The sequence below is a fragment of the Equus asinus genome, chromosome 3 (genome assembly GCF_041296235.1).
Source record: "Equus asinus isolate D_3611 breed Donkey chromosome 3, EquAss-T2T_v2, whole genome shotgun sequence".
Lineage (NCBI taxonomy): Eukaryota > Metazoa > Chordata > Mammalia > Perissodactyla > Equidae > Equus > Equus asinus.
In genome coordinates, this window is record NC_091792.1 from 103,407,051 (window position 1) to 103,479,139 (window position 72,089).

The following is a 72,089-nucleotide window of genomic DNA, read 5'->3' on the forward strand; positions in this document are numbered from 1 at the left end:
GATAAAACACAACCATAAATAGGACACATGATGATAAGTTCTATAGGGAAAACATAAAATTAGGCTAAGGGAGTGGGGATTAGGAAACTAAAGTGATAGAATTAAAATAGGATGGTTAGAGAAGATCTCACTGGGGGAGTGATGTCAATCAAATATTGAAGGAGATGTGGGAGTGAGTCAAGCAAGTATCTTGGGAATGAATATTTCATGCAGAGGGAAGAGCAAGTGCAAAAACTCTGAGGGAGCAATGTGCCAGGGGTGTTTGAGGAAGAATGATGTGGTCAATGTGGCTGGAGTGAAATGAGCATGGAGAGTGCAGTAGGAGAAGGGATCACAGCTCCAACTGGGAACCAGAGCGTGTGGGGTTTTGTAGGCCAGGTTAAGGATGTTGGCTGTCACCCTTAGGGAGATGGGAAACCATTAGAAGACTACGAACTGATGAATGACATGACCTGACAAAGTTTCAAAGGATACCCTCTGGCTTCAGTGATGAGAATAGACTATAAGAGAGCAATGATAGAAGCTGGGCGCCACTTCCAAGTATTGCAATAATTCAAGTGAGAGACAATAGTGTCTTGGACCAGTGTGAAAGTGGTGAAAAGCAGTAAGATTCTGGAGAAGAGTACAGAAAATTCTAGCAAGCTAGTCCCGGACAGTGCTGCTTCTGGCAATAGCCAAACAGCTTCTCCACTACTGACCTTCAGGTAAATAACAAGTACACGTAATATAAAAAAGCAATTACCTGAAGGTACTGGGAAATAAATAAAAGCAGGCAGATACTAGAGGCAGGGTGCTGACACTTGAAAGAAAAGAAAGAAATTGAGTTTCCTGTCTTTGGTGGCTTTTAATCTGAGAGCAGATCCCAGGTTGCGGTAAGGAAGAGCAGCTAAAACCTGGATAATAGCTATGTGGTCTCACTAACTTAAAGAGCCAGAGGACAGATTTTGGGAGACCTCAGCAGTTGTAAAGTGAGAGAGGTAATCCAAGAAAGTGGATAGCTACAAAGGGGGAGCCTCAAATTCTACGCACAAACTCTGCCCAAATCTGTGGCTTACCCCTGAACCGTGCATGCACAGAGCAGATTCCAGGCAGTCCACCCAAGACTGGAAGAGCTAAACTTGATACCAGAATCTGGAGCTTGAGTTCACTCAAGCTGAGTGTTTGCTAAAACAAAACATTGATATTCTTCAAGGGAAAATAAGGGAATCCAGAATCTCTATAGCAAATCATTTTTTAGTGTCCTGGTTCCAATCCAAAATTATGAGCTTTACAAAGAAACAAGAAAATGTCCCCAAATTTAAGAGAAAAAGCAGTTAGTGGAAACCAAGCCCAAGATGACTAGGATTGTTAGAATTGTCAGGCAAGAATTTAACTTGCTTGTTATAAATATACTTAAAATGTAAAGGAAAATATGCTCATAAGAAATGAAAATATAAGCCATCTTAGTACAGAAATAGAACTGTTTAAAAAGAATATAAAGGAAATTCTGGAACTGAGAAACAAAATATTAAAAGAATAGAAATCATTAAATGGGTTTATCAGCAAATTGGAAATGACAGAAGAAGTCCTAAAGACCTTGAAGAAAGATCGGTTAGAAATGATCTAAACTGAAAGTCAGAGAGAAAAAAGATTGTTAAGAAATGCACAGAGGCTCAGGAACCTACAAATATATAAATATAAAAAGTCTAATGTGCATGTAATTGGAGTTCCAGAAAGAGAAGAGAGTGAGAATGTGGCAGAGAAAATATTTAAGTATGTGATATCCAAATTTTTAACTTTTTTTTTTTAAAGATTTTATTTTTTCCTTTTTCTCCCCAAAGCCCCCCGGTACATAGTTGTGTATTCTTCGTTGTGGGTTCTTCTAGTTGTAGCATGTGGGACGCTGCCTCAGCGTGGTCTGATGAGCAGTGCCATGTCCGCGCCCAGGATTCGAACCAACGAAACACTGGGCCGCCTGCAGCGGAGCGCGTGAACTTAACCACTCGGCCACAGGGCCAGCCCCCAAATTTTTAACTTTTTTGGTAAAAGATATAAATTTGTAAATTCAAGAAATTCATTAGACTCCAGCAGGAAAACATCCAAATAAACTCACATGTGGGCACAGCACCATCAAACTTCTGAAAACCAAAGATAAAGAGAAAAATCTTGAATGCAGCCATAGGAAAAAATGACATGTTTTATACAGTGGAACAATGATTTTAATTACCACTGATTGCAATAATAGAAGGCAGAAGAGAGCGGAATGATATCTTTAAAGTTCAAAAAGAAAATAAAACTGTCAAGTCAGAATTGTATATCCTCTTCCCCCCCAAAAAAATCTTTCAAGAATGAAGGCAAAATAAAGATACTTTTAGATAAAAGAAAACTAAGAGAAGTTATCACTAGCAGACCTGTGATAAAGAAATGCTAAGAACATGCTCTTCAGGCTGAAGGGAAATGATAGATAGAAACTTGAAACTTCAAGAAGGAAGAAGAATGAAAATGAAAACATATGGATAAATATAAAATGCTATTTTTTTTCCCTAAATTTCTTGAAAGTACATGTGATGATTTGAAGCAAAAATCGTATTGCTGTATTGTGGACTTTATAACATACATATGACAACTGTAGGATAAAGGATGGGGAGAGGATAAATAAATCTATATGGTGGCAAGTTGTCCTACATTTTAGGTGATATAGTACAATATTAAGTATAGGAAGACTGAAAATTTGAAGCTGTAGATGGTACTTCCTAGAGCATCTGGTGGAAAAATAATACAAGAAGATATAGTGAAGGTGACAGTATGAATTAAAATGAAATTTTGAAACATTTCAGTTAATTTTCTCTCCCAAAAAAAGGTAGGAAATAAGAAATAGAAGAACAGAAAGTAGAAGTGACAAATACAAACACACACATACACTCACAAATAGTAAGATGTTAATGGTAAGTTTAAATTCAACTACATCAATAATCATATTAAGCATAAATAGACTAACCACTCCAATTTGAAGGTAGAAAACATTAAATTAGACTTAAAAATACCAACATCCAACAACATGCTGTCTATAAGACACTCATTTTAAATGTAATAATACAAATGGGTTCAAAACAGTTGGTTAGAAAAGATACACTGTGAAAACAGCAAGAATAAGATTCCTGAAATGGCTATACTGTTAACAGATAAACAAATTTCAATACAAAGTTATTATCAGAGATAAAGAGGGACATTTTATAATGACCAAGGGGTCAATACATCAGGAAGACATAGCAATCATAAATCTAAATGTAACAGCTTTAAAATACATAAAGTAAAATTTGACAGAACTAAAAGGGACAAATAATTCCACAATCATACTTGGAGATTTTAACACTCCCTCTCAACAACTGATAGAACTGGAAAAAAGTATCAATAAATACATAGAAGATTTGAACAATACTATCAACCACCTTGACCTAGTTGATTTTTATAGAAGACCCCATCCCCAAACTAGAGAATGCAACATGTCTGGCCTGGATAACTGGAAAGATGGAGCTGGCCGTTGACCGAGATAGTGTAAGACCGTGGGAAGAGCGCTTGTGAGAGAAGATCAGGAGTTCAGTTTAGACCATGCAAATTTGAGGTGCTGCTTAGACACCAGTGCAGATGTTGAATGGGCCAAAGATATATGAGTCTGGATTTCAGGCAAAGGACTAGACTGGAATGTAAATTTGGGAGTTATCAGGATGTAAACAATATTTAAAGTCAAAGCAATCAAATTTTCATCAAACCAGCCATGTAGCTAGAAGAGAGAAGAGGTTCAAAGATGGACTGTCAGGCTGCTAGAAAACTTAGTTGTAGGGCTGGTGAAGAGGAGATAGGAATGGATACTGAGAAGGAGGTCATCAGTGGCCTTGACAGTCAGTTTTGGTGGCCTGATGGGATGAAACACCTGACGGGGGTGAGTTCAATAGAAAGGCAGGTGTTGAGTGAATTTGGATACAGTGAGTATAGATTGGAGGGTGGGGGTGGTAATTTTTTTCTCTAAAAGGCCAGATTATAAATGTTAGGGTTTATGGACCGTATGGTCTCTGTTGTAACTACTCAACTTTACTGTTGTGGTGCAAAAGCAACCATAGGCAATAAATAAATGAATGGCAGCCAATATATAAATGAATGTGTGGTCTTGTTCCAATAAAACTTTATTTATAAAAACAGTCAGTGAGCTGGATTTGACCTGCACGTTGTATTTTCCTGCCTCCTGATATGGATAAGCATGTTGAGGAGTGAGGAACTGAACTTGGTGGAAGCTGGAGAAGGATGTGGCAGGGAGAGGAGGCTCAAATGAGGGGCTGTGTTACAGGAGACAGAGGAAAATAATTGCTAGGGTGATGACATTGAATAGTGTTTGTCCACTCAAGGACTTCATGTTCTGACAGGAGAAGGTTCACAAATAATGTAATATGGGTTTGCCTCTGCTTTGGTGAGAGTTGAAGGTATGAGTTTGGATGAGGTTGTCAAGAAGGATATTTGGAGAGAGAGAAGTAGGTTGGGACACAACTTAAGAAGTATGTGATAAATGAGGAGAAAAAGCAGCTAGAAAAGACCTCTAAAAGAGAGATCAGAGAGGCAGACAAGAATCATGAGCAGAGCCAGCTTCATGGTCACGTAACCTGTGCAGTCACACAGCACCCTGTCCTCAGAAGATGCCCATGCTTGGTTTAATCTGCTGTCACCTTCACAAAATTCACAATAATTTATTTTTTATTTTTTATTTTTTTTTTAGGAAGATTAGCCCTGAGCTAACATCTGCTGCCAATCCTCCTCTTTTTGCTGAGGAAGACCGGCCCGGAGCTCACATCCGTGCCCGTCTTCCTCTACTTTATGTGTGGGATGCCTACCACAGCATGACATGCCAAGCAGTGCCATGTCCACACCGGGATCTGAACCGGCGAATCCCGGGCCACCCAGAAGCAGAAAGTGTGTACTTAACTGCTGCACCACCGGGCCAGCCCCTCACAATAATTTTTGAGCAAGTGGTCCTGCATTTTCATTTGCATTGAGTCCTGCAAATTATGTAGCTTGTCCTGACCAGGGGAGCAGAATTTCACAAAAGAGAGGACAGGAAAGAGTTTTAATCAAGAGGAGTTGGAAAAGGGGGGAACTTCTGTAGAAAAATGGCAATGAAAAAGCATTAGTACATTGCTGTCTTTCTCAAATTGCATGAAAACAAAGTAAAATAATGATAGAAAAAATATGCCATTTTCAATGACACGAGGAAAATATCACGCCCTCAAACCACAAATTATGAAGCACATATTTCGAATACTGTGCATTCCTAATGAGAAGAGGCAGAGTGTTGGCAGCTAACCTACACATACCATATTAGAATCTAGGAGGATTCAGTCCTCAAAGGCATTCCCAGTGATCCTTTGAGTAGTGAAGAGAGCTAAGGCATGTACTCTGCGGAGGTGGAGTTCGTCTCTGTAGACACCCGGGTGGCATCATACAAAGGCAAGGCTGATGAGCCATTTATGTTCTCTATAATAGAGATTAAAACACGAGAGCCCACAGATGTATTTTGTTTGCTTTGCATGGTGTTTTTAAAATATAGAAGTTTCACTTAAAAAAATCCGTATTTTGGATTCTATTAAAAAGGAAAATCTGGCCACAATGGGCTTACATAACAACCTGATGACAATCGGTTAAACTGAGTAACTGCTATTCCCTTAGGATAGGGCACATACTGCAGTGTACCACAGGCCACACTTCTCTCTCTTGTCTTACACGTGGCCCATTTCACCCATTTAAATCATCAACTTTGCTTCTGTAAGCATCTGAGTTTCAAAGCCCTGGTATATGACCTAACCTTCTAACCTAGGGATCCCTCTAGGGGAAATGGAATGAAGGAGAGCTTTGCTGAGACTCATATTGACTACAGAGGGGAGAAATTTACCCAGGATAAAGGAAATCCTAGATTTGATGTGTGAGTATTTAAGAAAGCAAGCTACATGGAGACTATACTCTCACAGTACACTATGGACTCTCCACCCTATTCTTTTCCCTTTATTCTTAAGCAAAGTGAACATAAATTCAAAGGTGAATTTTAATCACAAATAAATCTGCTGGGGAGCCATGCATAACATTGTAATCAATCAGTTCATTAAAAAATGAGGGAAGAATAAGCAAAACGAATACTAAGTAAATATATCAAAAATGAATATAAATATAAAGAGACCTCATATATTAATTCTCCAAAGTTTTACAGAGATTGTAGGCACCAGGAACAAAAAAGAATTCTAACTGATTTGCAGACAACAGAAGAGACAGCTCTGCAAAGTAGAAGAGCTCCAGAAAAGTATGGAAGAGGAAACAAATAAACCTTTACTGAGATAAAACTAAATAAAAACAACAAATTTAATTAACGTGACTGAAAACAGAATCGTGATAAAGACATATATGCTTGAGGAAGTCATAGCGAATGATAGAGACAAGAACAATGACATAACCATGATTATAGAGAAGATGACAACTATGGGCAAAGGAGAGCCAACATTCATAAAATTGTTTCCTGAGGATAAAAGGAGAACAAATGGTCAGAAAACATAGGGAAATCGTTCTAGGAAAAAGAAAATGTTAGTGAATATGCATATTGAAATGTCATTCTATGTTGTTGGAAATATTGATAGAGAACCATAAGCACTAGGACACATCCTAGTTCCTTTACTTCAGTGAGAATCTATCATATGTGCAGCCCATCAGAAAAAGCACATCACCTGGAAAGGGGAAAAAATCAGGTTGGCCTCAGATTTTTTCATAGGAACACGTATTGCCAGAGACAATGGAACCAAGTCCTGAGGAAAAGAAAGTGTGAGCCAAGGATTTTACAGTCAGGTAAGCGTAAAAGTTTAAAAGCCACATACATTCTGAAACATGCAAGATCTTAGAAAATACAGCATTCGTTAATCTTGTTCGCACTTTACTTGTGAACAAAATCAGGTGGTCTTGACCACAGTATGTATTTCTATGCAGCAATGTTTGCTTTGCTGACTCCAATTTTGCAGAAAGAAAAATAGATAAGCATTGCATGAAGGCCTAAGTGCTGCATTAGGCTAACTTGTCCGTAGTAATAGGCTACTTGAACTGAGAACACCACGCTATTTCCAAGCGCAAGTGGGCACAAAGGACTGCCTATTCTAGAGTCTTTTGGCTTCAGCTTGAGTCGGTAGGTCAGTCTATTGGAAGTACCATTTTACCTTTATAACTTTGAAGACGCTGGAGCCTCTCTACAATGTTTAATACAGAGTTCACACCGGAGCGTTACCTTTTAGGAATTTTATTGGGATCATTGTATTTCGTGTTTAAGAGCACAGCTTTTGGGACCAATAAAGGTGGTTTATAGCTGTGTGATGTTAGTTAAGCAACTTAACCTCTCCAAGCTTCAATTACTCAACCTTAAAATAGAGGTAATAATTTTGCCATCAAGTAGTTCTTGTCAACACTAATCAAGTAAATGTATAGATAACACTTATCACAAGATCCGGAACATAAGATTCTGTGTGATCTGTTGCCCTTTTGTATATGTTATAACTGTAAATTGGAGTTGTTTTCACTTTCAAAAACACCAAAAGTTATTCACATAAAAGGCAGGCTAATTATACCATCTTAGAATTCAGTTCTGATCAACAAACATTTATTGGACATCTAGTCTATGGTAGACCCTGAATTAGGTGTTAATGGTACACAGATGAGTAACATGACTTTTATCCGCAAAAAGATTGTGGTCTCAAAGGAGAGATAACCTCACACCCAAATACTTCTAATCTAATAAGGAGATTGTTAAGAGAGGTGGCACAAAGTTTCCCATCCCTGTTTCTTATCAGAGGTCTCAAGCTGTGTTTCAGAATCATCTAAGGACTTTGTTAAAAATGGAGCAGAATTTTACCTGCATTTTAGCCACTGATGCAGGAGTCTCCATCTTTAACAGGTGATTCTTGTTTACACTAAAGCTTGGCACCCACCATTTTACGGGACTACTGAGGAAAACATTCTTAGCTCAACCCTGTGACACCTCAGCTGAGTCTTAAGGATGGATTATACAGTTGCTAGACGAAAAGAGGTGGAGAAAGCTTTCAGGGCCCAGGTCTCAGAATGAGCAAAGGTGTGGCTGCAGACAGAAATGGTGTGGTGTGTACGCAAGGTGGGGCATTCAGGACCACTAGAGCTCCCAGTGCCGTGGGGCTGTGTGGGAGAGTGTTGTCGTCAAAGACGAGTGAAGTGAAAGATTCTTGGCAAATTACCTCTTTATATTCTTCACCTTTTCCTCATGGTTTTGCCTTGTCTCACCATCTATTGATACATCTATCAAATCATGCCTAGATCAGAGCTTCTCCTGAATCACTGAGGAGCAGTAGAATAATAGAGTTGAAGAGATGCAAGAGATTTGAAAATATCCTGAATTTACCCTTTTGCTTCCAGATGGACTGAATTTGAGAGGTGAAAGAGAATAGCATTTGATGCTCATTCTTTATCTCTTGGTTCATAATAACCTAGCATGCCTGTCAAAGCCTAGTAGCAGGTGCTAGCAGACCAAGAATTCCACTGGTGATACTATCAGGTGAGTTAGCATTCTGTAGGTTCTTACAGCTTAGCCCATGAGGTGTGGCAGGCCTGCACCTTTTCACTCCTACTGAGATTTCTCATAAACTGGATGCCTCAGAGATAGAGTATGTTATGCCTTCTCTTGTTTGGATTGCTTCATTCTCCCATGCTCCACCTTCTCTAGTCTACAGAATTCTCTTCTCGGTGACAACCTGGTTTCTTCCTAAGAACTAAAATCTATGAGCAGAGGGGCTGTTAGAAGTTGTAGTTTTATCATGAGCAATGGAGCCCAACCCAAAAGCAACGGCCAGACTTAATTCTGTCTTGTCTCTTCTAACGATACCACTCCCATTTGTCTTTGATCCTCAGGGAAGCATGTTTGCCTTGGGCACAGCACTTGACTAGTAACCTGTGGAGGCATTAATTGAAGTGATTCCTATCTCAAGTTTTGATGAAGAGACTAATAATCTCCCAGCTTGGTGAGAAATGCTGTGCTTCACGTAGTGAGGTCAACAATCATTGAATTCCACTGGACGTTTCTGAATAGGAAGAACAGCAGTTAAAGATCTTTACCTTCTTTGCTTAGCTACCCCATCTAAACTAGACTCTCATGCTTAGAATACCAGCACCAAGTGCTGAGCCATCAATTAACTCTTGCTAACGTCTTTCAAATTCTCTGGGGATATCTTATTTGCTTCTGTTAAAAATTTAAAAATGAACAAGATCGGCAGAAGTCAAAGAAATATAAAGTTTACCCTTACTGATAACTCTCAAATTATGCTACTTTTATTTTTTGTAGTAATATTATATTGTAATTGAGTGATTCCAGCAGATGCATGAGTCACGAGTTTTGCTCCGTTTTTATCATATATAATTTTGATTGACAACAAATTTGTTCTTTCCAAGCCCCCATAACAAGTTATTTCTATAAAGGCTTTTTACATTAATTAGAACTCATGTTACAAATAACAGAAATCTAATCCAAAATACCTTAAACATAAAAAAAGTGTTCATTAGATTACGTAACTAAAAAGTCTAGTGGCAAATTGAGGTATCGTTTAGTTTAGGGGTTCAATGGGTTTCATCCAGAATTTCTTTCTCTGCCTCGCTTCCCAGCTTTGTGAGGTGTGAGTGCGTGTGTGTGTGAGCTGGGGTATATGGGTCTAGGGTAGACGTATGTTTGTCAAACTCTCAGCTGTCTTTTCATTACTAACGGCTTCAGCACGTTGAATGAGAATAAATTTCCTGTACGACTTGGCTTAAGAGGGAGAATACAATTTCTGGCAAAGAGAAGAAGGGCATAGAAATTTGAAACAGAATGTGTTTAGGAAGCTTCAAATAGCTTGGTGTGGCTGGAATGCAGGGTTTCTGTGGGGGAGTAACAAGACGGCTGGGCAGATGCCGTATAAGGCTGGGCTCTGCAAATCTTGATAAAGGTCTAGAGATATTTTTATGTCAGCAACAGAGAGTCATAAAGGGTCTCTAAGCAGTGAAATATCATAAAGTTTGAACTTTAGTAAGATTATTCTGGTATTAATATGGAAAGTGGATTTGACAAAGTTAAAACAGGAAGCCAGGATTGCTTGTGGTGAAATAATGACAGACGATGAGGATCTGAACTAAGAGAGATATAATGAAAGTATAGAGAAGAGGAAAAATGTTAAATATCTTTGACAAGTTGAACATTTAAGGTTTAGTTATCAATTAGAAGTTAAAGGTGAAGGAGTAGAAGAAGTTAAGGGAGAGAGAACAGGAATAAAATGACTTGTAGGCTTCCAACTTGGATGAATGGTAGTACATACAGAGACAGGAAAAATAGAATGAGGAGCGGATTTTTCTGGAGTTGAGGTGGGTTAAGGGACACGTAGCCCGACAGACCAGCAAGCACTCTCATGCAGAACCAGGTCCATGGGCGCTTTCTCTCAGCATCCTGCAAAGAGACAGGCTTGGGGCCTGGGAACGGTTGAATACTCTACGGGACTGGGCTCCAGTGGAGGGATCCTGCCCTCACGAGGCCTTCCTTTTTTATTTGTGCAAACCTGAGAGCAACTTTATGGGAAGAATAAGCATTTTGGGGGCAGAGGTGAAGCGGTCAGAGCTTACGTGCTAGCTGTTAAGAGAGCTGGAAAATATCAGGTTCGCAGGGCCTAGACTTTAAAGGCCTGAGTCTCATGGGAATTTCAGGTCAAATGAAGCCCTTGGGGGTAGAGGAAGCCCACAGTTCCAGATGGCTTTTTGTTAGGTTACCCAAGATGCACTCCTGAGATCCTCCTTGAGATAGTTCTTCTTGTCTCCACAGATGTTTTCAGTAGTCACTTGTAAATATGGTCCTGCAGTACTGAAGCAAGTATATTTTTGAAAGTTATCAGCATATATGTTGATAGTTAAAGTTTTGGATGAGGATGGTATTGCTCAAGGAGAATAGATCATGTTGGCAAAGAAGAGAGACAAGGAAAGAAATGTGGGAAAGCCCAACATTTGAGGGGGAGGGGGGGAAGAAGAGAGCTCATGAGAGGGATGAAGAGGGACTGGGGAGGAGCAGGCACGGGATAGACAAAAACTAGAAGAGAGGGATATCCTGAATGTTAAATAAGACTTAGTGTGAAGATGCTGCTGAGACATCAATGAGTTAAGGAGTAGAGATTTTTCGGTGACCCATATATGCCCCATTTTAAAAGAAGTTCACGTTATCATGTTTCTAATTTTGAATGAGTCCATATGTACATTTTTTTTTTTCTGGTGCTGTTTCTTTTTCTTGACAGCGTATTATTAAATGGATGATGTCTGTTGTATCTATGGCATCTTAGAATTGAGGAAATTCATTAATTAGGAAGTTCTTAGAGATCTTAGCAAGGATAGCTTTGAAACACCAGCAAGTATTGTAGTAGGTACCCAGAGACACCTGGGAAGTGTTCCATAACCCTACCTCCTCCTACCAAGAGCTTGAAAAGGCAGGATATAAGATGAAGAAAATTACCTTTAAGAGTTAAATTAATGACTCAACAGGTTAAAATAGGTAAATACCAAGTCACGTGATTCAAGACAATCAGAAGGTAGCTTGTTCATCAAAGGAAGTAGATAAAGCAGAGTGGCAGAGATAAATACTGGTCGTGCCCATTTAAACACCTCCCTCCCGAGGGATCTGGGAATCTTGACCCACAAGCTTGGAGTAGTACAGCCTCACTGACATGGCCATTCTTGTTTGTGAAGATTAATTCACCAGGCCATTTTGGTGGGATGAACTTAAAATAGCCAAGCTTACGAAGCTTCAAATTATAATTTGGCTAGATTATCAAGCTTCAAATTATAATATGGCTTTCCTAGGTACATATTCCATATGTTGAGTAGAGTGATACAGTGAAAGATATATTTCTTATGTAGATTAATGCTATCATATTCTTTCTTGCTTTTGTAAAAATTAGTAAGTAAAATTAGGTCTCTGAGTCTGAGAGGATGGAGATCAGAAGAAAGTCATCATGCCCAGACTGGGAGCTCCCATGGGAGACAGATAATTGGCCTCCTGTAGAACTTCTCTATCTTGCTGCTTATCTTGGAAACTCTGCCACTATAACTTAAAGGAAAAAGGTGATAGGTTTTAATATAGGGACCAAACATCAAAAAACAACAAAACAAAACAACACCCAAAATTTCGCTATGAAAGCCCAACGTGATGAGTGATTAATTCCAGTTTAAGGACTTTTATTTGCTAAAGGAGGTGGTCTTTCTATGAGCTGGACTTTAAATAATAGAAAATATTATTTCAAACAAAGATAGGATACAAAGTACACTTCAGGCAGAAGAAATTGTGCACATAAAGGATGGAAATCAGGAAAGAATAATCAATGTCATTACAAAGCGAGTCACTAAGCAAATCATTACCCAAATCTAAGAAAAAATGAGTAATTCAAAGTTTACCCTAAAAAATGTCAGGACTGGATCCCCTTAAGATGTAAATTTTCCTCATAGAAAATGCTGATCCATTTTTGAGCAGGACACAGTACTCTAAGGTCAAACTAAAATCTGCAAACACAAGTTACCTCCATCCATTTAAGATATTTCATAACATCAGCTCTGTTTTGATTTAAATTTAAATTGTAGGTCGATAGTTAATGGCCAATATAGTAAATCAGATATTTCAGTTTCACAAAGAGGTTCTTGGAAAGATGAATGTTGAATTTCACATAGAAAGCGTGCAGCATACTTAGAGTTGGATAATTAGAAAAGTCTAGGGCCCCCATACAATTTCTGTAACTAAGACTTCATTTACTAAGTAATATTTTATAATTCTTAGAGAAAATAACTAGTGTTAAATCAAGCTCAACCATGTTCTGGGGGGTGAAGGATGACAAAAGAGGGATAGGAAAACATTTTACCAGTTTCCTGTTACAGAACTATACAGTATAAAACCTAATTTTATTTAGCACTCCTCAAAGTGGCAATCAATGGTTTCCTCACTACTAGAGGGTAAAATAAATAAGCCACACCTGTGTGAAAAACCGCAATCTGATTATGTTACTACTTTCAAGTTCATGGAAAAAGAAAGGTTTTTAAAAATACTTTTTTAGTTTTATTAACTTTGCTTTAAATTACCAATTACTAAGACACACTTAGCCAATCATTGCTGAGGAACTCTAAACAATAGTCAGGCATTTTGCAGTACATATTAATGTAAATCTCTGCCCACTTGGGTATATATTAGAGCATTGATCTCAATAACTCTTTAGAATTTGTTTTGTTTTGTGGCTGTGTTGGCAGTAGATCTTGGCTCTCAAAGATGCAATATGGAGTGATTTTGATTCTGTGTGCTGACACGAAGGAAATGACAGGTTAATATTCTTCATTCTTTTTCACCTGGTAAATGAATACTATCTTTTCTTTGTGATATGCCAATGTCTTTCGGTGAGAGTCTAAGCAGTATCCCCAGACCAGGACATAAGAGAGACCTGATAAATGTGAGAGAAAGAGAGAGAGAAAGGCGGGTGGGGGGAGAGAGAGAGAGGGAGAGAGAGGGAGAGAGACAGAGAGAGAGATTAAGATTTGCTGAGGTGTGTATCCAAGGAAGATTTTTTAAGCTTTATCTCAATGATAAAACTTGAATTGTTTGGACTCCTTACTGATAGCAAAGATGGCTTTCTTTTAAATCATAGGCGTAAAATAAACCTGACGGTTTGAAATGTGAGTCTCACCTACTACTGCATAGTGCATTTGGGGCGATTTTTCATTAGCATAAAAAGAGACAAGGCATCTTCCCAGCCAAGAGGCATGCATAATTATACATTGGCAGGGCTAATATAACAGGAAAGGTCCTGGAAAAGCAATACTCCACAAGTCAGTGACAGGTTTACTGAGCCACAGAAATTACCTGTGTTTTCATTTCTCCTTATGGGTGATTAATTTGGATGCCCTGTTTGAAGTGTCATAATCCTGCTTAAGCATATTTGAAACATGACTGGCTGCTACACTCATCTCTTTGTAACGGAGGCAAATTCTCTTTTTTCAAACCAAGCCCCTACTACCAGCAGATGTTGTTTGTAGGATGGGTTACTAGGGAGAGAGTATTTTCTTACTATGGGGCTAATAAAATTAAGGTTAGTATAAGCCCTCAGAAAGGTTCCATGAAAAGTTGTTTTATTGTTAATTTTTGGAGAGTGGAACTTCCTTATGTAGAGCTTATGGAGTTATTCAGAGAGCCAGAAAATTGATGGTGATTCCTGTGTGTCAAACATCGTGCCAGCAGATGGCATATGAAATGGGACTGACGTTCAATAGGAACATATGGAGATGAAAAAATAAATGGGTATAAACTAGAGATTGGAATTTTTTAAAGAGTGTTCGATTCACTTCACTTATATATTTTTGTCTCTTCTTTTTCAGTTGATATCCCCTGTGTTCTAGAAAGCAGTAATGATATAGAAAGTATTCACAATTCCTGAAATGTGAGCAAAAGTCAGAAGACAAAGGGAGAAAGAGAGAGAATGCTGTAACCATTAACTTCCAAACCTTCACTCAGAGTGTAAATGGAGAAACGAAAGCTCAGTCTAGTTCTATTGGATGCTATATGGCATTCAACAGGGTAAGTAGCTAAGTCAACAGTGTGGGTAATTATCACATCTTGTTTGTCATCTCTGACTGAGTGTCCACAGCTCAGCCTCTTAAGTGTCCTGGAAGTGTCCAATCTCCAAATGACTGTTTATGACAATGAGATACATTTTAAGAATAATGTCCCCCATTAAGAGGAATTATTTTAAAGGTGACTCACTTTTGTTGACCCTTCCTTTCAAGTTGCCTCCTTTCCACATAACACCAGGAAGAGGACGCTCCACCATCCTGGTGGCTGGTCTACAAGGATCTAAATGTTTTGTTTTCTTTAAGGCAATGTGTGTCTTAGACCAAATTGTAAAGTAGGTAAATTTGTGGAAGTTTTTGAAATTGTAGAAGGCCAGGAAAGGAGAAATTTCTAAGCCCTTCAAATCATAACAAATTGCATATATATTAAAGCTACAAAAACAAGAGAACTTTATTTGAATATTTGAACTACAGGCTTTTGAAAAGTCTGAATTTTGTTAATCTTCCAAGTTGCATGAAAGGCTATTATAAGGATTTTTATTTAACATAGTACTGTGATTCTCTAGCTGAAGGACAGAATCAAAACATAATTACCCAAATGTGTTTTATAGTCATCGTTGAATCTCATCTAATTTCCACAATTATTAGTCTTAAATTCTAATACCAGTTGATACGGTCTTAGGGAATCCAAGCTAGTTTTAATGTTCATTCAAGCAAGATAGAATTATGCAAACATTCTATTGGGAAAAAAATGCCCATAATGCGTTATAAAACCAAATTGTGAGTTCTGATTGTCATGATTTTGGGTTTAATGTGCGATGCTCCTCCTCGGTGTTAGCAGATATTTTAAAATTTCATAGAAAATGAAATGTGCATGTGTAGTTCACATGAAAATGAAAGCAATGTGTGAGCTTCTGAAATTATAGTGAAGATGATTAACAACAAATTCAAGATTAGAGAGCTTCCACAAAAAATACCACTGCAAGGGCTTATCTCTCTTATAAAGATCCCTCATGTAGAGAATAAAGCCAATTAAGCATGTGCTACAGGTTGGATTGTGCCCCTCCATCATTTCATATGTTGAAATCCTAACCCCTACTTCTTCAGAAGGTGATTTATTTGGAAATAGGGTCATTCTAGGTAGAATTAGTTAAGGTAGGATGAAGTCATACCACAGTAGTGTGAGCCCCTAATCCAATTGACTTGTGTCCTTATAACAAGAGGAAATTTGGAGCCAGACATGCTCACAGGAAGAGCAGCATGTGAGGTGAAGGCAGAGATGGGGGTGATGAAGCAGAAGCTAAGCAATGTCAAAAGTTTCCAGCAAACCACCAGAAGCTGAGAGAAAGGCATGGAACAGATTATCCCTCACAGCTCTCAGAGAAACCAGCCCTGCCAGCATCGTGATTTTGGATTTCTAGCCTCCAGAACTGTGAGACAATAAATTTCTGTTGTTTAAAACACCCAGTTGGTAGTACTTTATTATAGAAGCCCTAGCAAATTAATATAGCATGCCTTTGAAATTAAAGACTAACACCTACATTTTCTAAGAAGAGTGAGACAGTTTTCCTCGTCTTCTCTGTGTCAGTTTGGCTATCCCTTTATCAGGAGTCCCCAAGTGTGCCATGAAGAGTCACATGGCTTCTCCAAAAAATTCCATGAAATCCAGCTGCTTTCAAAGATATGAGTGTCTTGTCAATTGGCACTAACTAGAAAATGCAGTTAGAGAAAGAGTTTTGCCAACAGCTTCCAGTTTCCTAGAACTAGTGGCTTCTGGCCACAACACTGAACTTGAACTTGGATGATTTTTTATAGCACCACCTTTCTCTCTCAGATATTTGAATTCAGAATCTTAAACATGACAATAATTCTGTAAGTATGGGACATGAAGAAGAGGTAATGTAATAAGAAATAAATATCAGGCTGGCCTAAAGTATCTTCTTTCTAACTCTGAATTCCAGAAGGCAGTGAGGCAATTTTTTGCATTATTTTAATGGAAAAGGATGTGATCTTCACATTTTATATATAGCAAATTACTCATACAACTAAAATACAGAAGTATAATGCCAATGAAAAGAAAAAAATCTCGAAAAATTATTAATGCTTGTGACAGATTGTATTTTCCAACAACACCTGCCGCAATATGGCCCCTTGAATATAGATGAGTTTTTGACTTGCTCATAACTATTGAAATGCAGTGAAAATGATGCTGTGTGAATTCTGAGGCTAGGTCATGAAAGGTGATGCAGCTTCTGCTGGGTTAAGTGGGAGGTTGGCCCTGGAACTCTGAGACACTCTGTAACAAGTTTGACTTATCTGAGGCATCAGTGCTGTGAGGAAGCCCAAGCCACATGGAAAGGCAACATGGAGGAGTTCCAGCTCAGAGTGTGAGCTGAGAGTTCCAGACTGGGCTGACAGTCAGCATGAACTGCCAGGCATGCCTTTAGATGATTTCAGCCCTCAGTCTTTGAGTTGTCCCAGCTGAGATCCAGAAATTTTGGAACAGAGAGAAGTCATCTGTACTACGACATTTTAAATCTTGACCCATAAAATTAGCGAGCAAAATAAAATGGTTATTTTATGACACTAAGTTTTGTGGTAGTTTGTTAGGTAGCAACAGCAACCGGAAGAGTAGCTTGGTGAACGTTTCCTCTTGTGCAGAAGACCCAAACCTCTGAAACGCTTCTTCCTCTTCAAGCCACAGTTTTGCTGGTAAGTGACATATTATTAAAGAACTATTTATTAACTTTAGAAAAAAAGCCACATTTCTGATCTTTTTCTTCCTTCAGCTAAGAGGGGTTTCTACAATTCATCCCTGTTTAGATCTCTCTCAAATACCGAACTTTTATGACCCAAATCTTCATAAATATAATGATGTCCTTCTCTTAAGCATTACTTCTTACATTTTTATAAACATTTTATGTATTACTTATTTACTATTTTGGCATAAATATTTTTATTTTCTAAATAATATAGCAAAGTTAGACAACCTGCAAGACAACTATTATTAATATTATTAAGATATCTTGTGAAATTCTCTTAAAGTTTTCCTAATATATTAGTACTTTAGGATTTTAGGTCTCTGTCTTCACATTGATGTAAGTTGGTTTAACGAATTGGCTTTGTCATCATTAATGTCTAGGAATGTCAGATCATTTTTACTAAAAATGAGTTTGGTTGGTATTTCACGTAGATCGTGAAATGTGTTCACTGTTGGCTCGTGAGTTTTTTCCCGTATTACTTCAGATGTAAGGCCCCAATATTACGTAGATTCCTTCCTTAGTGCTTGAGGCACAAGAGCGCATACCCAACATTTAGGGGGCATTAAGAAGAAATTAGAAGAAGATGTTTGTTTTAAAGACCTGAATTTTCTCAGTGTATACAAATACAGTAATTAAATAAAATTCGTTTTATTTGCTGCAACCAATTTTCCTGTCTATAGGGGCGTACCTCTTTTATCTTAGAAGTCATTCTCACCGTCCAGACTTACATTCTGGGAAGGCCGCTGCAGGCAATGGTGACTCTTAGGGTAATACTTTATTGCTTTTTTACAGATGACTTCAGACTTTTATTTCAGTCTCTTTACAGAGTACAGGATGCTAGAACAATTACAATGTTTTTACAGCAGTAGGACTTCTTGAGGAAAAGTCTTATCTGTCTTGTGTCAACAGATACTTTTTTCCCATAATAGGAAAAGTGATTAGATCAGGAAGAAATCTCACTTTCTAGGGGCCAACACCTGAGTTTGATTAAAGTTGTCTGTGAAGACGTTTGGTTTATCAGTAATCTGAGGACTAGTAGAGATGGTCCCATTAAGTAGATAAATCAGCAGAAAGTGTTTGCACAGTGGTGAGTTGTTTCCTCCATGCCTTAAAGCCATTCTGACCTTGCATGTAGGGCAGAGCTGGCTAAAAGTTAGCTAGATTTTAATCTCCAGGATGTAGATTATGGTGCATTTCATTTGGGTCAGTTGGCAGGGTCTCTCACACTTAACTACTGTTTGTAATAATCTGGTTTACTATCATCTAAGGCTTTGTGACTCATGGTGTGGTTCACAGACTAGCAGCTTCAGTGTCACATGAGAGCTTGTTGTAAATGCAGAATCAGGCCTGTCCCAAGCCTACTGAATCAGAGCCTGCATTTGGGAAGGATCCTATGTGCACACTAAAGTTTGAGATACTCTGCTCTCAGATAAGACGTCCTTGGAACTGGGCGGACGCAGTGTTGTACATTGAAAGTCCATGTGTCCACTCCTATGTATGGATGGATGGAGAGGGAATCTCATTACGGCTTTTTCTGTTCTGGGTAGTACCATATAACCATGAATGGGTGCTCAATCTGTAAAAGCATCAGAATGATAGTCTTACATGTCTAAATATTTAGCAACCATGCCCTTTGTTCCATTTGTTTGAAAAAGTTTAGTGCTTGAAGAGACATACCCCAGCAAAGAAATGAGTGTGAAGATATCAACCTTGAGAAAGGTGAAATTATGTCATGGAAGGACTGAGTGACTCGCAGGCCAGCTCTTGGAAGAACAACATTTTGCGCCCAGTGTGGGCTGTGAAGCCAGACCGGACTGCAGTCCCTTTTTTAGCTGCTCCCTGTGTCTTTTCACACAGCTGGCTCCATTTTACTCTTTAGGCTTCAGATTGACTTCAGATTGACTTCAGATTGTTTCCATTCTGAAACATAACCTTCGTGTGGAGCAGGAAATTATCTTTTGTTTTCCATTGTTGTAAGCCCTGAGTCCAGTGTCTGACGAATAGTCTATCAAGATGCACTTGTCGAAGAAACAAACTGCATCTGGCTTCCTCGCTTACTTGCTATATAATCTTGGGTAGTTCATGTAACCACTCTGAGCATCAGTTTCCCATCAGTAAGTTAGGTGCATACCCACTTCACTAGGTTATTGGGAGGACTAAAGGAGATACTATATGTAAGCCCTTAGCATGCTCCCTGGGATATCATAAACACTCAATTAATTTTAGTTTAAATCTAAGTACTCAATGTGGTTATGGAACCAAGTGAAAAATAATTCTTGACTTAGGAATGTATAACATAAAAATAAAACAGTTTAGTTTATATACTTAGCACTATCTTGCGTGTTACAGGTGTTGGTGTAGGAACAAAGTGAAAAATTGCAAATAATCAGAAGTGCAGAAGCTCTATCAGATTGCAGTTTCTCCGTTGTATACTCTTGTTCTCTGGGGTTTTATGAACTTGTTTTTTGTTTGTTTGCTTTGTTTTGTAACGTAGGAGAGGGAACTGCCCAAGGACAGCCTTGTTGGTATAAAAATGGAAACTGGCAGGCTTGCTTTGCTAGGGCTGCTGGATGCTCCTCTCCGCAAATCCTGAAAATTGCTTTATTCCGTTTGGAGCCAGGGTGGGTGTGCTGAACATGCACCCTAGCCTGAGGCCCAGTGCCCGAAGGCCCCCTAGCATCTCACTGGTCCACTTACCAGCTGTTTCTTCTCCTGATAGGATTACATTATCCTATATAATATCTGCTTGCTGATGCTTTCACTGAATATTAGATATCTCCTAAAATTCCTGATTTTCGAATTTTTTTCTCAGTTTGTCTTTAAGTAGAGAGCAAATAAAAAATTCAGATGTAATTTGATCTATATAATTTTTTTGTTTATTTTCTTTGCTTGAGGAAGATTAGCCCTAAGCTAACTTCTGTTGTCAATCTTCCTCTTTTTGCTGAGGAAAATTGTTGCTGAGCTAACATTTGTGCTCATCTTCCTCGATTTTATATGTGAGATGAGGCCATAGCATGGCTTGATGAGCAGTGTGTGGGTCCGTGCCTGGGATCCAAACCCTTGAACCTCCAGCCACTGAAGCAGAGCACATGACCTTAACCACTACACCACCGGGCTGGCCCCTAATTCTGGTTTTTAAACCCATCTAAACCACTAAATTCCATTAAAAAGCTAATATATTTAAGACACATCTCCCGAGTGACTATTTTCCTTCAGAAGAAATTAGTCACCAGACTGATTCTATGCTTTCTACTACACAAGAGATGCAGGACTGTATGCCCACCAGTACGTTCTTCTCTCTTCCATTACAATCAGTAAGAAAAAATGTCTTCCTTATGCCTTTTAACTGGGGTTAGGGATGGAGATAATGGTAGGAGAACCAATGGGGGTGGAAAATGTATGTGGATAGATTTCTTGGGACTTAGAAAACTTAAAGAAACTTTAAATGAAAACTACTGACCATACTATTTTATACTTAAGCATCAGACTTTACTTTGGTTTAGCATAAGTTTCTTGCCATCTTTCAATGGTAAAACATAAAGCAAGAATTATATTTGTTGAACTTTATCAGCGTTTCATTTGAATAATCCATTTGAATAACTATCTTTTGGCAAAAGTGTGAAACTCCAAGTGGATCAGGAATAGCTGATTTTCTTTATCTCCATGAAAAATTTGCGTATTAAAAATGGCATATGTAAGATAGAGATACTAAGAGAGAACATTTTCCAGCTCAAAAGTCATTTTACCTCTAAAGTCTTAATATTTTTTTCTACTTAGAATAGAGTCCACTTAGTTTACCAAAAATGAGAACAAAGTAGTAAATATTCCTAAAATATGTCAATACTTTTGGTAAAGTCATAATTGAGATAGTGTAATTTTAGTGTGTTATTTGTTAGGGATGGACCCATAGATATATGAAAAAGATGACATTTTAAATCAGTAGGAAAAAAGATAATGTTATCAACATGGAAAACCTAAAATTATAATTTGACCTCACTCCATATGCAAAAATAATTTCCATGCAAACTAAGGAACCTATGTGAAATGCAAAACCTTTTACATTTTTGCAAAAATACAGGAGAAGGGTAGGAGACAATTTCATGAAAAAAATATAGAAAAATGCTGTTAGATTTGAGTGCATTAAGGTTTAAAATTTTCTTGCCTCAAAAAAGATAAGAGATAGGGTGGAAGAAAATAGTTGCAATTTGTGTAGCCAACATGTAACATCTAGAATGTACTGAGAACATGAAATTAGAAAACAAGTAAAATCATCAGTTAACCTAAGAGAAATATGAATGGACAATAAACTTATAAAGAGCTGCTTAGGGGCCAGCCTCGTGGCCGAGTGGTTAAGTTCACGAGCTCTGCTTTGGCAGCCCGGGGTTCGCTGGTTCAGATCCTGGGGTGCAGACCTATGCACCGTTTATCAAGCCATGCTGTGACAGCATCCCACATGGAAGAACTAGAATGATGTACAACTAGGATATACAGCTATGTACTGGGGCTTTGGGGATTAAAAAAGAAAAAAAGAAAAGAGAGGAAGATTGGCAACAGATGTTAGCTCAGGGCCAACCTTCCTCACCAAAAAAAGCATACTTTAGGAAAAATAAAAAAAGAGCTGCTTAACCTAACTAGTAATTAGAGAAATGTTAATTTTAAAAAAATGGGATCACATTTTATACCTGTCAGATGGGCAAAAATAAAGCTACAATGCCAAGTATTGGTAACAGGGTAGAGATGCAAATTCACACGATTCTGGTGAGAAGAATTAGTCCAACCCAGTTTAGAAGGCAATCTAGCATTATGTAGAGAAGCTGAGGATTTATGATGAATTTTGTCTCAGCAATTCTTTTTGTAAGCTCATCCTCTGCAGAAATTCTTGCACACATGTGGGAAAACATCCACGAATGCTTTTTGCAGCATTGCTTTTAAGAAAGAAAAACTGGGTACACCTCTGTCTCTATAAATGGGAAATGGATAAACAAAGGGTGACAGAGGTATACAATGGAATATTATACAGCAATTAAAATGAATGCACTAAAATGAAGTATATCAACATAAATACATATCAAATACATGTCATTAAGTATTCACATATTCTTTAAAAACACACAAAAAAGTCTTAAGTTCCCTGTCTATGTACCCAACATGCCTTGGACTGGACGTCATCTTTGTGAGTATTTATCATTCACTTACAAGAAGTGTAGCAAAGTTGAGAATTCAGGTCTGAGCATTTGTGTCTTCCTCTCACTCTGTCCCACCTACGAGCCTGACATTCTGCGTTGAGACTGTGGGTTTCTTCCTGCTCCCTTTGAGAAAGGAAGCCATGTTCTTTTGGAGGCTAGCCTCCCCTCGGCAAAGAGCGGAGCCTGGTCTTTCACTGTATACTCCCTGTAAAAATCTGACACGATCATTGACAGGAAAAGCTATTCAGCACATTGTGAAGCTGTGGAAGTAGAACAAGCTCAAAATCGTGTAGTAATCAATTAAAATGTGAGCCAACTGAAGAGTTTCAGAAGGTCCAAAGAAATGATAAATTCCCCACTGCTTTCCGCACAGAGTATTCAGTTAATTGATTGGACATTTCTTCAAAAATTATATATTGAAACCAATATGTGGTTTTTCCTACATGTTGGAACTGTGAATGAGGACTTTCACTTTTCCTTAAATGTGGAAAAATAATACCTGTGTAGTATTTATGTTCATTTCCCTGGTGTAAAGTTAAATTTTGCAATTGATATTTTTAATATCTTTATGACAGCTTAGAGTATACAATTATTTGTAAATTGTTTTCTATGAAAATATATTTTACAAATAACAAAGTATATATATATTATGAATGTATAGAAACAAATTAAAAGCACTCAGTTTCATTAAATCAGGGAAATGAATGTTAAAATTACAATATGATACCTCTACAAACCCCCCCCAAAGGAATAAAAAGCAAAGTACTGACAATACCAAGGACTGATGGAGGTGTGAAGCAGCTGATGCTCTCATCCATTTATCTGGTAAGAGTCTAAAGATAGCTCAACCACTTTGGAAAACTGTTGGACAGTATCTAAATTTTCAACACAGGCATACCCTGTGACTCAGTAATTAAACTCTTAGGATCGCACAGTTAGAGAAATGTGTGTGCATCAAAGTGGCGTCATTCCTAATAGCCCCAAAGTACAAATGACCCATATGTCTTTCGCCAGCCACTAGATAAGTTGGGTGTAGTCACACGGTGAAGCGCTATCCAGCAATGACAAGGAGCAGGCTCCTGCTACATAAAACGTCATGGAAAAGTCTCACAACATAGTGTTGAACAAAAGAAACCAATGCAAAAGAATACATACTGTGTAATTCCTTTTATATGGAATTTACCAGGCAAACCTAATTTACGGTTTTAAAAATTTACTTTAAAAATTTTCCATGGTATTAGTTCTGTAATCTGCAAAAATAATTCTAAAGTTTATCTGGATGAATAAACAAGCAAGGAAGCTAAGAAAAATTTTAATATTAATACTGACAAGCATTATCTTGCTCTATCTGGTTGTAAAATATGTTAGAAATTACAATAATTGAAACAACTTTGAACTGGTTCAAAGGGGAGTTCAAGGGAAAGGGAAAATTTCCTGTAAAAGATGCTAACCACCATAAAATTTATGAGAAATAATTTAATAATTATCAAGTACTCTCTTCAAATGAAATATGAATGACTATATGAATTATTGTTATTAAAACATTACTGAAGTGTATATATTTACTAAGGAACACTTGAGGAATTATTGTGAATTAAAACACATCCATGTAGGTCAAGAAATGGCACTGCAGAAGCTCTCATACTCCTCCCAATCTTCACCCCCTCCCTTCTTCCCCAAACTATTATCCTGCCTTCTGACATCCTGGATTAGTTTTGTCTGCTTTTGAATTGTGTATAATTGGATTAATGCTGCATGTATTCTTTTATATCTGCCTCTTTTGCTCAATATACAAAGTATTTTTTAAATAATATCAAGAAAAATGATAAATCATTTGCAAATTAATTGAGTTTTTTACCTTATAATGGACACTAACATTAAAAGCCAGAAGAAAACATAACTGGAACTTTAAGTGAGGGAAGGTATTTATAACATAAAATCAATGGAGGAAACCACAAAGGAACACGTTGCTAGATCTGAGTTAAACAAAATTAAATCTATATCAAAAGTGCTATAAAAATTAAAAGGTAGGGGCCGGCCCTGTGGCCGAGTGGTTAAGTTCGAGGGCTCCACTTTGGTGGCCCAAAGTTTCGCTGGTTCAGATCTTGGGCACGGACACGGCACCGCTCATCAAGCCATGCTGAGGCGGCATCCCACATGCCACAACTAGAAGGACCCACCACTAAAAATACACAACTATGTACTTTGGGGAGTTTTTGGGAGAAAAAGGAAAAATAAAATCTTAAAAAAAAATTAAAAGGTAAATTAAGTGGGAAAAATATGTGCAACAATATGGCAGAAAAGCATTAACATGTACTTTAGATAAGAGTAACTCTTATGGATCAATAAGAAAAATATTACCCCAACAGAAAATTGAACCAAGATACAAATAGACAAATCACAGATATAGATTAGCATAAACAGATAATTTTATGTATCTAATCAGCAAAAATATATCAATTTATAGAAATCTATTTTAAGATAATGATCTGAATTTTACCAAATATTTATATATGAAGATATTTTATAAACTTTAAAACAATCTAAATGTTTAATGGTAAGGTGAATTATCTTGTAGATAATAAAACATTCTCACTTTGGAATATTATATAGTCATTAAAATTATGCTTTTAATGAATATTTGATGATAAAGAAAAAGTCTTGAGTGTATAATGTTAATTATAAAACGTTTTTAAATATGCCTTGTGAATGTTCATGTGTCTATATGTTTACATGAAGAAATTTGGGGGGCTGGCCCGGTGGCACAGTGGTTAAGTGTTCACATTCTGCTTCAGTGGCTCAGGGTCCGCCGGTTTGGATCCCGGGTGTGGTCACGGCACTGCTTGACAAGCCATGCTGTGGTAGGCATCCTATATGTAAAATAGAGGAAGATGGGCACGGATGTTAGCTCAGGGCCGGTCTTCCTCAGCAAAAGGAGGAGAATTGGCAGAAGATGTTAGGTCAGGGCTAATCTTCCTTAAAAAATAAAAATAAATAAAAAAATTAAAAAACAAAGAAATTTGGACAAAATTTCTTCAGCCTCATGGCTCTGATGGCCTCATGGTGGTTGGTGAGATTACAGTGACTTTCAGTTTCTTCTATTAATTTTCCAGATTTTCCAAATTTTCTACCTTGGACTCTTTTAATCCTTTCATTCAAGCAGCGAATATTTATGCACCAGGAACTGTATGGTTAGAAGAAAAAGGGTAGAGAAAAGGATCCTATCTAGGAATCACAGAGTGGCAAAGGAAGGGAAAAGATCAAGTGGCGATCCTCCAGGTGTCCTGGCCAGTGGAGGACTTCCTGCTGTGGCTTCGTCTCGCCGTTGCGTCTCCTGTGTTCCCCTGCACAAGCTCAGCTTTGCCTGAGCTCTCTTTGTTCTGGATGTTATGCCCACATGTGTCACAGAATCTAATTTTTGTCACAAAAGTTGTGACACAAACACAAAATTAATCGACATATTTTGTGCAAATACAAAAATGAGTGCTCCCTGAAGAGGGAATAATTCTCACCTATTTCATAGTAGAATCAATTTTGATCCCTGTAGTGTTTTCATTGTCTGATAGAACTAGACTATTTTTAGGAAACATTAAAATAAAATTTTATCTTAAAGCAAAAAGCCCTGCTTGCTGTCTAAAGGAGGAGCTAACTGTTGCATGTGTTCAGCTTCCACCGGTACACACTTCCACCCATCGAGTTTGGGTAACCGTGCGGCAGGCTTCCTCCGAAAGCAGTCGTTAGCCTACTGTCAAGCTGTCACGCACTTTTTGGTACCACCTGTCTCCTCTGGCACATATGACTGCTGTGCAGTCTGGGGCAGAGCAATTTACTCCTTTACCGAAAGGTCCAAAGCGCATTTAAAATGTAATTTACTCTATCATTATTTTTTCAAGGTGTTCCTGAGAACACTGGGCCTGGTGTAGATTTGGGCATGAGTTTGACCAGAATCCAGCTCATTTGTTCTTCAAACAGAAAGTACAAGTACCTTCTACAATGTAATCTAGAAACAATAAAATGATAGCTGAGCCACCTAGGCATAAACATCACTGGTTCATTCTCACATATTCTTAGTCAGGCATTTACTGTTTTTTTAAGTCAATAGCATAACCATTAGTAAACAAATACACCCCTTATTATATGCACACCTTCTTTTAAAGCAAATTCTCCATGCTTTCCAACTCTTCTAATGCCTGCTCCTTAGGCATTTGCCTCCAGGACCTGATATTAGAATACTGAAACATTTTCACGGACTACTAAATAGTTTTAGAATAAACTAGGCCGTGGCCCCAGGGAGGAAATGGCTCAGCTTCAGGGATGCATAACCACCCATATATTTGGTAAGCGCCGATTATTCTGCTGCAGAGACTCAACAGGCTGGTCCCTATAGCCACTCGCTTTCCCCTTTCAGTCCTTTCCTACCTAGAACCTTGAGGCTGTGTGTCCTTTGGCTCATGCTGCTGGCCAGCTCTTCCTGTTCTCAGCTGTGTTATCTAAGTTTTCTCTGTTACTCACTTTGCCACTAAAATGCTTCATAAAAATTTGTAGTGAAATAGCCTGCCAGGCCCCATTCTTGTCTATGTACCAATCTAGCAAATATTAAAATCTTGCAAAAATCTTCATGCTAAATTAAATAAGCAAAGACAGAGCTCAAGATGAGAAATATAATAATTACTTTACTAGACTTGGGCTTCTCCTTGGTATTACCTGAATAAAAAAATACTGAAATTTTCTCAATTTTCCTCGTTTACATTTTTTCTGCACCATTTTAAATAAGGTATGGCTTAAAAATTATTCTTGTAACTACTTATGGTGACAGATGTTAACTGGACTTATTGTGGTGATCATTTCACAATATGTACAAATATTGAATCATTATGTTGTAGACTGTAAACTAATATAATGTTATATGTCAATTATACTTCAATAAAAAAAATAAGGTATGTCTAATCTCTGGGAACAAACCCTTTGCATAAATGATCAAATTTCATGCACTTCTTCTGTTACCAAAAGTGCATGTGTGGCAAGTCAAATATTACATAATATGCTACCCTCTCCTGGCCTTAGGTATATAGCGAGGAGTCAGACTTCATGAACAGAAAAATTCCTTCTAAGTCTGGACTATCTAGATCTCTGCCATTGATAAGTGGTACATGGGGCCAGCCATAAAAGGCAGATAATATATCGCCTACTCCTCTAAGTTAGCCACACTCCCTTCTATGCTAGCATTGGGATATACACATGCTTCACAACATTTAACACATTTTGTTATAACTATCTATTTTCACATTATTCTTCCCTTCTAGTCTGTGCATTCTTTGACAGAATACTTAACATTACTCGTCTCTACATACCCCACACCATGACAATTTCTGCACCTCACTAGGTACTAGTGGTTTTTAGATGAACATATAATCCACCACAATCTAGAACAAAAGTCCATAAATTATGGCCTGTTGGCCAAATCCTGCTCACTGCCTGCTTTTGTAAATAAAGTTTTATTGGAACACGGCACACTCACTCATTTATATACCGTCTGAGGCTGCTTTCCTGCTACAACAACATGGAATAGATGTGACAGAGATCTTATGCTTCACAAAGCTTAAAATATTTACCATCCGTCTCTTTTCAGAAAAGTTGGCTGGTGCCTGGTCTAGAGGATGAGAAATGAATTATTTTCTAAGAAACAGCCCAGAAGCCCCAGCACCCCAAAGTTAACCCAGGTCCTTCTACTTTGTTCTTCCTCAGTCTCCTGAATATACTTTTCTTCTAAAATGTGTGACCATGTATTTGTAACCTATCTTTCCCACTAGACTCTGGGGATATAGTAAGCTTTCCAGGGGCCCTGCATGATGTAGGTCAGTGGTCTCTCAAACTTTTTACCCACTTACCCCTTAGGAGAATTTTGGAAATCCTAGCATATATTTAAGTTGAGATCTAAAATGTTTCATTAGAAATTTAGATTGTTGCAAAGGATATAATTTTCTGCGGATGTAATTATTCACACTTTAAAATAAAACTGTTACATCTGAGAGAATGTATACAGCAAAGTGTTTGACACCCACTACCATCTAAAGAGATTTTGGCTTCCAGTTAGGATGGAGAAAGGCACGAGAGAACATCACTTCTACTCAAGCAATGAGAACAAGCCAGAGAGTCTACAAAATCATGGTTTCTGGAGTCCATTAGAGAGCTGAGGTTGCAAGGCCACTCAGTGAGCTGAGATCCAAAAGTGACAAGGCCCCTCTGAGGAGAGGCAGGACAGAAACGAGCTGGTTGACATTTGGCACAGCAGTGAGAAGAACAGGTGGCTGCCACAGAAATGAGTAAGAGTGGAGCTTAGTGAAGACTTTTAGTGGCGAGCGTGAGTTTGGTATGCTTCCACAGGTGGAGTCTGCACCCATCTGCCACCTGTCCTCGGACGTCTACCTAGAGTTTACAAGAAACATGAAGACATGAGTTAGGATCAACTGCAAAGGGGCACAAGGAAACTTTGGAGCGAAGGGCTTATTCTATATCTCCTGTAGCTGGTTACACAATTGGTAAAATTACCAAAATTCATCAAAATGAACCACTTAGAAGAAGTGGATTCAATATGTAAATTATGACTCAATAAAGCTGAAAGAACATAATTTGGGGCACAACAAGTGGCAGAATTGTATTAGCAATATGATACTCTTTGTGTAACTTTTAAAACAAGAAAAAATACTAAATATTATGGACAATTACTTGCATAGAAATGATAAGCACCAAATTCAGGATGAGGTCACTTTGGTGGAGACAAGGATAAGAAGACTGAGATAAGAAGACGGACACGGGCTTTACCTGAATGTATTATGTCTCGTTTCTTTTTCAAAAATCTGAAGCAAATGTGGCTAAAGGTTAAGATTTTTACATAGCTGGGCGATGACCATACAGGTGTTTGTAATATTACTTTCTGTAATTAATGAAAGTAATCTGGAGTTAAATTCACAGAGAACAAAAAATTTAAATAATAGTATTGAAATTGTTTAAGGCAAAAAGAGGGAAGTGATAGATGAAGGTGGAGGAGGGGCAGGCAGAAGAGGATGTTCAAAGTGTTGATTTTTTTTCGTCTTTGCAGCTCAAATAAAGTTCTCCCAACAGCACAATTATGTCTCCTCATTCCCTTCTGAGCCAGTGCACTTTGTCCTTCTTTTGTTAGGAAAAACAGATCCCTACCCATCAGTGAAGCTTTCCTTTGTGAATCTGAAGGGTTTCCAGTGGCCAGATCTACCAGCTTGATTCTATCTTTGAGGACAGGCATTTGCTAATACTTCAGCAATAAAAATGTATAACCTCGACGAGCAACCAAAGGAGAGAGTGATTACATTTGGACACTTGTTCCCCAGGTTCCCAAAATCTGTGTTCTTCACCATCATGTGGGTAGTACGGATAGTTACTCAGCAAGCTTCTTCCTAAAGTCCCCACTCTATTAAATAAAATTTCCTTCCTGGGCAACCTCGCCTCCTACACTTTTGGTCGTTTCCACTCCCTTTGTAGTGTGTAGATTGATCTGGAGGAAGATGGCAGTCAGTATGCAGAGAAACTTCTGGTACTTCCTCCTCCTCCTCCCTTCTTCCTCCCTTTTTCTTGCTCCTCTTTCTTTTCCCTGTTCTTCTTAACAAGGATGGCAGTTAAAATCTTGGCAATGTCTGATGTCCATGATCTTTTCTTATTTTTTAGTACATTTTTCCTGACAATGTTACTGCTAAGAACTCAGAAATACAAGAATTTGCATTTTTAAATTTTCTGTAAATAAATTTAAATCTATCTTTGAGCCCATGTCTCACTTTTCCGGTAGAAATTAAATTTCACCCTTTATTAGGGTGCCTTCTCCTCCCATGGGCATGAACCACAGGACTGGGATGTCCCTATGGGCATTGCTCATCGGTTCACACTTGCTGAGACCACCTTTGTTCCAGCATGAATGGTCCCTTCAGCATCAGAAGCTCTGTTGCAATAATGCTTAAAGCATGGGAACCTGGGGGCTGAGTTTCCATCCCCCTAGGGGCACCAAGCAGTCATCCCCTTGAGATTTTGAGATCTTGTTGCCTCTTCTAGATACTGCCTCTGATAGCAATTAATTCTTCCATCTTCCACTACATTGAGACATCTTAATAATTGTAAGCCATCTCTCCCTTTCCTTCGTTTTGTCCACAACGGTTGCCCTCAAAGGCCCTCCTCTCTCTCACTCCTTCCCTCTCTCTCTCCCTCTCTCTCTCCCTCTCTCTCTCTTTCTTTCTCTGTCTCTCTCTCTCTCTCCGTGGGGGGTGGGAGGGCATCATCTATTCAGTGAGCTTTATCACTTGGAAAGGCCAGAAAGAGCTCTTTACTTCAAGCATCAACTATTTTCTACCTTGTAAAAACCTCAAGGTAAGTAAGTATACTGACCTCGCCACCTGCTTGAAATGGGGAAAGAAAAAGAAAAGTACATAGGGGAACAAATAGAGTGAATTGATATTCTAATACATTATCCTGAAACACAAACTATAGAAATGATTTCTGAAGGTAGCCACTGTGCATTTTTTAATAACTCGCCCCCGGGTTGCATTTGTAAAATTTGTTAGCCTGCCTTAGACAAGTACTTTTAGAATCAGACTCTCCTATGTTAAACTTCTCAGCTCTGTCACATTCTGGTTCTGGATCCCTGAGGCGGGCACTGTGATGTGCCTTCTAGATCCCCCTTCAGTGAAGGACATGTTGCCTCAAATTGGGAGTGCTTTTTGCGGACAACCTTCGGCTGTCAGGCCCTCAGGGATTGCCTCAGCTGCAAAAGACTGCCTCACCCAAGGTCATGCCTTTTCCCAGGGTGGTCCACATTCAGTGACTGACGGATGTGGGATGTAAGTGCCTGGCCATACTCGCCCAACTGGGGATGACTGAAAGGCGTTCTAGCTTCAGTTTCCCCTGGTTGGTTGAGGCTGTCCTTGAGACTGGTCACAGATCTACTTCTTCCTCTCTCTCTGCCCACTACTGCTCCCCTCCTCTCCCTTTGACCAGTTTTGATCGCAAGGGCATTCCTCAATAAGCATCCTGCTTGTAAAACTCCATCTCAAGTCTGCTTCTCAACCTGAAACATTTTTGAAACTCAACTTCTTCATTTGTATCACAGTATTATTGTAAAGATTAAATGAAATAGTGCAAGTCTTACTATACTGCCCGACATATTATAAGTTCAATAATTGGTGGAACCTAGTATTATTGTTGCTCAAAAATCACTTTGCTAAAGGCTGTTCTCAACCATTCATCTTCCTATGTTTCTAGTGAAATCTAGTTAAATCAGAGTCTACAAATGGAGGGCATCTTTGCACTCAAAGGTGAAAAGAGAGTCTACAAAACCAGCTCAGCAATGTCTCTCTTTCCCTGCTATGGCGGTTGAATTTCTTTGTTGACCGTATGTTGCAATATTTCTGCAAACAATGACTAGAATTGTGTTTTTTTTTAAACTAAAGTAGGGAATTCTGAGTGTGACTCGACATGAAAATGTTTTCATTTTGGTACCAAGATATCTTTAGAAAAAATACTATGCATTCCTTAATTTTATCAAAATAGAGATATATACAGATATTTATGGAAAGATGGATGACTGAGAGTAGAAATTCCAATATCTGAATGTGGTTTTTGTTTAGCCACCCTCCCTGAAAGATCCTTGGCCCATTGTAATGCCCTGAATTTGACCGTTTTAGATTAGCTCCCTTCCTTCTCCATGACAAGATGAGAATATAGCTATAGCTTATTGTTCTCAAATTTAGTGTGCATGACAATCCACTTGAAAACTTATTGAAAATGTCAGTTCTAAGGTGCCTCTCGTAGTTTCTGACTCAGCACATCTGAGTGGGAGCTCAGGAATGAGCGTTTTTTAACAAGTGCCCAGGTCATTTTGATGCTAGCTGTGAGAAACACTTGCATGGCAAATGGCTAGGTTAATCTCCATTCAATCCAGAGAATAAAGAAAAGGGAATAGGATATAAAATGTACTAAGTCTAATTTGCCACACCTAGGATTTCCATTAGCATCCTGTAGAACCCACAAGAGACACTTTGAAAGGGCTCAAACAAGCATCTCTCTTACAGACTAAACTTATCATGACACTCTTATTATTAGGTGATCATTTATGTTGTGAAGTATGGCTTGATCTAGAACACAACACTTACTTGCTGGTTTTTTTCTTTCTTACCTCAGTGTCCACTCTTTCTCAGTCTTGGTTGGGTTTTCCCAGCCTCTGTTGGAGTGTCCCAGACTCAAACCTTGGTCTCCTCATTCCCTAGGTCATTCATTCTCATGACTTTAAACACCATCTATTGAATAATAATTTCTAAATTTGCATTTCCAATTTCATTCCCCTGAGCTTCAGATTCACATAACTGTCTACTGGGTATCTCCACTTGAATGCAGAATAGGCATTTCAAATTTAATTTGCCCAAAATTGAAAACTTAATTTATAGTCTCCCCAACTCCTCATCCCCTTGACTCAGTATCTTAGCAAATGGTAACTCAATTCATCTATTGTCTCAGGACTTTGAAGTCATTTTTAACTTGCATTTTTATCTCCCTCAGAGTCCATATTAAATGGATCAGCAAATCTGTTAGCTCTACGTTCAAAATATATTTGAAATTCAAGACTGGATTTCAGTAGACTGTCCTATCCCCAATGCCTAATTTTCATCACTTTCATTACTATTACCCTGAGCAAAGGCACCGCAATTAACTCTTTGGATTCCTTATTGGGACTTCCCTACAATATATTCTCAACAGAGCGCCAGGATGATCCCATTAGAACATGTCAGGTTATATTAAGCCCCTCCAAATGTTTCCAGCTCACTTGAAATGGAGTAAAATCCGTGTACTTTTCATGTGTCTTGGTCTGCTTGGGCTGCCATAACAAAATATCATAGACTTGGTGACTTAATCAACAGAAACATATTTTCTCATAGTTCTCGAAACTGGAAGTCTGAATTCAGGGTACCAGAATTGTTGGTTTCTGATGAGAGTTCTCTTCCTGGCTTGCAGATGGCCACCCATCTCATTGTGTGCTCACATGGCAGAGAGAAAGAGCAAGCTCTCTGGTGTCTCTTCTTAGAAGGGCACTAATCTTATCAGACTCGGGCCCTGCTCTCATGACCCTAATTTCCTCCCAAATGCCTCACTCCTAGTACCCTCACACTGGGGGAGAAACAAACATTCCATCCATAACTCCATGACACACAAGACCCTCCACAGTCTGGACCTTGACCTTATTTCCTACCTCTCTTTTCTCATTTATTCAGATCTAACTGTCTCTGTATCTTTGCTCTTCATTGAACCCACCCAGGTGTGATCCTGCCTTGGGGTCTTTGCACTGGCTGTTCCCTTTCTCCTCACATAGTCAAATGGTTCATTCCCTTAGTTATTCAAGTATTTGCTTGACTGTCAGTTTATCAGATAACTTCTCTTGGCCAAAGTGTACCAGGAACACACCTCTAGTCAATATTGGTTTTCTTGGCTCATTGCAAGGAGAGAGGCAGGACACCATGGGAAGCCATGTGGTGTACCAGTAAGGGGATATCAGAAGGAGCTTGTCATAGTGCTCAAGTTTGTTCTAGGTAACTTTGGGGAGGGTTCAGTGAAGCATGGATTTGCTTTGAGGCTGTCAAAAAGTGGGACAATTCCATAGCTGAGTATCTTAATTTTTAACTCTGAGGAATGGAGTGAGACTAAAGCTATAATCGGTTAAGAGTCAGCAAGAATCAGCTATTACTCATGTTAGCTGGATAAGGGGATGTCTGGTTATTTTTGTGACTCGCACAGTGTTCTTGTTTTTGTCTGTTCTCAGACATGATTACTATTTGGACTCGTTTTGGTTTTGCTCTAATATAGTTACAAGAATGGTCTTGTCTGATTTTAGTTTTCTGTAAAATTGTTTGTGTCCGACAGGAAGACATCTTGGCCACTTCCGAGCTGACAGCAGACAGGCGCTTCTTTTTTTCGTACTCAATCTAAAATACAGCCTCTCCTTGTTTCTCTCCTCTTATACTGCTCTATTTTTATTGGTTATTTTTCCTCCTAGTATATGTCACTCACCACCTTCATACAACAAAGACGTTGTTTATTTGTCCGTTCTCTATACTCTCCCACACATAACTTCACGAGAGTCGGTGTTTGGATTCACTTGTTTCATCCTCAGTACCTTTGTATTCTCCTGGAATATAAGAGATGCTCAGTACTTGCTGAACAAATTTGTTCAATAGATGCTGGTTTTCCCAAACACACTTAAAAACAAATCAAGTTATAAAAGAGCCAAAAGATGAACAAATATCTTCTTCATAGTGTATGAAGTTAAGTACAATTAAGATGTAAAGACACAACTAGCAGATGGCTACCAGGTGACATAGAGTAATGATTGTTATATTACTATAAATCACCGTGTGACTTTTATAACAATCTTCAAGTATGTGACTAATCTTTTACACAAAGTATAACTGGCTTTTCTGTTTCTCCAAGAAAAATTGAGATTGTCAGATATACAAGAAATTCCTCAATTGGGCAGACTGCTAACGGTGGACTAGGTACATACATGTGAATACTAATTTGGTAATATACCTTCGTATATTTTTGGCGCATCTGTACAGTGAAGTTTTCTTTGAATAATTTTCATAAGTAGGTGAAAGGAGAGAAACTTACTTTTATGAATTACACACATAACCTCTTTAAGGCCACTGCTCACAGTACTTTGCTAATATGTTGCTTATCCCTGAAATTACGTGTGTGTGTGTGTGTGTGTGCACGTGCATGTGTCTGTGCGAATATTCACCCACCACGTGTGTGTATGTGTTCCTCACTCAGCACTCAAAGAGCTGATTACCAGCGCAGCAAACAGAACTGAAAACCGTCCTGCAAACGCTCCCAGCCAGTGAGTGCCCAAGGCACTGTCTGGAAAGCGTCTGGGTCAGGGTGCCCTCAGTTATGAAATTAGCATCCGTTAAAACTCCTGCAGCCAGAGCTTCCTAAAATATTTCCTCTTTATTTCTCTCTATTTTTTGAGGTCTCATTATTATTTCCCTGTTAGGGAAACAGATCATTCTGACCTATTGTAGAAATTGAAAACACAAGATGTTGGCATTCGAGGAAATGAACAATTAAAGGTTCTGTATTTCTAAGGTCTATGTCTCTATGATTAGAGTCATTAGAAGAAGCAATCTATCAGGTTAGCCAAGTCCAAGAATAATTATAATATGTATGAGCCATCATTTATTGATACTGTGTGCCAGCTAATGCACTAAATCCTTTACATTTATTGTCTCCTTTAATTCTTACAACACTAAGATCTATAGTTCCTGTTCTAGAGACAAAATACCGGAGGGTCAGAGATATCAAATTTCACCTTATAACTGGCAAAGTAGGCGTATAAACTGTGGCAGACAGAGCAAGAACTCCACAGAGAAGTCCATGTGCTAACCCCTGGAACCTGTGCATATGTTTCTTCACATGGCAAAGGGGATTTAGCAGGTAAGAGTAAAGTGTTTGAGAGGGAAGGTTATCTTGAGTCCCAATGTAATCACAAAGCTTCTTATAAAAGGGAGGCAGGAGTATGAGAGTCAGAGAACAGATGTGACTACAGAAACAGAGGTTAGAGTGATGAGCTTTGAAAACGAAGGAAGGATCCATGAGCCAAAGAACACAAGTAGCCTCTAGAAGCTGGAGAAGATAAGGAACAGATTTTCCTCTAGAGCCTCCAGCAAGAATGCAGCCCTACTGACACCTGGATTTCAGTTTCATAGACTCCTTTCAGACTTTTGACATCTAGAACTATAATATAATAAGTTTGTGTTGTTTCAAGCCACTAAGTTTGTGGTAATTTGTTATAGCAGCAATGGGAAACTAGTACATAAACCAAGGTCTGTTTAACCCCTCTTCTATATTGCCGTGTGATAAGACATATATTTTAACTGACTCACCAACTGGCTGGTAATATCAAGCAAATTAGGCTTAGGGAAAGCAATAATCTCCTAATTAATGTAAGACATATTGTCTTTGCATATTTGGAAATTACTTCATGAAACACGATCTCTGTTCCACCACATATGTTAAGGAAGTGTGTTCTTTCAATGAGTTGCTCCAGATGAAGTGATGTGTAAGCTCTGTTCAAAATAGACCATTAATTTACTTAAGGATGAATAGTAAGCAACTGTAATACTGTATTCACTCAACTGTTTGTACTTATTGTATAACTGCTTAATCTGCTAGTTTTAACATGCATATTGATTTGGCCACTCAAGTTAATCCCTTTGTGTGTATGTTTTGAAAAGTATGAAGGTGAAAACCCAGCTATGGTTAATGCATCATCAAAATAGGGTTACAAACCAGGGTGATCCTTATAACTGTCTTTATCAGCAATCCTCCTTTAGCAGCTATCTCATTATGGGATTAACATCTTCTCCCAAATGCCAGTCCCTCTCGTAAGGTTATCTGAGGTACATCTTCCACCTTTAAAGGAAAGAATCACAGTGTGGTAGTTTCTCTTCCAGTTCAAAAGGTGAAGTTAGAGAGAGATGGAAACTTTCTGAGGAAAAGTAATAAATGCCCCCATGCTGGCAATGTATCCTTTCATTTATCAAATATCTACTGAGTATCTACCAAGTGGTGTAGGAGCGGAGATTACACTGCGGGGAGGGCTACACAAAGAGGGGTTTACTTTCAAGTGTGTGAGATAAAAAAATAGCACAAACATTTCAAAACCTAAGGATCAGAAGAAGTTCTATGAAGAAATGGTAGTAGAACTGAAAGTGAATGTGTTCATGAGTCCACCATCTGTTTTCAACACACAGAACAGAAGAAAAAGCGGTGAAATAACTATCGCAGTTAACCCATTTTGTTATGAATAGATAATTATGGGAAATTTAGATTTTATGTAGAGCGAAAGGAGAAAGACCATTAACTACAGATCTTGCACATTGGGTTGTCTGTTTACTTGACATAAGCATTCACTAATATTCTTTTCATCACAAGCCCTCTGTCCCAATGACTGGATCTCACAGGGAAAATGGCAGGAGGCAAACACTTGAAAATAATGTGCCAGATTTGCGCAACACAAGAGAAGGGGTGTTTGTCCTTCTGTCTCTTTTAGTCTATACCATACAAATTGCTGTTGAATCTGTACACTGAATGTAACCCATGTCCAAGAAAAATACCATCAATTCAGAAGCTGGCTCTTGTTTGATCATCAATACTCTTTCCCTTGGCACCATTGAGACCAGTCGCTATCTTTCAAAGACATGCTCATTTGAGGCATTGGAAAATACATTCTCAACTTCCAAGTGGAGTTTTATGTCCCCTTCAGCTGTGAAATGTTACACTGACCATCTGGAGAAGAAGGCTTGCCCCGTTTAACCTTTGACCCGTTCTCTAGAGGTAAAATCATCGATTGTTTATGCACCTCTAAACATCTGAATAAATAACAACTAGAGTTGATATGTTTTCTATCCACACTCTTTAAAAACATAATCTGCAGCATTTTGGAGGGTTGCCTGACATTTCATCATTAAGGAACCTACTAATAAGAATTCCATATATAAGGATACTTGTAAGTGGTCTTCTTACTGTAGCTCCCTGGAAATAGCTGAATATGAAAGATAAGCCTCGTCTTGCAGAAAGATATTAAGAAAATACTTTTTTCTTCTTGGCTTTTTTTGGTTATTTTGTGGTCTTTTAAAATTGACTCTGTCTTCCCTTTTTGGGAGAAACAATAGTTGGTTTTCTTTCATCATAAGGAGGTAGGAATCATCCTAGCACTTTTGTCTGAAGTCAAGATTCAACAACCCCTTGAGGGTTTATCAGACCCACTGGCAGTCATGATCCCTCAGGGTCTTCTGGTGGGGTTAGGGGCACAGAGGAGAGGGATTTCTGCTTTTTTATTGTTTTGCTTGGACAGAACTTACGGCCCATGGTGACCACCCAAACACAACCCTTTTTTTAATTATTGAAAACAATAATGGGCAACTTTCCCTTAATCTTTCACATGTTAAAAGTTCATTCATGCATGCATACATTCACTTATTCGATACGTGCTCTTCTAAGCACTAGGGATATAGCAGTGAATAAAATTTGACGAATCCTCGACCTCATGGAGATTACATCCTGATGAAGGTGCTCTTTTCCCAGGGAACTTGCTGATTTTACATAGTCACCTACTCTTCTTCCTTATTGCAGATATGAACTGTCATTTGGAAAGGGCCCAAACACCTGTGAGAATCTTACTTAATCCTATCTTGTTTTCTGGGAAAGGGAAAAAATTGTTACATGGAGTTCTCAGAAAGATCTCAGGCCCTCGATAGAGGATATTCTTAAGGATTTTTCTATAATAGACAGTTTTTCTTTTACTACTTGTCATTACTCAGGGAAGTGGTTGCAGGAGACAGAAATCAAAATCAAATTAGCTAAGCAAAAGGGGGAATTTAGTGCTTGGAAGAACTGGGGAGGGAATTCTAGACGTGGAATATTTGGGGACAGAGGAGATGCAAATGACGCTGAAATCTCCCTCTGTCTATTTCTCTCCCTCTCTCTTTGTCCCCAGACTCTGAGTCTCTCCGCACAGTAGTCTCATTTTATCCTTATGTAGACAGGCTTTCTTCAGATGTCTCTCTTGGGATTTGCTGTAATGCCTTACACGGGGTGAGTACGCTTTACCTCTAGAGAGTAGGGCAAGGTTTGAGAAAGACAAATCTCTATGCTCTGGAGCAAGGAAGTCATGGCTACAAGAGCTGCTGGATTATATCACTTCTGTTTAGTAATCTCAGACTGCATAAAATGCCTGTGTACCAAAGCTCAGCTTTTGTTATGCACCTATCTCTGGACAGATCACGTGACCATGACCACATGAAGTTGGGAAGGCAGGCACCATTTCCAAAGGAAAGGATGCTGTTACAAGAAGAGATGGGAATGGGATACTGGAAAAGGAGCTGCCAACTGGCTCCTACAGTCTCACTGCTCAGTAGGGCTCATGGGCAAGGATTATCTCTGCTGCTAGTGTATGGAAGGAGGTTGGTCCTTCTTCATCTTGGTGCTTTTCAGACCACAATTCCATGAAGATGGTTCCCACTCTACCCTCAAAACCTAGGACAATGCATAGCACTTGGTAGTTAGTAAAAGTTGGTTGACTGAATGAGAAGGAAACTACTGGAAGATATTGTCCATGAAAACAAGAAAGGAAACCAAGAAAGAAGAAGACACAAAATCTGAGAAAGAAGGGATCCAGTAGAGGATGAAGAGAACAGACATTTCCAATATCATGGGAAAGCAGCAAGCCTTGAGATTAGTCATTTTAGACTGGGGCAGATCAGAAGACCTGGAGAGAGACTATAAAAAGAAGATGAAATTTATACACTGCTTAATGTACTTAATGTTTGAATATATAGAAAGTAGATTTGCATAGTCAGAGAGGCGTTTTGATAAATTAGTGATAAATACACAGAAAACTGACAAAGAAAATTAGCCAGATATATCCTTGGGATCCCAAAGAACTTGAAAACAAAAAGGATATGAAAGAAAGAAAAGGTACTACAGATATATGAAATGTCTCCGCTGTCAATAGCATCTGTATCATCATAACAATGTAAACAATGAATATCCGTTTACTGCAACTTTTAAATAATTGGGTTAGGAGGACAGGGCGTGAGTATATCCATATGGAAGGTGGGACCACAGGTAGGGTGTAAGAAAGACCTAAATCATTATCATCCACAGCTAGAGGCTGATATGTAGGGCTTAGCTCTGAAAAATCAAGAAGTAGCAATATAAGCACGTTATCTAATGATATTGAAATAAATGCAAAAATAGTCAATTAAACAAGATGAAAAGGGTTGCCTCTGAGCAGCAAGAAAAATGGTTGAGGGAACAAGAAGCAAGCTTTATATAACTATGTGACCCTCTAAGCTGTGTCCATGAACAACTTTAATAGAAACAATGTTAAAAAATATCTATAATGCCTCTTCCCATGTGTTGGCAGCCTTTGATACCAAAATGTTAACTATAATTTTCAAGCCATCTATTTCTACTCTTCTTCTTGTCCTCCTTCCTTTCTACCACACAAAATAAAAGACATTTTTCTACTTTGTAAGGATCCTAGAAACCTCTCAAGCCTTCCTTCCCCAAAGGAATGACCATCTAATGATGACTTTCAGATTGTAAGGCAGCCAGTGAAGAGATAGTTGGAGGCCCCTCCCAGGCCTCCTCCAATCACTCAACCCGCCTAATCTACTGCTAGGGCAGACTTCCCCAGAGAGTTGTGGGAAAGTGGACAATTTTAAGGAGAACTTTGCTCTCTGGATAATCTATTTCCAAAGCCTTGTGTAGCCCAGAGGTCTTGGGATGTTAAAGTGGCCACTTCTAGTCTAAGCATCTTGTTACTCATCTTCAGTCCTGCTCGATGTGCTCCCTACAGTGAGGAAGTGTTTTCAGCACCCTCTAGTAACAGATGTGCTTAGAACAACGGGTACCCCAACTTCTTATTCGTGAAGAAAGGGGAAAGGATAAGGTAGAAAAACCACTTGAAATATGCCAGATGTACACGGAGCTGTCTTTGCTGTTTCTGAGAGCACAGAGTTCCTTGTTTACATATCTTAGTGTATTAGTTTTAGATTGCTTCAGGAACAAATCACCACAAACTTAGTGTTTTAAACAATATAAATTTGTTATCTTACAGTTCTGGAGGGCATATGTCTGACATGCTGGCTAAATCAAGGTACCAAGAAATTCTACAGTCATCTCTTGGTGTCCATAGGGGATGGGTTCCAGGATACTCTGTGGACACCAAAATTGGTGGATGCTCAAATCCCTTATATAAAATGATGTAGTATTTGCATATAACCTATGAACATCCACCTGTATACTCTAAGTCATCTCTAGATTACTTAAAAAATCTAATACAATGTAAATGCTCTGTAAATAGTTGTTATACTGTATTATTTAGAGAAAAAAAGTCTGTATGTGTTCATTAGAGATGCAACTATCATAGACCTTTTGATCTATGGTTTACTGAATCCATGGATGCAGACCTTTTGGATGCAGTGGGCTGACTGTATTCATTTCTAGAGGCTCAAGGGTATGTCTGTTTCCTTGCTCATTCAGGCTGTCAGAAAAACTCAGTTCCTTGTGACTTTAGGACTGAGATTTCCATTTGCTTGCTAGCTGTCAATTGAGGGCCATCCCTAGCTTCTAGAAGATTCCTACATTCCTTGACTCATGGCCACATTCTTCCACCTTCAAATCAAGCAATGACAGGTCAAGTACCTTTCACTTTGCATCTCTCCTTGTCTCTCCTATCCTCTTAGCCTTCTTTCTTTGTCATATCTCTCTCTGACCACAGACAGGAAGTATTCTCTGCTTTTAAGGACTCCTATAATTTCATTGGGCCCATCCAGATGACCCAGGAAAATCTCCCCATCTCAAGGCCATAAATGCTAATCACGTCTCAGTCTCTTTTCTCATATAAGATATCATATCCACAGCTTCTGTGCATTAGGATGTGAACATATTTGCGGGGCAATTTAGTCTCCCTACCACGCTCAGTTTTGGGGCAGAGTTAAGATGGTGAGAAGAACGAAGGAGGGGAGAGAATACAGCTGCTGCTGCAGCTGTGTGTGTTTGTGTGTGTGTATGAATGTAACACATGCATGTGTGTATGTACAGGTTGTCATTATGAATAGACAGCTGCCTTTCTAAAGCTTTCAGTTGTATAAACAAAAACTTTAACAACAAAAGATTATAAACATTGTGTTGATGTTGCAAGGATAGCCTCCTTTCCCTGATTCTTTCTTCTTCAAATTCACCAATCCAATCCACCATGTTTGCATGGAGATATTAATTACATGCCATTCTGGCTGTGTCCGAGTGCTTTACTTACTTTAGATGCAAGATTTCTAAATTGAGACTATTAGATGGACCACTTTCTCTAAGTTGAATTTTCCGTGGTGGAAAAAGGTTCAATGAATTTAATTGGTTGTTTAGTGGCGTAAGGGATGTTAAACTGCTAATTCCATGAAGAAATAAACTTTCTGTACAATTTTGGAAAGTGTCTTGAATATAAAATAAAACTTTATTATACTATATTGCTACTGATTCAAAGCCTATGATTATTTGAATAGGTACTAAGTAAAATTGTACCCCTGTAGTATCAGTTCTAGTTGGATTTTGTTAGACAATTTAATATTGTAAACAAGATTTCAAGAAAATATGTGATTGACTTGTAGAAAAAAGTGCCTTATCTTTTATTCAAGTAAGTAGCTTAAAAATATAGTTGGCACTTGGGGCCAGCCTGATGGCATGGTGGTTAAGTTCACGTGCTTGGCTTCAGTGGCCTGGGGTTTGCCGATCTGGATCTGGATGCTGACCTATGTACCGCTTATCAAGCCGTGCTATGGTAAGCGTCCCACATATAAAATAGAGGATCATGGGTATAGATGTTAGCTCAGGGCCAGTCTTCCTAAAAAAAGATAAAATAGTTGGCACAAACAAACAGCACTCACTCCTCTAGTTCCTACCTATAAAATTAACTAAAGTGCATGTATGTAAAATATATCAATGGCAGTGATGCTCTTTATTTTTAAATCTCACCTTACTAGTTTCCAAAAGCTTTAACAAGGTCAACTTTAAAAACATTATCTCAAAGAGGTAGCAATTTAACCTGGCTGCCACCCTTTTCTTCCCTTGGTTGCAATTACTGAGCCTTTCCTAAATATGAATCCACAGGAGAAATGTTTTCAATGTTGATTGTATTCATGAATAAGACTCTAGAAATTATTTAACATGTTTACTGAAGTTTTACTGACAGACTGCTGTTTATGAAACTGGGAATTGTGTAAAAAGTAGACTAAGTCTCCACTAATGCTTTTTAGAGGTTCATCATCTATGGAAGAATTCTAAGTCCTTATGACAATCTTAATATAAAAATTATGGCAGTTTGCTTTTTTTAATGTTTTCTTTTGCTGATTAAAAAAATGAGTCATCTTAGAAAGCATTTTACATGGACAGAGCTGTCTCTACGGGATCAAAATTGTGATGATCACTCAAGGTCTTTCACTCTTTATAATTAACCTCTGCCTTCCACTACAAGTAATAGAAAAGTGGTTTTCGGCAGCCATTAACGTCAAAAAATAAAAATTGTCATGTTCAGCATCCCAAGAAATCAGATAAAATGATCTTGCCTTATTTCAGAGTTTCCAACAAATAGGTTACCGAAGTTCTGAGAGTCGTTGACCCCCTCAAGGCTTGCATGTGTGGTGTGTTGAATGTATGCGCCAGCTACGCTAATTCTGGCCAACACAAGAGCACGCCATTTTGTCGCTGCAGGACAACATTTATGTGCATAGGGTATTGCTTTCTCCTCACCTGCTGTACTTCCAAAGGAGTTGGCTCCAGCATCCTCTGCTTCCTCTTTTTACTAATATCAAGCCTTGAGAGTCTAAGGAACTTGAGTCCAGACAATGCAAAAGATCCATTAGGTCTCAACTCTTCACCTTTCTTGTCTGAGGAGAGGAAGAAAACCCAAGATGTTATGAACAGTTTGTCTCTAGAATAATGGAAGAGAGTCTTCTGTGCCTTTTATCACTATGGCTTGTGAGATCCCAACAGCTTGACCCATATGGATGCTGGAAGAACTCACACCCATAATGGACACAATTTCCAGCCCCTGTAAGGAGACAGGAACTTGAGAAAGGGAGACGAAGATAAAGGACTGAGGAGTTAGTTCCACCTATTGAGGTGGAACCAACAGAAATCACAGAGACTTTTTAAAGTGTAGAAAAACTGAAATGAGGTAAATTTCTTTTTTCCAATATGTAAAAAAGAATAGGAGGTACATGGGAACTCTTTGTACTTTCCAGTGAATTTTGCTGTGAACCTAAAACTGCTCTAAAAAAATTGTTTATTAACTTTAAAAAATATGTATTTTTGAAGGAATGGACTAGTTGATTTTAAATTTCATATGGAAAAGCAGACTAAGTTTCCACTGATACTTTTTAGAAGTTCACGTTATGAAATAATTCTAAGTTCTTATACAATTTTTATATAAAGAACATGGCATTTTACTTTTTTAAATGTTTTCTTTTGCTGATAAAAAAATGAGCCCTCTTTCAACAATTTTGAAAAAGAAAAACAAAATCTCAAAAACATTATACTAAATGAAAGAAGTAAAAAAAAGACAATATGCAGTATGATTGCATTTATTCGAAATTCTAGAAAAGGCAAACTACATAATCATATTAGAAGTTGCCTGAGGCTAGAGGGAAGGGGGAGAAACAACTGCAAAAGGGCATGAAGAAACTTTTAGGGAGTTGAAACTATTTTATATCTTGATTATATCTTCAGAAGCACTAAAATTCAGTAAACTGTACCTAAAATGATTAAGTTTTATTAGATGCAGATTATACCTCAATAAAGCCATGAAAAATGTGTGTAGGCTTTCCAAGAAATGAACCTGAAATATATTGACACCCATATCAGATAACAAGTTTACTTGACTCTCTGAAGGAAAAAATATCAAAGCTGTATCTTTAATTTGATTGTTGTACTATTAAAATCTACCTTTGGGACGAAAGTGCAATTTTTATTACACAGACTCTCTCTATTAATCTTTCCCATGTTTTCCCCAACAGTTGTAGTTATGGCCAAATAAAGAGTTATTAGCAGATTTAAAATGAATACAAAGTGAAGCCTGGTTTCTTCAACACTAGTTCTTAAAATCCCTGAGTTAGGGGCAGGCTCCGTGGCGCAGCAGTTAAGTTCACACGTTCTGCTTCGGCGGCCTGGGGTTTGTCGGTTCAGATCCCTGGGTGAGGACTTGGCACCGCTTAGCAAGCCATGCTGTGGTAGGCGTCCCACGTATAAAGTAGAGGAAGATGGGCACGGATGTGAGCTCAGGGCCAGTCTTCCCCAGCAAAAAGAGGAGGATTGGCAGCAGATGTTAGCTCAGGGCTAATCTTTCTCAAAAGCAAAACAAACAAAATTCTCTGAGTTACTACTAGCACCGATAAACATAGGAAGGAGCATAACCTCATATCATAAGCTTTTAAAAAGTTACCATGACACATAGAAACCCCGAAGACCTCAGTGCAGTGCAGTGAGAGAAGGCCCCCAACTTTACCTCCAACCTCCATCAGTTGATGAAATCATGAGAATTCTCATGAATGCTTTCTACTTGTGAAGAAGTGAACTGAGATACGCAGGAAGACCTGGAAAAACTGAAGGGAAAATGCTTGGAGGGAAGAATAGCTGCCAAACTTATCATCATACAGGTCAGCTGGATTGGGGTAGATGAGAATAAATCTACAGGAGAGAGTTGTACTTTTTCTAGAGTGGGCCCTGGTGCTTGATCTTCCCCTGGTTCTCAGAGAGAAAACTATGGCCAAGTCCTCTAGCAAGGATTACACCAAGGCACAGTGCGTTCTTAAGCCTTTCCTACTCCTATTCTCTGTCTCTGAACATTGGCTAGAAATCAACTTACAGTCCTTATTTTGAAGTTCATTTGAGTAAAGATAAATTGTTTGAAGATATGGTGTGTAGAATGTCAAGGAGAAGTGATTCAAACGATATGGGAGACAGGAGGTGCTGTGCACAGCACTGCCTCATTTAAGCACTAGGAAGATACAAGGAGAAGGCATGGAAACTAAGCATGTTAAAGGAAGGACCATTGGGTATAGAAATGTAAGGACTCTGTCAGAAAGAAATAAACCGACAGAAGAGATTATCCTTGAGTAGTTTGTGCTGAGAAGAACATAACAGGAATATAATTGAATAAAACAAATTTAAAATTTTGAAACAACAGAAGAATGAGATAGAAAAATCAATTTCAAACTATGGAAAAAATGTCCAAATATGACATAAAGAGCAAGGAATACATTAGACATGGTTGAAAGACAAATAAATAGTTTGATGCATAATCTTGAGATAATCATAGCTGATATAGAAGAAAATACTGATACTAAAGAGACCATTTTATTTCTTCCTTTACAATATATATATATACACCTTCTCTCTCTCTTTCTTCTTTCTTTTTTTTTTTTGCCTTGAAGTATTGTCGAGAACTTCCAGAAAAGTATTGAATAGGAGTTGTGACAGGACATCTTTGCTTATTCCTGAACTTAAGGGGAAAGTATTAAGGCTTTCACCATTTCTCAATTTCTTCTGTGACGAGGTTCTCAGACCTTAAAGTCCAGCTGTATTTGGCAGATATAAAGCTATGTGGTGTTCAAAGATATTCAAAATAAAACTTTTTTTCAAGATCCCTTTCTGATTATCCTGTATATTTCAGATGTAATAGACCTTCTCTTGTAAACGGGAGATATGACATAGATCAAAGCCAGTGATTTTCAGAAAAACCCAAATAATTTCTTGGGATTTTTGCAGGCTTATCTAAGATGAATATATTGGCAGATACATTATCTGATTCTTATTTTACTCATTGGAAATCATATGTAAATCATTCTATTTTCCCCCTCACCTCAAGAATGCTGGGATCCTAATAAATACTCAAATAGCCAGACTTTTGATATGTTCCCATAAAGATTTTTTTATTCTATCCCTTTTCACTTTCTGATCATTAAGGGGTACGCAAGTATGGGACTGAAACATTTTGTAAGTAGGATTTGTGCTCAGTGGCAGGTTGCTCCAAGAGGTAGTTGAGACGGCACCATCTGTGGTTGCTGAGGACCCTTTGCGACTATCTAGTGGTGAAGAAGACTGGAGTCATGTTTAGGAGTATATTCGTGTTGCTGACCTGCACAAGGAGTTCTAAGTCAGTTTTCTTGTGTTTTGCTGTTGATATCTCTGTCCTAGGTCCTGAAGAGTGGATGTGGTTGTTCTTCCATTGCTGTAGGATGAGACAGGCCACACGTGTTCTACAGTTACCTATTGTCTGAAGAAGCAGTATTCAACTGTTGCCTTACCTTCTAAGGCTAAGGCTAACAAACCTTCTTTTCTTTTTCTCCCCTGATTCCCACATTCTCTGATAATAGAAGTATAGTCCCCCTTAGTCTCCACAGCTTCTGCATCCGTGGATTCAACCAACCATGCATCAAAAGGCCTATGATGGTTGCGTCTGTACTGAATAGTACAGACTTTTTTTCTTGTCATTATTCTGTAAACAATACAGTATAATGGCTGTTTACATAGCATTTTCATTGTATTAGGTTTTGTAAGTAACCTAGAGATGATTTAAAGTATATAGGAGGATGTGCGTAGGCTATATGAAAAAACTACCCCATTTTATATAAGGGACTTGAGCTTCTGTGGATTTTGGTCTTGGGAGGGTGTCCTAGAACCAATCCCCTGGGGATATGGAGGGACGACTATAACTGTTAGATACTTATTTTAAATTATTTCATATATCATCTCTTTTATCCAGCTACCACAACTGATATAACGATGGCTATCCATTCTTTTCTCTCTTAATCAGACTCACTCCATTTAAAAATGCAGAATAAGGTGTATAATAATGTAGTTTTTATCCTTTCCTACTCAGAAAGTTGATTATATCAATAATTATTGAAATCAAAGCCCCTAGCCCAAACCATATATATATCCATAATCACTAATGCATTTATTAATTTCTTCTTTGCTTCATTCAATCTATATATATGGAGAACCTATTACATGTTAGACACTGTTCTTCAGTGTTGGAGACAGAATAATAATAATAATGATAATGTTAACTTTTCAAACACAAGAGAAGTGGAAACATAAAAAAATAAAAAGAAATGTTATAAGTACTGTGGTACCATTAGGAACAATGTGCTATGGATGCAAAGTGGAGAAAGATTCTCTTTAATGTAAAATCTAACAAAATACCTATTTAACAAATGAAAGAGGGTTGTGTTCTAGATCTTAATATTTGTAAGTTTCTAAAATGTGTTAGATCACATACCCAAGGCTAGGATTCAGAAACATAGCCATACAGTCAACTGCATCTGACTTAAAATTGAATGGAATATTCCACGTCCTGATACTTGTCTTTTCCACAAAAACACAGGAAAGTAAGTATTTCAGAGATAAGAGAACACAGTTTAAATATAAGGATCAGTGCAACCTGAGACCTGGGGATCCTGGAGCTCAGTTCCCAGAAGCTGTCAAATTTCCCAGGAAATAATAGACTTCTGTTATGGACTTCGTCATCATCATCATCATTAAGCAAAATCAATATGCCTTCATCATCATAGCACATTGCATAAATAGATAGTATTCAGAAGTATTACTCTAAAAAAAGCCAACATTCACAGGAACATTGCAGAAGTGACCAAACATCATATAGACACAAATTTAGACCTAAGATTATATGTAAAGCAAAGGGGAATTTCAGTTTGTTTGCTCAGTTAAGTGAATGGGAGATGTCTGAAAATTTCAAAAGACAGAAAAACAGGCACACAGATCAATGGACCAGAATTGAAAGCCCAGGAATAAAACCACACATTTATGGACAGCTAATCTTCGACAAAGGAACCAAGAACGTACAATGGAGAAAGAAAAGTCTCTTCAATAAATGGTGTTAAGAAAACTGGATAGCCACATGCAAAAGAACGAAAGTAGATCATTATGTTACAGTACACGCAAAAATGAACTCAAAATGGATTAAAGACTTAAAGGTAAGAGGTGAAACTATAGAATTCCTAGAAGAAAATATAGGCAGTACACTCTTTGATGTAGGTCTTAGCAGTATCTTTTTGAATACCATGTCTACTTAGGCGAGGGAAACAAAAGAAAAAAATAAACAAATGAGACTACATCAGACTAAAAAGCTTCTGCAAGGCAATGGAAATCATGAACAAAATGAAAAAACAACCTAACAACTGGGAGAAGATATTTGCAAATCATATACCTGACAAATGGTTAATCTCCAAAATATATAAAGAAGTCATACAACTCAAGACAAAAATACCAAAAAAATAAAAATAAAAAAATGGGCAGAAGATATGAACATTTTTCCAAAGAAAGTATTCAGAAGGCCAACAGACACACTGAAAAGATGTTCAATATCAAATCAAAATCAAATGCAAATCAAAACTACAGTGAGATATCACCTTACACCCATCAGAATGGCTGTAATTAACATGACAAAAAAATAACGAATGTTGGAGAGGATGTGGAGAAAAGGGAACCCTCACAAACTGCTGGTGGGAATGCAAATTGGTGCAGCCATTATGGAAAAAACTATGGCGATTTCTCAAAAAACTAAAAATAGAAATACCATATGATCCAGCTATCCCACTACTGGATACTTATCCAAAGAGCATGAAATCAACAACTTAAAGAGATTTATGTATCTCTATGTTCAGTGCAACATTATTCACAATAGCCAAGGTGTGGAAGCAACCCAAATGCCCAACAATGGATGAATGGATAAAAAGCTGTGGTGTATGTATACAGTGGAATATTATTCACCCATTAAAAAGACAAAATCGTGCCATTTCTGACAACATGGATGGACCTTGATGGTATTATACTAAGTGAAATAAGACAGACAAAGACAAACACCATATGATTTCACTAACGTGGAAGATAAACAAACACATGGATAAGGGGGACAGATTAGTGGTTACCAGACAGGAAGGGGGCTGGGGGAGTGCAAAGAGGTAAAGGGACACATATATATGGTGACGGATAAAAACTAGACTATTGGTGGTGAGCACGATGCAGTCTATACAAAAGCTGATACAAAACAATGTACACCTGAAATTACACAATGTTATAGGGCAGTATGATCTCAACAAAATAATTACACAAACAAAAGAAAAGAATGAATTGAATTCTTTGATTGATTGATTAAATCAATTGAAAGAACGTCTTGGAAACTAGGAATTGTATAGAATTGGACTAAAACCCAGTCCAACCACACAGCAATTTTACTTGAACGTTGTTAACATTGGGTTGCACTCCCTGGAAAATGTCTTGACGCTGAGTTGCACTGTCTGTTGTGATAGCGTTGGGTTCTCTTCAAAGGATTACTACTCATTACCAGGAAAGAACAGGATTACAGTCATCGTCAGAGTGTACAGTACCTTGGTAATATGAACGTCCCTAATTTCTTGTTCAAACAAACATCCTATGTGGTTTGTTTGAAGCCTTTTCTCATGACTATCTGTTCTCACAGGAGAAGTGGAGGTTCATATCAGTGATTCCTTGCTTACAGTTCTCTTCAGCTCCAAAAGCATTGTATGTTTCTTAGCAAGGAGGAATTTGGGGGCTGCTGATAGTTACTTTTTGATGTTTATTGTTAAAAAAAATACACTCATAAAAAAATAATAATTCAGAATGAAAAGTAAAATCCCTTGTTCTCCCACTCCTTCATCCCAACAAACTCTCAGAGGTAACAGCTTAACAGTTTTGCATGTTACCATTCAGTTATTTTCTACCCATATAAATGCATATGTCCAAACCCTCATTTTTTAACACAGAGAGATCATACTTTACTGCTCTGAGAATAGAAACTTTAACCTGATGAGGAGAAAGCAATAGCAAGTTCAACATTTCAGTGTCATTTAATCATTTTAGAATAAACTCAGAACTTTGAAGTTCTTTAGGCTCAATTAAATTTTTACAAAAATAACTATCAAATCTAGTATTGTCAGTCCCCTGATTAACAGAGTAAGGACTCTGGAGCAAGTCTGCCTGGTTGTAGGCCTGTTTGCTTCATTTTCTTGATATATGACTTTAGGCAAGTTGCCTTAACGTTTTGTGCCTCAGTCTCCTAATCTGAAAAAAGGGGATAGTAGAGGAAGATGGGCACAGTTGTTAGCTCAGGGCTAATCTTCCTCAAGAAAAAAAAGAGGAAGATTGGCCATGGATGTTGGCTCAGGGCAAATCTTCCTCACACAAAAATAATAATAATAATAATAATAAATTTAAACATATAAAATAAAAGAAAAATGGGGATGTAATACCACCTGCTTCAAATTCTGGTAGTGCATCTAAGCAAGTTAATCTCTCTCACATGTATGGAACAGACATTGGCACATGGCACATCCTAAACAATACATTTTAGTGATGATTATTAACATTATTGTGATTCAAAGGCTTCTTATTGCTCTAGGTCTTAAACCTATGAAATTACCTATAAGGCTCTGCACGCTCTGCCACTGCCGATCTTACCAAACCCCTCCCTGTTCACAAGTTCTTGAAATGGACTGGGCTTCTTCCCCCCTTAGATTTTTGCATGTGCAATTTCCTCTGTCCTCCCTTCATTTTATAGCATCCGACTTCCCTCTCTGGGTAGCTCTCACATTCTTATGTCTCAGCTGAAAAGTCAGTTTCTGAAAAAAGTCTATAATGGCTCTCAGACTAAATCAGATCTCCTCTTATTAAAGTGAACAGTAATCACGTATTTATCACCCAAACGGGGCACCTATGAGAGTGAAAGGGAGCAGCACTGACAATTATCCTAGGACAGTAGGTATAAATTGGAATTATCCCAGACAAACCAGGACATGTACACTTTCTACCTATAATACATTGCTATAGTATTTTTTCATTTTTTATATATCAATTTACAATTGTATTCAATTCATTGTGCAAGTATTTGTTAATGTTTTATTTTTCTGCTAGTCTGTAAGCTCAGTGTGTCTTATTTACCACTGTATTGCCAGCTCCTAGCATAGTGATTAGCATATTGCCCGAAAAGTCTCGAATGGATGAGTGACGTGTAGTCTTTGTTGTATCAAAATCAAAGCAGGTCCCGCACTACGCTATTTCAAAATGGTCAGTCATGAGTGCCGAAGCCTGACCTTTCTCTCGTTCAGAGCAATCATTAATCTAGCTTCCCTCCTCCTGGCCTTACTTAGGCCTTTGTTGGAGGCCTACTTTGAAGGGTAGCGTATCCATTTATTGTGTGATTCCAGCGTAGGTCCTGAACTCTTACCATTGTATCCTTTCCCTTGACAGCTTTCCTACACTTTTGATTTTCAAAGATATATTAGTGGGCCTGTATCTGAGGCAGCAAGTTTAAGTGGCCACTGTTATTCGTGTAAGTGTAAGGATCTGGGCAAAGGGAAGTAGAGTCTGAGGCCATATACACGTCAGTGAGTGGCTCAGGCAACATGCCTATTTATATGCAAATAACTGTAACATGGAAATTGCAATTGTTGAAATGGAGCCGATATTTACATTATCTTGACTTTTCCATCTATATAGTGGAAGTAATATTTAAATGGTCTTTTAGAATGTCTAAAATGTTCATGAATATTTAGAATCATAGATAAAAAGTACAATAGAAAATCTTCCAAAATTTATAGAATGTCACATTTATTGACTTGGTTCTTCTGCGTTGCCACAGGCAAGACATCCAAGTAGGTCATATTTCAATGATGGTAGTTGCCATCTTTGGGTTCTTTGTAGATTACTGTGGATGCTATGTCTGACTCACTATTTTAGGAGGATTAGGTGTGCAGACTCTTCCTGGATCACATTCCATGGGTTATAGCAAGGTACACAGGCCACTGAACAGGAAATTGGATCAGTAAATGGAAACAGTTAGAGAATGGAACATAAGCATACATGCCTTTAGCAACACTATCTTTTTTTTGCCTTTGAACCTCACTGACTCAACCCCATTGCATTACCTACTTTGGAATGAATTCAGATTATAATTTTATTTATGTTTTAGTACAAGAATTTAATTTTGTTAACTAGTTTTATTCCAGAACCACCTCTTTCACCACCATAGCACGCTAAAGTACCCCTTAAAAACGCTTTGAAAAGTCTTAATGATTCTAGAGACATTTATATATGCATTCCATTCATGCCATTCATTCCTTTATTCAATCAGCAAGACATTTGCTAAGAATTTCCTCCTGGGTGTAATGAGTCAGTAAAATTTAAAAATGAGAAACAGCAATTTCAGTCTGTTTGAATTTCACCCTTACTATAAAGGCTTAAATTGATGTCCATTTACTATCATCCCCTGTCTATGGTTTTTCATTGTCGCTCCAATGCCAAGTTTCCTAGGAAAAAAAATAAATTTCCTGATCTCATTTCCTCTCTCTTCAAGAAGTTTCAGAGTTCAAAGTCACTTTCTGGTTTCCCATGACTTTTCATAGTTCCAAGCTGTCACTTTTATTTTACGTAAGGGTGTAAAACAGTATTGTTAGGATTCTCTACAACCAATGAAATCTCAACCAGTTACAGTTTTTTATCATTTTTCTTTTTGTGATCTAAATATGTAATTATTTACAGTAATTGTTAAAATTTCTCCTTTCAAACCATAATACAAAGTGATGTGCATTTTATAATAATGCAAGTAATTTTTTCTTCTTTATGTTCAAAATGATCTTGATGACAATAAATCGCTTAATTGGAAAACAGATTTTTTTTCACTAAATACGGTTGAAATCTTTTTGCAGAATACATGTTGTCTCTTTGTGAAAACAAAACACCCAATGAATTTGTTAGAAAAAAATCAAATTGGTTGATTCACTGACACCCTTATTATAGATATAAGTGGTGTTAAAAGTCATCTCTAATTTCATCATCTTTTTTTCTAGACATGCTTATCTGGCTTAAAAATGTCTCCATTTGAAGAACGTAAGTATAACTGTTTAGTTTTTGCCTCCAAAGTCACAATTAAATATAAGAAAGGATGAGGTTGGAAAAAGAAACAAAAGTTAGGGTAACTAAAACTAAAACTGTCTTTCCTTCTTACTAATTCCTAAAGCACATTAAATTTTAAAATTCTCTGGGTGAGGCTCTTCAGCCTCTTTATTTTGGTATATTTTTATAGACTACTGCCAAGAGTCGAATTCAGATCCAATTTTCAGCTGTTCATTTCCACTGAAGTTTCTATAATAATTTTTTTTTTTCATTTAGGTAGAATCAGTCATCTAAGAATTTAATGTATTTATATATCTCTGCCTTTAACCATTTTCATTTAGTTAAAGAATTTTGGGAAAGTCATTACCATTCCCTTCATTTTTAAAATAATTAAACAATTACAAGAAAAACAAATATAGAATCAATGTGTATCTTCTTTTTTCTCCCCCAAACAATTACTTGTCTATAAACCCTGGAAGAAATAATTTCTTTCATCCAACTTCAATCCATATGTGCTTATAAAAACTAGCAGCAGAAAATCCAGAAGTAATCTTTGTAACAAACTTAGTAGTTTAGAAATAGCTAGTTATCCTGGGTTAGTATGACACAAGGTTATCTTAGGAGAGTATTATGGCTAAAGATACATCACATTTAGCAATTATTGCACAGTTCATTATATTATCAAACTGTAAATATTTAAATAGGAACAATCCTGCTCAATTCCTCTGAATCCTAGTGGCTGGATTGCTCTCAGAGGTTTGGGAACTTCTTTCCACGACCACAGGCATCCCATTAGGCTAAAATTTCCCAGTAGCTTTTAACTAGAGTGTCAAGCTTGATATTAGACTGGGGAGAGTATATCTGCCAAACAAAATGCTGTCTATCTACTAGTACAGTTCAGGTAGGCATGAAGAAATCATTTTGGGTTTCTTCATGAAGCTTATGATGGTGATACAATGGTGCTTTATTTTTTAAATCATTGTTGCAAAAATTGGGAATGTTTTTGGATGTATACACAAAGGTAGTGTGTTGAAAGGCACAGTGATTGAAAGCATGACCTTTAGAGTTCCACACACTGGTGTTGATGCTATCCTTGTGTCATCATGTACCCGCTGTGTGTCCTGGAGCAAGTCACAGGGCTTGCTGAGCTTCTGTGTTCTCATTTACTAGATGATACAGTGACGTCTGTGGTAGACGTACTTGGATGTCTATGCAAAATCCACCCCCCTACCCCCTGCTTCCTTGTTTATACAACCGATTTTGGGCATCTTTGCATACAGAGAAGTCTGGACCTCTTCTCAGCTTCAGGAGGCAAATATTGATTATTTTAAGCCAGTCAAGGGGATTCTATTCACTGTGAATTTGATTGACATAGAATTGGAAATGTCATGAAATTATAGTCAATAAGAAAATGAGGCAAGTCTGTGGAGCAGCTTCTAGAAACTTGCCCTCATTCTTAAAATGGGTCATGTTCTCTGTTGTGTCCTTTGGATGTTGTGTGACGCTATGATGCTTGGAGCAGTTACGGCCATCTTGTAACCATAAGCTGAGAAGACTTACATGATGCCAGGAGGGTGAAGCAGAAGGTGTAAAGGAACCTGTGTCCTTGATGTCATCACTGAGCTGCTGACTTACCCGATTCTAAAACTACCCAACTCTACATTTCTTGTTATTTAAAATAATAGGTTTCTTTCATTATTCACAGCATTTTGAATCAGGTCTAACTCTAGCTCTTGCAGCTGAAAGCATTTGAATGGATATGAATAGTTGCCTCCATACAGCTGTTTTGAGAATTAAATGAGATAACACATAAAATGTGTTTGGCGTAGTGCCATACGCAGCTCTCAAAAATATTTATTATTATTATTGATGTTGTTGATATTAAAAATGTTATTTCCGTAATGGTCCTCATGTCAGATTTCAGCATAGTTTCAGGCAAAATTATGAGGCCTGAACAGGAAAAATGGGGAAAAATTTACTTTCTACAGCCTATTTTCCTCTTTCAGCATATCCTTCACTTGCTTTCGTAACCTTCTAAGTCCACCCAACCATGCAGAAAAAGGATCTGTTAGTTGATTGTAACAAATGAAGAAAGAATGTTTAATCAGGCAATTTTTAACCCAAAAGAATGATACCCTAGTGTTAGAATTCCAAATACCATATCAAATTGGTAGGTAAGAATTCAGGGTGAGACTTTATCACCAAAATGTTATCATACAAGCTTCCACCTACATCTAAAGCAAAACCTTCCACTGTACAATTGGGCACTAAATCCCACATAGTTTTTTGTCTACTCACAAAGAATTCCCCTCTCTGGTGTAATTGTTAACGTTGGATAATTATCAGGTGGTGCCCTGGGCATTCCAGATCATTATCTGTTGACAGTGAGAGTACTGTTCATTTTCAAACCAGTAAGAGAAGCTGTTTTTTTCTTTGCATATCTCTGGGATTTCTAAGAGATTTAAAACTGAGAAAATGTGGATCTCCCTTGCATTTCCAGCGGACTTGGCCTTTACAATTATTTGCTGTTCTAGAGTTGAGAAGAGTTGCTAATTCCTTCAGAGCGTGAAGAGAGATGAGTGTGCACTGTACACTGACACCAAAAAAGAAGCAACCCCAAGAGTTTGCAACATCATTTCTTCTATTAGAGCACTTATTTGATATGAGACATTGCCACAAACTTCAAAATGTAAAGCAAATTATTAGAGGGAACAGGTAATTATGGGGGAAAAATTTGACAAACACTGCCTCTCACTTCTATCTCCCATTAAGAAAAATGACAGAAATCCGAGCTTTTCCTCAAATGCCTAGAACGCCTTGAGATCACTTTTATGACTGATCTGCTAGGCAACTATACAGAAGGCAGCCCTCTTCATTTCAGTGTCCCCAAAGGGGGCCTTAACGGGACTGTTCCTCTGCTATGTGATGTCCTTACAGGTAGGATAAAGATAGATAATTTGCAGAAGTCAGGGTAAAATGAAATGTGATGCTCCTTGTTCAAAAATGGTTAAAAGCTTCAAGACAATAATGGCAGAACATTCAACCAAGCATGGGGCCCTTCTGAGCTGGGGCTTATGCCACTGCCAGGATGAGCACCTGTGAAGCTGGGCCCGCTGGCAGGGGCTGACTGTACTCATCTCTCTGCTTCACTTCTTTAGTGTTGGGTCTGTGGAGCGGAGGAAAGAGCATGGAGGGAGACAGACCTAGGTGAAAGCCTGGCTCTCTTCCTTCTAAATGTGTGGGTGTGAGTGATTTACAGTTTCAGCATCCTGCACGGCACTGCTTGGAGGGTTAAGTGCTCAGAACATCCAGGGAAGCACCTTGCATGAGAGGGACTCAATGAATGGTTTCGGGAAGTCTGGGTTTAAATTCTGGAAAGATCTAGTCTTTTGTGCATGTGACTAGGGCCCCTTGAGTGAGTGTTAAGTCATGGCCTTACTGGCCTTACTCTGTTCTGTAGAGTGTCGGCTGACAAATGTCTTGTGATCGTGGTCACGGGGAAAGTTGAGGGAGAGGTCTCAGAGGGGTCAGCACAACCCATCCTCATATCACAAAAAATAATTTAAAAGGCTCACCAGTATAATATTTGTAAACAGCAGATGTCATGCTGTTGGCTATCACTAATAATGGAAGATTTTCTTCCTTTCCTTTCTTTTGTTTTAATTTGTTAACATACTCAAATTGGAAATGACATTTTAATTTTTTTACTTTGAATCGACAATTGTAATATGTCTCTAATTAAAAAGCTAATATCTATATTCAAATTAACAGAGAAAAAGGATGCTCCTTTGGAAATCTCCAGCTAAAATAAAATAAATGAACCTTTGTTTGAGCTTCATATCTGGTGTTGGAAAAGTGGTTACCTCACCTATCTGCTGCCTGTGTTCACATTTCCAAGAATGAACATGATGAAAATCAAACAGATGAGCCAGAGGGAAACGCATCAGGTGCAGTATTGTTTCTTGTATAACTGAATTAAATGTCAAGAAAGCTTTAGATCCATTGTTAAATATTCTGCCATTGTTAAATACCCAAGGGCTGGCCCAGTGGCCAAGTAGTTAAGTTTGCACGCTTGGCTTTCGTGGCCCCGGGTTTCGCCAGTTCGGATCCTGGGCATGGACATGGCACCACTTGGCAGGCCATGCTGAGGCGGCGTCCCACATAGCACAGCCAGAGGGACTTATAGCTAGAATATACAACTATGCACTGGGGGGGAGTTGAGGAGAAGGAAAAAAAACAAAGAAGATTGTCAACAGATGTTAGCTCAGTAAAAAAAAAAAAAAAAAAAACGTAATTATGTTTTAAAAAAAAAATTCACCTTTCTTGTTACTCTTTGTTTAGGATTTCCGCCCATCCTTGAAAAAGTTGCAACAGGAGAGAAGAGAGTTTCCCTTTGAACTGGGATTTCATCCTCAAATATTCCTCCAATGTGATGGACACCTGCAAACACGCATGACTTTTTGGAAAATCTTGTTTTAAAAAGTGAAGATATTGAAGCCTGGAGACGTGAAATAAACACGCTGCCTGGGGTGACGCAGTTTATGGGAAATGACGATGTTTCCATGTTCTCAGGAACTGGGAAGTTTGTCTCACCAAGCAAATGTTTGTTCTTCTTGGTGAATAAGGATCTGCCTAGTGTATTTATTACTTGATTGTGTTTATGTTCCTTTGTGTTTGTCTCTGTCTACATGGGTGGGAGATTGCGTTTTTAACTCCCAAATGGCAGGCCTGGTGCTTGGTGTCATCTAATAATTCCTTCAAATCCCTACGTCAATCGGTAAGCCAGGGAAGGCTTGGCTTTCTCTCATTATTAGGGATCTATTTTGAGATTCAGGCTTCACATGATACACATGAAACATGAAGCCAGCCAGAAGCCATAATTTTTAATGGCTGATTTTTGACAGATCTTGCCCCAGATGGTGGCACCAATTCGCAATTAGCAAATGTGGGGGCAAGAGAAGATGAAGGGAGTTAGTTACATAGACTAGAATGGAGGATATTCTCACACATGCCTTTCATAAGAAGCATCAGCTGTAGGCAACCACCCCTCTAGATGAAGGAAAGGGGGTGGCCACCTTGGTAAGCCTCTGAAAACAGTAATAAATATGTAACCTGTGAGGAATAATTAATAAAACCAAAGAAACTTAAGAAGCTTGTTTTTCTCCTCCTCACTCCGAATTTCTATCAAAGCTCTCTCATGGGTCCTTCAGAGAACTACAACTCTACTAAGTTTAAACTAAGTTTAAAATATATAAGTATCTGACTCACGAGAGATTATAATGGATGAGGTCTGACATGTTGCAGGTTCTTTGTGCAGCTGCTTTTGGCTTGAAAATGGGAGTCTTTTGTCTGCACCCATCAGTGCCTTCATTCCATAGTGACAAAGTGGTGGTTTCAGATGAATGGCTATGGGGATGGAGAGGGACCAGAAGTTAGGGTGAAAGGGTGATGTATAGATGGGATTCACACTATAACACAGAAGGCAGCAGTGATGCCACATAACAGCCCAGGTTTTAGAATCAGTCAAACTCAGATCTAATCCAGGCTCTGTCCTATGTTCTTTTGAGCAAGCTATTCACAAGATCTGAACTTTGACTTCGGCATCTCTTAAACGAGGTTAAACAATCACACCTACTACAATGAATGGAAGTATAATGTAATCGTTAAAAGCCTCAGATATGGGCTCATAACAGCTTCACAACCTTGGTCAAGTTACTGAACCTCTGCAGGCCTCAGTTTCCTCACTTGTCCATGCACTTAGTGGCACCTGATCCACACAGTGGTTTTGAGAACTAAAGCTCCTGGCACATAATAATTACTCAATCAATGTCAGTTATTATTCATGATCAACAAATATATATTAAGTGCCTTTTATTTGTGGGGCACTGCCCAAACCACTGACGAAAGCAACTAATGTACACGAAGTGCTTTGGTCATAGAAGGCACGCAAGAAGTATTTGATGAATGAAAGGGAAGGCAAGCCTCTTGGTGTGTCCCTAAGATTTGGTTAGGCTTTGACTATCCAATCCAGCATTCTTTATGTGTTACTGGACAACTGGCTGGATGGCTTTTTTTTTTAGCTGGTGTTGCTAATTCCCAGTGAGTGGAGTCCAAAGTATCCCCTTACCAAACAATCAGTAGGAGGAGAGAAGGGATTCATTATCCTCTTCTTTCTCTGAGGTCTCTTCTATTGTCCTGAGAGGTGATAGGGAACAGGACAGCCAAAGGAGAAGACACACGAAGTGGTCACATGTATCTTTTATAAAAACGTACCTGAAATGGAAAATAAACTACATATTTTTTTCAGGTCTGAAGATCAAAAGCAGGTGTCCTTAACCTAGAATGCTTGAATGGGATCAGTGAGTGTGAGAATCTTCTATAATTGCAGCCGTATTTGATGTGTTCATACATTTTTCTGGGGAGAGAGGCCATAGTTTTCAAAAGGTTTTAGAGTTTTAGGTTTTACTATCTAGTAAAAGATTAACATTTAGCGGACAATGAGTGTTGAAGACTGAAATAAGAAAACTAAAGTGATTTTGAGGTCAAAGCTTGGATTTACGTAGTGTAAATGTAAATATGAAGAAATACCTGAGTCAGAAACAGGTGAGCAAGCTCATCAGATTCCAAAAGGGATGAAAAATCCACCTCACGGAAAGCATTCACTGCATAATTGCTGTCAAGATGCACTAAAGCCTGCCAGATCCACGTACCTCGATTAATTAAGGCCTTGGAAGGTTTTTTGAGAGATCATAATTACACATTATGAAAACACATTCTCAACTACAGTTTCAACCCATTGATATTTTTAATAGGTTAATTTGCTTGACATTTGAAACTCTAAAACAGCAGACTTTGAAAGTAACAACAACAAAAAGCCAAAAATGATATGTCATCTGAATTGAGTATTTAGTGCTACTTAAATGCTATTGATTGTACTTAAAAACAAAGTATGCCAACGTCTCTAGTGCATGAACAAAATACCATGACGCAAGTGCATTAGTGTCTGGTGAGAACACATGCCAGTAACCACCCCTGAAATTTTAGAGGCATTTTGCAAGAACAGGCATTAGGGAGGATCTGTTGGGTTTAGGATGGATTGGCACCTCAGAACATTCTCCCTATTGTTCATGAATGAATGAATCAGCCACTTAATTTCTATTCTATCTGAAACATGGGGAATTCCCAAGGAAAGATTTCTTAATACTCTGTCCTGAGCAACAGAGAGCATCTCTTGCTTTGCTCCATTTCCCAGCTTACTTTTTTTTGGTTGTAGTAGTATAAGGTAATAGTCAGGGTTGGGGGGAGGAGAACGGGCACTAAAAAAAGATTTGTCGGTAAGTGTTTCAAAGCCTGGCTTGGCAGACCATTTAAAAAACTGATGCAAAGTAAGACAAATATCTGAAAACACAAAAATTTATTTTCATGATAATCATTTGTGCTTATATTTAAGGACATCTGGGAGTGTATAAACCTTGACCTATCTCTCATTTCTGATTATTTATTTATATCATCATGGTTTCTGACTCCTAGCATCCATTTCTCCTTCCAAGAGTACCTCTCTGATCTTTCTTTGCAGAATTACTTCTATATAATTCATCATCTATTAGGTTAAGGTGGCACTAATCTCTCATTCCCAGTCTAACTCAACCCCAGGGGCTCACGACCCAGATCAGGTATTGAGAGAATTCTGTCATTTTGACCTCAGTGATTGGCTCAGGGACAGACTTGTCCCAAGTCAAGCCAATGGGGCTCAACCCTAGGAGTATGTATTCGCCCATTTTATACAGGGCTGCTGAGTTGGCAGAATACAGATCTGGAGCTTCTAGACTCTACTGTAGAGGAGAACCTACTGAAGAATGAAGTCAACACAGAGGAACACAATGATGTTTAGGTATTTACTTTCAGCCATATCTGAAGCTGGAGCTAGACTTTTCAATACCTAAGTCAATAAATTCCTAATTCTTTCTTTGAGGGGTCGAGCAGGGTAGGAGACAGAAGAAGTTGTTTCTAAATCCAGTTTGAAATAGGTTTCTCTAAAGAACCCATACCAGAACACAGTCTATCCCCTTTGCTTGGAAAAGCTTCCTACCTTCTCTTTGCCTCCCAAACTTGTGCTCATTTTTCAAGGTCCAACTCAAACCTCACCCATTCCAGGAAGTCTTCCTTGAATATCCCAACCTAATGAGCTCATCCTCCCTTGACCTCTTACAGCGCTCAATGTTCTTAGTTCTTATTCCTTGTCTGCCAGAGATTGTTGACCTTGTAGTGCTAGTCATTGTTTTTCAGGTGATAGTCTTATTTCCTAAAGGGTAAAGCAGTTGTTAAATGTTCTATGCCCCTCTATGTCCCTTAGCCTCTGTCATAGAAGGTTATACATAGTAGGTGAGCAATGCATACCTGTGGCTTTAGTTAATGCAATGAAAATAGATACAAGTACATTTCTTATCCACTTGTTAGTCCAGAATAAAACCTTGCATGAAATACATGATTGCACAGTCATAAGGAAGATAAACAATTACCAGGGATTGCAGCTATCAGAGAGATGTTATCTGGTGTAAAGGGAAGAGCAAATAGAGAGAATCTGAATTTTCAAGTCTCATCTATAATATGGTGAACGTTTTTCATTGTTAGCAGAGAAGGGACCCAGGACTAGTATCTTCACTGTTTATCATTTTTCACTGACAGTATTCCCAACATCAACATTATAGGAGTCTCGGTCACAAATAATAAGATATATTATAACTGAGTGTTGAACTGAAACCTATGAATATGAAGTAAACTTCAGTTATTTAAACATCTAAATTCTTAGGAATCAATTCCACCACATGGAAGATCACTTCAACAAAATCACCAAGCTTCAGGTATAGACCTACACCCTTGCTTCACCAGAGAGGATGGCTGCCTCACTCCCCTGAGAACTGAACTACTACCATCTCTTTTCCTTGTTCAGTCCTGGATATTTCACTAGCCTCATTCTATAATCTGCTTGCCATCAGTTTGTAAAACTTACTCAAATCCGTAGAAAAGTTATATTAGGCTCAAATCATCTAGATTTTCCTGGCAACACTGACTTACATAATCATGTTGTACACATACTATGTGCAAGGACTGGAGGAAGTCCAGAAGGTTGTAAATGAAGTTTCCAGCAAAGAACTTACAGTCTAACAAGAAAGGAAACTTGAACATCAGTCTTTGTAATGCAAGAGTAGACAAGATGAGGATCCACAGGACGACAGATGGACCTCTTCACATCCCCTCCCTGCCCATGCCCCACACTTCTTACCATTCTCAACCCTACACCTCCTTCCACCCTAGTGGACTGAGTCTACCATGCAGCTGAATGCCTCTAAAAACGAGGAACCTGGAGTAGTCAAACACAATACAGTTTTCCTAGTCACACAGTAAATGAGAAGCTTTCAAATCATAGCTCTGAGTTTCTGCTTTCAGATTCAGTCACTCTCCAGTCTTACCACCAATTATATTTTTCATTAAATATGGGTAAATGTTTTCTGACATGCTCTTTTTAATAACGTTTCCTCAGTTAAAAAAAAAAAAAGCCTTTTTGTCTCAAATTCACGTTTTATCAGTTTTGCCTCCTAGGAGGTATCATATAGCATAAATCCTCTGTTTAACCGTTTTCCCACACTGATCACTGCAAGGTTCCTTTGCGAATGTTTATTTTCATGTTCTCATTGGTAACTGGTGGCACTTCAAGGTAAAGAAGGTGTTTTTCTTAGTCATTACATATTTGACTCATGCCAGAAATTACTTCCAGTTCTAATCTCATGTTGCTTGCCCTGTTGCCTGAGAGATTTAAGTTTGCTGCATGAAAATAGCAATTTGAAGAGATGAAAGTTTAACAGATGCTATAAATAGCAACCAACGCTCTTGTCGTTATAGTTAATGACTCCACACCCAATTCCTTTTCTATTGTCTGTTGTTAACTATTATATCTTAAGTGAAACTTGTGTCTAGTACAATCAGTAGAATGAACAACGAAACCATAAAGAGATCAAAGGATTAGTGAAAGAATATGTTCTCTTTCACACACCGAGAATGAACCTAACTTTCAGCGATTCATACTGACCAAAGATCCTTTGGAGTTCTCAAGCTTGATGCCTATATCACCTTCCACTTTCTTCTAAAGAATATCTCAAGTGCTCAATTTACGAAATCTTGTAAACAAAAGAATATTCATGGAAAGGCATTACTTCTTCAGGTGTCTGAATGGGTAATTTATTCTATACCTATGCTATAAATCCTAAGACTAAACTTACTAAATATCTACAGAGTACACGTTATCCATTTCTAAAGCAGCTCCTTTCCACTAATCTTGGAAATGTAAGTGCCAGATCTGCAGGTGCTATTAGGTAGGATATTTATAGAGGCAAAATTTGCCAAGCTACTAATTATTTGGTTCCTCTCAAAAGCTTAAAAGCATCATTAGAAAATCTTTGGCAACGGTACATAGAGATTATGGCTTATCATATTTTCTGAAATGTGTGGCTGTTTCTTTTGGTTTCTCTACTCCTTCTTTTCCTCTTTCCACAAATAGAGCTGACATCCTGGTCATTACCAGCCTCCAGTGAAATGTCCTTGGGTTTTGGCCTCTGTTCCTGCTGCTTTTGGTGCCCATGTTCCTAATCCCTCCTGACCTTTAGAAGTATAGGGCATCCTCTGCTGGAGTCTATGATTGCTGTGCCAGCTTCTTGTGTTGAGGGGACACATATAGGCTTTGGGGACCAAGAAGGTGCTACCTAAGATGCTCTCTGATGGAACATGCCACAGTGCCATTTTCTCTCTGCTGCTAACCACATTGGAGTAGGGCACCTTGTGAAGTGGTCTCTCCTCGAAGTCCCAATGTGAAGTGGAGCATAAGCCCCTGCTTTTTTCAAACTACCTCTTCTTATAGCTGAAGTTTCTATCATCTCCCTCCTCCCTCTCATCTCGGGGTGAAGGCTAGGGCAATGTGGGACTGCTTCCTGGAAGCGAGCAGCACCTCCTTCCCCGTCTTGTACTCTGTTTTATAAAAAGTGGAATACAGAGGTTAAACGATCACTCTCCGGAGCTAATCTGACTGAGTTTAATGCCTGACTCGTCCACTTACCAGCTGTGTGACCTTAGGCAAAGCTATTTGCTCTTCTTTAGTTTATACATCATAAACCATTATATCAGTATCAACCTCACAGAGTTGCAGTGAAGTTTAATTTAATTACATATGTAAAACATCTAGGACAGTACCTGAGAAATAGAAGGAGTGAATGCATAGTGTTATTATAGACTTCTGAATCTTACTGATGGTGACAGAAGAGTTGTTTTCTCTGAACTACCTCACAAATAGGGGTGTTCATACGGCAGTAAAGTTAGTCACAAGCAGTACTTTGAGTCTTATGACAACGTTCTGTATACATTGAAGATGTCTGCAAACTAGGAGAATTAAACTCAATAACATTAGCTTATGATGAAACTGCAGCTGTCACATGAAGAAATGACCAAAAGGAATACAGCCAAAAATGGTTGGAAAAGAGTATTAAAGATTTGTCAGCTAGTTAATTAATAGGAATATTATGTTCTAATTCTAAATAATAGTCACTTTCATAAATAATTTTACATTTATAATTTTGTATTCTTTTCTTAAAGAGGGCCCGCAAAGTTTCATCCCCCCCCAAAATCTGAATTTGTCACTGAAATGTGCTTAATCTTTTTCTTTTAAATAATGAACCCCTTTAAGAATTTTGTGCACCCCATGAATGCTCTTCAGAAAAATGCATGCAGTCTATCCTACAAGTTCAGGGAGTTCACCTATCTCCTTAAAGCTCATCTATCAACCCCTGGGTAAGAACCCCTGGTTTTAAGGAAAAATCAGCTGAGTTTAGCATTGTGCATAAAACATCAGTTGAGAAGGAATACAACAGCGGGCCTGAATTTCCTCACAGGTGGCTCAGCTTCACTGCCTTTCTTTCTGCCTTATTCCCCTCAGCTTCTCATACACCTATAGCTTTTCTATAGCCCTGGTAGTTAGAGCTTTGGAGGGCTGATGCCCTGGTAAGGGTGAAGAGGCTGAAGTGCTCTTACCTGTGGGCTTTCTCTAGAACAAACATTCCTCAGGAGAAAAGTCACACTCATGAAGGGTAAAGACAGAGACGGATTTTTTTTTTTATTGCCAACTATTTCAAATAAGACAATGGCTTCCCATATCCTCCCTTAGCAACCTCTGTTTATACCTAACTAACCACACCATGCTAATGTGGTCTGATTATTTGTCTCTCTCCCAAACTATGAGGTTTTGGCACACAGAGATTATGTTATTCATCATAGTGATTCGAGTTCTGGAACATAGTGAGGCATTAATAAGTGATTACTGAATGAATGAATGAAGAGAATGAAAATAACTAGGTTTTCTTAGCTACTTTTTACACGTATTGAATAGAATCCATGGAACCAAAATGTCTTTTCCCAACATAATCACAAAGCATCCTGCAGTTCATGTTACTAAGAACTTTCATTCCCTTTTTAGTCTAATACACATAGAACTAACCAATGTAAACTGGTAACAAAATCTGAGATGGTATCTATGAATAGGAAAAATCTTTGAGGTGCAACTGAAAGATTTATGATATTTGTGCTTCTTTTTTTTTTTTTTTTTGCATTCATTCCAATATTGCTGGTTCGTGGCCTCTGGGTGCATCGATATTTTTAATAATTAAAACATGTCTGGAACCACCGGGAGATGGCACACTGAATGGCATACACCAGAATGCACATGGCGTTCCTGTAATGAAAAATGGCAGACTGCAATTAAAAGACTGCTTCTAAAGCAAGAACATCTGGGGCTTCCACTCAGTGGAATCTCATAGCCAGATTAAACATTGCTATTATGACTCAATGTATGTGTTTATCCTTACCATGTCACCTTAACACTTAGCAATTTCCTATAGTGAGTTTAGGAGATGAGTTGAGATGAGTTTCTGCAAGGAGCCCTAGATGTGGAGCTGACCAGAGTCTAGGTCTTTATCAGCTAGTATATTTTCACACTTTGTCCTCATAGATACTTTAGGAGCCAGTTACTGCCAATTCAGAGTGATTTAAAAGCCCTTGCTCTTTGGTTCATTGGTTCTCTTTTACAAGATTGCTTTGAATTTACGTAAGGAGTGTGAGCGTATTGCCTGAAGAACCTGGACTCTGGAGCTAGACTTGCGTAAGTTATTTAACCTCTTTGGGCCTCAATGTCCTCAAGTATAAAATGAACATAATAATAAAACCTCACTACCTCATAGATTTGTTGTGAGGATCAAATGAGTTAATGTATACAAAACAATTGGAATATGTCTGGCACGTAAGTGCTATAGACGTGTTAGCTATTTCCACTATGTTGCATCAATACAGAATTCCATTCTTATGTGTAATATTGGGTTGTTAGATAGAGCAATGAAGGGAAAAGTGTCTGAGTGGGAAAGGGTACTGTCTGACCTTTCTTGAAATATTTTAAGTTTTGTCCTTAAGTGGAGGAAAGTCTCTAAGCAGAGACTCCTCTGTGGAGATTCAGGGACTGTAGAGCACATGTGCCAGCTCTTTGCTAATGATTGACCTCATCATCTGGCTGTAGACTGAAAGTGACTGAACAAACTAGAGGATATTAGGGGAAGTACATGGACTCCAGTATAACTGACAAAAGGTGAATTCTTCTAAGTGTTCAATGGTCCCAGGGATTCACCAGTGAGAACAGTACTCCAGCCTTTAACTGGGGACCTAAAGGCACAATGTCATGGTTCTAGCCAATGGAATGAGTGATATAATTTAAATAATCACCTTGTGAAACAGCTCACACCAAGCTCCTGGAATCCAGTTACCTTTCCCTGAGTTCATCTTACTGGACTCATCTACAATACTTCACTTGAAATACTCTCCTCTCTTGACTTCCACAACACCATGCTCTCCTGGTTTTCTTTTTACTCTCTGGTCCACTCATTCTCAGGACCCTTTGCCAATCACCCTCCTCCTCATCTCTAGATGTCCTAATTCCTCAGGGCTATGTTCTGTTCTCTCTCACTATACTTTGCCCTAGTGATTTCATCTATTCTTATGGTTGGAAATACAATCTGGAGAATAATAAATTTCACATTTACATGTTGAGCCTTGACTTCTATTCTGACCACAAGAATCATTATATTCTACTTCCTAATTGACATCTCTATTTAGATGTTTCTAACCTAATGTGTCCAGAAGTGACCTTTTGATCCCTTCCCAATTTATTCCTTCTCTTGTCATTCTCATCGTAATAAAGGGCAGCAGATATCTGGAAATTCACCTGGATTATTTCTTCTCTGTTAAGTTCTATTTTCAAAATCTATCTAGAATACACACTTCTCTCCACTGATGCCATCAGAGCTCAAGCCACTCTATCTGTTATCTAGAAGACTGATAGCTTCGTAAATTGCCTCCCCACCTTTTCTCTTTCCTTTGTGTAATATATTCTCCACATAGGAACTTGAAAAATCTTTCTAAACATGCATCAGAACACAAGTGAAGAAACCAAATGTAGCGACATTAAGTGAATAACACAAAGTGACTTTTCACACACGGCTCTCTCCCCTTTCTGCTATCAACAGGGCTGCTGCCTCTTTAATATATAATTTAGTGCAAAATGGCGACCATGCTCATAAGTATGTTTTATTGACTTTCAGAGTTTTTCATCTTTCTCAGTGATGCTAGCACTGCTTCTGTGTTTCATTCCACTCCAATCCCACTCAACATGCTTGGAAAGATTGCTCTCAGCATTAGTTACCTTTCTAATCCTCAGATTCTTAGTTCCCCAACATTTGCCACTCTGAAATCTCAATATTCACTTCACGTCAGTCACCCACTCACGTTACCATAATGTTGACTTCAACATCATTCAACACTGCTCCACCCATATGTTTCAACATGAAATTCCTCTCTGCTTGCAATCTCCTCTTCTCCTACCTCTTCCACTTCCTAATACCTAGGATACCCACTCTTGAGCTGCATCAAAGCCTCTAAGTCATTAGCCTCCTCCTCATCTGTGATTCCATTACTCCTTTCCTGGAAGAAAAGATTTCTTTGCAAAGAGGAAGCCACTCTTTCTTGTTCTTGACATAGCCAAACATGCCTGAAAACTCGCAAAGCAGCTTGGTGGGGTCCAAAACAAAATCATGCCGTCACTTCAGTTTCCCTTGTGGAGTTGAGCATTACTTTGGTTTATCTATTTTCCATGTTCTATTGAATTAATTATAACAAGTGTTTTACAACGTTTTAATTACTTAAAATTTTGTCTCATCATACTTATTCTGAATAGAGTGACTTCTCAACCCTTTTGCTGAATAAGTCAAAATAAGTCATACTAGAAAAATTCACTTTCCCTTTACACACATTCAAATTCTCTCTCTCTCTGTCTCTGTCTCAGTCTCTCACACACACACACACACACACACACACACACACACACACAAACCAGGATAAAAAGCAAATAAACTATATACAATTCAGGGTTCTTTAGAAGAGACAATACATGCAATACAAACTTTTGTTTTCTTTTAGATTCCCATCTGCAAAGACATGCTTTTTCAGTTCTCATACTACAGGTAATCACATTTGATATTATCTGAACTTTCCATCTTTAAAAATAAAATGTTGATGTATTCAATTAACATATTACTAAAGCCAGACAACAAGAAAATTTTGTAAAGGCAAAAATTGCTTTTGTGATGAGATTTATGCCTAGTAGACACAAAATCCAGTAACATCACCACCCTTTTAAGTTATATTCATTTTGTAGGAGCTAATTTCTACAGAAATTTATGCACAGCTTTAAATAATTTGTATAAATTTCATACCAATTATAATATTAGAACAATTTTTCAAAAAAAGCATTTAAATTCTATGTACAGTGTCTTCATCACCAAGACAATAATATAATTAAACATTGAAACAATAAATTTATAAAAAGACCATAGCTCAAATTTAGTTCATATTTACCATATGCTAAATCTAAGTATCTTACATCTTATCAATTCCTTTAGTCTTACGACAAGCCACTTAGAAGTGTACCATTATTATCTCTACTCTTTGGCTAAAAATTGAGCATTAGGTTACTTGACTAAGTTTACACAGCTTGAGCACACACTTTTTACTGTGAAATTTTATATCTAATCTTGTTCTGCATCATATTGTTGCATGTCTTATGGGATCCTACACATAAATCAGCATAAAAGCCTAATATTGAAAAGTGAACATATAGTAACAGCATCAAATTACTACCCGTTGGTCAAAAAAAGGAACTCGTATATAGAATTTAAGTTTCTGTACTCACAAAGCCAATATAAATAATTGAACACGTACATAGGTTAACAATTATGTCAGTGCAGACAACAATTATTGAACTTTTTATCTGCTCAGTTTATCAGAAGTTTTTGATATTTAGCTGGGGATGAGCTGTAGGCTATAAATATTTTTTCCTGGTAATTAAAACTCTCATGTATATATGTGTATATATATGTATTCTAACATGAGAATTTATACCTAGGATCTCGTCCATGGGACTAGTAATTTTAGTTTATAATTTTGAATTCATTTAGTGTAAGTGGATTTATTTACCAAAGTTCTAGTAAGATTTCCATTGCAATTCATCTCTCTTTGCTGCTCAGTAATTTGATGTGCTGGGCTTGATGTCTGACGACTTCAGTTCAACGCTTGACTTTACCAGTGACGGCTGTTTGACCTTAGGGAAGTCACTCAAGTTCATGAGTTTCACTTTTCTCATCTGCAAAGTGCAGATAATAATACCTTCCCTGCCAACTCCACAGGGCAGGGAGAAGGGTCAGGCGAGATAACGTATGAAAGTGTTTCTGAAACTACAAAGCACAGTATAATGCAAGGTGTTAGTCACCTACCATCTGATCGTTCACATGAGACAATAAACATGTTCCTTGCTCCCCAAGGAGCAAGGCTATAAAATTCAGAACTGGGTCGACATCTCTTCAATAATGCAAAAGTAAAACAAAAAACTTCTTCATATTAAAAAATAATTTAACAATGTTTCTAGTTCTTATTTTAATTGTACCAATTTGGAGGCACGAATTTGCTTTTTCCACTTGTTTTGGCAGGACAAAATCAGCTCCATACTAAAAGAAGGTTCAGGATGCATGATTGAAATTTCCTTTCAGAGATTCTTTTATCTATAACATGGTCATAAGAGAGGCATAAAGACAATATATTTCTTTATCCATAAAAGAATAAGTTCTTTTGTCGTTGCTAAAGCTACATAACTTTAAGGCAGTATTTAGATGTCTCCTTGACAAGTTTTTGTTTTTGAAAGGAAGTCTTTTACTGGAATTTCCATATTCTTGTTAAGCCATGTGAGTTGTTTCACCTCCTGAGAGTTCAGCCACTGCCAGTGACGGAAGATGCCCCATTGCCTCACTGCCAGGAGATGGGGATGCAGTATTCACATTGTTTTGAAACTCATCCCAGAGAAGAGAAAGTCAGTCACAGTAAATGAAAAACACGAGTAAAGTAGCATTGAATGGCAGACATAAAAATCTATCTTCTGTATCTCTTGCTCTCTACCGAAGAACTTAGTATTCTCCTTGTCACAGTCACCTTCCCAGCAATCAAACTGGGAATTACAGCCAAAAACCGGACCAGTATTATTCCACAATCTTGTAGCAATAAAAGTGAATTCAAACTTAAGAAATCAGATAGTTTGACAAATGTCAACATGATATCTGATTTGGCAGCTTTTGCAATAGTGGTAATGGGAGAAGAAATGGTTCTCTTTTGAGTGAGGATTACCACATGATTTTGATTAAGAGTTAAAGTAGAAAGAGGCTTCCTTAGGAGCTGGAAGGGTTACCGGCAGTGAGAGCCAAGAGTTATTCTCTCTACGCTATGGTGTTGCCTTCTCTAACGCAATGACAATCATGCCTGCTACGCTTCT

The 72,089-nt window shown here is 38.1% G+C and overlaps 1 long non-coding RNA gene across 1 annotated transcript; it reads left to right on the plus strand.

Moving 5' to 3' along the window:
- The first annotated feature begins 16,918 nt into the window (after positions 1–16,918).
- On the plus strand, positions 16,919–59,284 carry LOC106846397 (uncharacterized). The gene is made up of 4 exons (XR_001401876.3): positions 16,919–17,337; positions 54,088–54,127; positions 57,905–58,080; positions 58,475–59,284. It is a non-coding gene; the product is annotated as an uncharacterized lncRNA (long non-coding RNA).
- The last annotated feature ends 12,805 nt before the right edge of the window (positions 59,285–72,089 follow it).